This window comes from Osmia lignaria, unplaced genomic scaffold, assembly GCF_051020975.1.
Source record: "Osmia lignaria lignaria isolate PbOS001 unplaced genomic scaffold, iyOsmLign1 scaffold0002, whole genome shotgun sequence".
NCBI classification, from domain to species: domain Eukaryota; kingdom Metazoa; phylum Arthropoda; class Insecta; order Hymenoptera; family Megachilidae; genus Osmia; species Osmia lignaria.
Window position 1 is genome coordinate 23,342,178 of NW_027478159.1, and position 72,089 is coordinate 23,414,266.

Here is a 72,089-nt window from a genome sequence, read left to right on the forward strand (position 1 = left end):
TGCGGCTCGCGCTAGTACAGAGTTATCTCAAAGAAAGGGGCCACGGTGTTTCTGTATCTCTATTATGTTGGTGCGGCTTCGGAACTTTTAAATATCTTGATATATCTCGAGAACTACGCATCTGATCAAAAAATATCATAGAACATAAAAAGTAGGAAACTTAATTCTCTACAAAAAAGATCTCTTAACATTTTGCCATAGCTCGCTTCGTTTCCGAGATATTTGCAGATTTATCTCAAGGGAACGGGCCTGACGGACATATTTCGAGATATTTCTTCTTCTCGTTGTTCTTCTTCTGCACAGCTAAGCTGTAAGTGGCATTTGCGGCTCGCGCTAGTGCAGAGTTATCTCAAAGAAAGGGGCCACGGTGTTTCTGTATCTGTATTATGTTGGTGCGGCTTCGGAACTTTTAAATATCTTGATATATCTCGAGAACTACGCATCTGATCAAAAAATATCATAGAACATAAAAAGTAGGAAACTTAATTCTCTACAAAAAAGATCTCTCAACATTTTGCCATAGCTCGCTTCGTTTCCGAGATATTTGCAGATTTATCTCAAGGGAAGGGGCCTGACGGACATATTTCGAGATATTTCTTCTTCTTGTTGTTCTTCTTCTGCACAGCTAAGCTGGAAGTGGCATTTCCGGCTCGCACTAGTGCACAGTTATCTCAAAGAAAGGGGCCACGGTGTTTCTGTATCTCTATTATGTTGGTGCGGCTTCGGAACTTTTAAATATCTTGATATATCTCTAGAACTACGCATCTGATCAAAAAATATCATAGAAGATAAAAAGTAGGAAACTTAATTCTCTACAAAAAAGGTCTCTCAACATTTTCCCATAGCTGGCATCGTTTCCGAGATATTTGCAGATTTATCTCAAGGGAAGGGGCCTGACGGATATATTCCGAGATATTTCTTCTTCTTGTTGTTCCTCTTCTGCACAGCTAAGCTGGAAGTGGCATTTGCAGCTCGCAATAGTGCAGAGTTATCTCAAAGAAAGGGGCCACGGTGTTTCTGTATCTCTATTATGTTGGTGCGGCTTCGGAACTTTTAAATATCTTGATATATCTCGAGAACTACGCATCTGATCAAAAAATATCATAGAACATAAAAAGTAGGAAACTTAATTCTCTACAAAAAAGATCTCTTAACATTTTGCCATAGCTCGCTTCGTTTCCGAGATATTTGCAGATTTATCTCAAGGGAACGGGCCTGACGGACATATTTCGAGATATTTCTTCTTCTCGTTGTTCTTCTTCTGCACAGCTAAGCTGTAAGTGGCATTTGCGGCTCGCGCTAGTGCAGAGTTATCTCAAAGAACGGGGCCACGGTGTTTCTGTATCTCTATTATGTTGGTGCGGCTTCGGAACCTTTAAATATCTTGATATATCTCGAGAACTACGCATCTGATCAAAAAATATCATAGAACATAAAAAGTAGGAAACTTAATTCTCTACAAAAAAGGTCTCTTAACATTTTGCCATAGCTCGCTTCGTTTCCGAGATATTTGCAGATTTATCTCAAGGAAAGGGGCCTAACGGACATATTTCGAGATATTTCTTCTTCTTGTTGTTCTTCTTCTGCACAGCTAAACTGGAAGTGGCATTTCCAGCTCGCAATAGTGCAGAGTTATCTCAAAGAAAGGAGCCACGGTGTTTCTGTATCTCTATTATGTTGGTGCGGCTTCGGAACTTTTAAATATCTTGATATATCTCGAGAACTACGCATCTGATCAAAAAATATCATAGAACATAAAATGTAGGAAACTTAATTCTCTACAAAAAAGGTCTCTTAACATTTTGCCATAGCTCGCTTCGTTTCCGAGATATTTGCAGATTTATCTCAAGGGAAGGGGCCTGACGGACATATTTCGAGATATTTCTTCTTCTCGTTGTTCTTCTTCTGCACAGCTAAGCTGTAAGTGGCATTTGCGGCTCGCGCTAGTGCAGAGTTATCTCAAAGAAAGGGGCCACGGTGTTTCTGTATCTCTATTATGTTGGTGCGGCTTCGGAACTTTTAAATATCTTGATATATCTCGAGAACTACGCATCTGATCAAAAAATATCATAGAAGATAAAAAGTAGGAAACTTAATTCTCTACAAAAAAGGTCTCTCAACATTTTCCCATAGCTGGCATCGTTTCCGAGATATTTGCAGATTTATCTCAAGGGAAGGGGCCTGACGGACATATTCCGAGATATTTCTTCTTCTTGTTGTTCCTCTTCTGCACAGCTAAGCTGGAAGTGGCATTTGCAGCTCGCAATAGTGCAGAGTTATCTCAAAGAAAGGGGCCACGGTGTTTCTGTATCTCTATTATGTCTGTGCGGCTTCGGAACTTTTAAATATCTTGATATATCTCGAGAACTACGCATCTGATCAAAAAATATCATAGAACATAAATTGTAGGAAACTTAATTCTCTACAAAAAAGGTCTCTTAACATTTTGCCATAGCTCGCTTCGTTTCCGAGATATTTGCAGATTTATCTCAAGGGAAGGGGCCTGACGGACATATTTCGAGATATTTCTTCTTCTCGTTGTTCTTCTTCTGCACAGCTAAGCTGTAAGTGGCATTTGCGGCTCGCGCTAGTGCAGAGTTATCTCAAAGAAAGGGGCCACGGTGTTTCTGTATCTCTATTATGTTGGTGCGGCTTCGGAACTTTTAAATATCTTGATATATCTCGAGAACTACGCATCCGATCAAAATATATCATACAACATAAAAAGTACGAAACTTAATTCTCTACAAAAAAGGTCTCTTAACATTTTGCCATAGCTCGCTTCATTTCCGAGATATTTGCAGATTTATCTCGAGGGAAGGGGCCTGACGGACATATTTCGAGATATTTCTTCTTCTTGTTGTTCTTCTTCTGCACAGCTAAGCTGGAAGCGGCATTTGCGGCTCGCACTAGTGCAGAGTTATATCAAAGAAAGGGGCCACGGTGTTTCTGTATCTCTATTATGTTGGTGCGGCTTCGGATCTTTTAAATATCTCGATATATCTCGAAAACTACGCATCTGATCAAAAAATATCATAGAACATAAATTGTAGGAAACATAATTCTCTACAAAAAAGGTCTCTTAACATTTTGCCATAGCTCGCTTCGTTTCCGAGAGATTTGTAGATATATCTCAAGGGAAGGGGCCTGACGGACATATTTCGAGATATTTGTTCTTCTTGTTGTTCTTCTTCTGCACAGCTAAGCTGGAAGTGGCATTTGCAGCTCGCAATAGTGCAGAGTTATCTCAAAGAAAGGGGCCACGGTGTTTCTGTATCTCTATTATGTTGGTGCGGCTTCGGAACTTCTAAATATCTTGATATATCTCGAGAACTACGCGTCTGATCAAAAAATATCATAGAACATAAAAAGTGGGAAACTTAATTCTCTACAAAAAGGGTCTCTTAACATTTTGCCATAGCTCGCTTCGTTTCCGAGATATTTGCAGATGTATCTCAAGGGAAGGGGCCTGACGGACATATTTCGAGATATTTCTTCTTCTTGTTGTTCTTCTTCTGCACAGCTAAGCTGGAAGTGGCATTTCCGGCTCGCACTAGTGCACAGTTATCTCAAAGAAAGGGGCCACGGTGTTTCTGTATCTCTATTATGTTGGTGCGGCTTCGGAACTTTTAAATATCTTGATATATCTCTAGAACTACGCATCTGATCAAAAAATATCATAGAAGATAAAAAGTAGGAAACTTAATTCTCTACAAAAAAGGTCTCTCAACATTTTCCCATAGCTGGCATCGTTTCCGAGATATTTGCAGATTTATCTCAAGGGAAGGGGCCTGACGGACATATTCCGAGATATTTCTTCTTCTTGTTGTTCCTCTTCTGCACAGCTAAGCTGGAAGTGGCATTTGCAGCTCGCGATAGTGCAGAGTTATCTCAAAGAAAGGGGCCACGGTGTTTCTGTATCTCTATTATGTCTGTGCGGCTTCGGAACTTTTAAATATCTTGATATATCTCGAGAACTACGCATCTGATCAAAAAATATCATAGAACATAAATTGTAGGAAACTTAATTCTCTACAAAAAAGGTCTCTTAACATTTTGCCATAGCTCGCTTCGTTTCCGAGATATTTGCAGATTTATCTCAAGGGAAGGGGCCTGACGGACATATTTCGAGATATTTCTTCTTCTCGTTGTTCTTCTTCTGCACAGCTAAGCTGGAAGTGGCATTTGCAGCTCGCAATAGTGCAGAGTTATCTCAAAGAAAGGGGCCACGGTGTTTCTGTATCTATTATGTTGGTGCGGCTTCGGAACTTTTAAATATCTTGATATATCTCGAGAATTACGCATCTGATCAAAAAATATCATACAACATAAAAAGTAGGAAACTTAATTCTCTACAAAAAAGGTCTCTTAACATTTTGCCATAGCTCGCTTCGTTTCCGAGATATTTGCAGATTTATCTCAAGGGAAGGGGCCTGACGGACATATTTCGAGATATTTCTTCTTCTTGTTGTTCTTCTTCTGCACAGCTAAGCTGGAAGTGGCATTTGCGGCTCGCACTAGTGCAGAGTTATCTCAAAGAAAGGGGCCACGGTGTTTCTGTATCTCTATTATGTTGGTGCGGCTTCGGAACTTTTAAATATCTCGATATATCTCGAAAACTACGCTTCTGATCAAAAAATATCATAGAACATATATTGTAGGAAACATAATTCTCTACAAAAAATGTCTCTTAACATTTTGCGATAGCTCGCTTCGTTTCCGAGATATTTGCAGATTCAGCTCAAAGGAACGGGCCTGACGGACATATTTCGAGATACTTCTTTTTCTTGTTGTTCTTCCTCTGCACAGCTAAGCTGGAAGTGGCATTTGCAGCTCGCAATAGTGCAGAGTTATCTCAAAGAAAGGGGCCACGGTGTTTCTGTATCTCTATTATGTTGGTGCGGCTTCGGAACTTTTAAATATCTTGATATATCTCGAGAACTACGCATCTGATCAAAAAATATCATAGAACATAAAAAGTAGGAAACTTAATTCTCTACAAAAAAGGTCTCTTAACATTTTGCCATAGCTCGCTTCGTTTCCGAGATATTTGCAGATTTATCTCAAGGGAAGGGGCCTAACGGACATATTTCGAGAAGTTTCTTCTTCTTGTTGTTCTTCTTCTGCACCGCTAAGCTGGAAGTGGCATTTGCGGCTCGCACTAGTGCACAGTTATCTCAAAGAAAGGGGCCACGGTGTTTCTGTATCTCTAATATGTTGGTGCGGCTTCGGAACTTTTAAGTATCTCGATATATCTCGAATACTACGCTTCTGATCAAAAAATATCATAGAACATAAATTGTAGGAAACATAATTCTCGACAAAAAACGTCTCTCAACATTTTGCCATAGCTCGCTTCGTTTCCGAGATATTTGCAGATTCAGCTCAAAGGAACTGGCCTGACGGACATATTTCGAGATATTTCTTCTTCTTGTTGTTCTTCCTCTGCACAGCTAAGCTGGAAGTGGCATTTGCAGCTCGCAATAGTGCAGAGTTATCTCAAAGAAAGGGGCCACGGTGTTTCTGTATCTATTATGTTGGTGCGGCTTCGGAACTTTTAAATATCTTGATATATCTCGAGAACTACGCATCTGATCAAAAAATATCATACAACATAAAAAGTAGGAAACTTAATTCTCTACAAAAAAGGTCTCTTAACATTTTGCCATAGCTCGCTTCGTTTCCGAGATATTTGCAGATTTATCTCAAGGGAAGGGGCCTGACGGACATATTTCGAGATATTTCTTCTTCTTGTTGTTCTTCTTCTGCACAGCTAAGCTGGAAGTGGCATTTGCGGCTCGCACTAGTGCAGAGTTATCTCAAAGAAAGGGGCCACGGTGTTTCTGTATCTCTATTATGTTGGTGCGGCTTCGTAACTTTTAAATATCTAGATATATCTCGAAAACTACGCTTCTGATCAAAAAATATCATAGAACATAAATTGTAGGAAACATAATTCTCTACAAAAAAGGTCTCTTAACATTTTGCCATAGCTCGCTTGGTTTCCGAGATATTTGCAGATATATCTCAAGGGCAGGGGCCTGACGGACATATTTCGAGATATTTCTTCTTCTTGTTGTTCTTCTTCTGCACAGCTAAGCTGGAAGTGGCATTTACAGCTCGCAATAGTGCAGAGTTATCTCAAAGAAAGGGGCCACGGTGTTTCTGTATCTCTATTATGTTGGTGCGGCTTCGGAACTTTTAAATATCTTGATATATCTCGAGAACTGCGCATCTGATCAAAAAATATCATAGAACATAAAAAGTAGGAAACTTAATTCTCTACAAAAAAGGTCTCTTAACATTTTGCCATAGCTCGCTTCCTTTCCGAGATATTTGCAGATTTATCTCAAGGGAAGGGGCCTGACGGACATATTTCGAGATATTTCTTCTTCTTGTTGTTCTTCTTCTGCACAGCTAAGCTGGAAGTGGCATTTGCGGCTCGCACTAGTGCACAGTTATCTCAAAGAAAGGGGCCACGGTGTTTCTGTATCTCTATTATGTTGGTGCGGCTTCGGAACTTTTAAATATCTCGATATATCTCGAAAACTACGCTTCTGATCAAAAAATATCATAGAACATAAAAAGTAGGAAACTTAATTCTCTACAAAAAAGGTCTCTTAACATTTTGCGATAGCTCGCTTCGTTTCCGAGATATTTGCAGATTTATCTCAAGGGAAGGGGCCTAACGGACATATTTCGAGATATTTCTTCTTCTTGTTGTTCTTCTTCTGCACAGCTAAACTGGAAGTGGCATTTCCAGCTCGCAATAGTGCAGAGTTATCTCAAAGAAAGGGGCCACGGTGTTTCTGTATCTCTATTATGTTGGTGCGGTTTCGGAACTTTTAAATATCTTGATATATCTCGAGAACTACGCATCTGATCCAAAAATATCATAGAACATAAAAAGTAGGAAACTTAATTCTCTACAAAAAAGGTCTCTTAACATTTTGCCATAGCTCGCTTCGTTTCCGAGATATTTGCATATTTATCTCAAGGGAAGGGGCCTGACGGACATATTTCGAGATATTTCTTCTTCTTGTTGTTCTTCTTCTGCACAGCTAAGCTCGAGGCGGCATTTGCAGCTCGCAATAGTGCAGAGTTATCTCAAAGAAAGAGGCCACGGTGTTTCTGTACCTCTATTATGTTGGTGCAGCTTCGGAACTTTTAAATATCTTGATATATCTCGAGAACTACGCATCTGATCAAAAAATATCATCGAACATAAAAAGTAGGAAACTTAATTCTCTACAAGAAAGGTCTCTAAACATTTTGCCATAGCTCGCTTCGTTTCCGAGATATTTGCAGATTTATCTCAAGGGAAGGGGCCTGACGGACATATTTCGAGATATTTCTTCTTCTTGTTGTTCTTCTTCTGCACAGCTAAGCTGGAAGTGGCATTTGCAGCTCGCAATAGTGCAGAGTTATCTCAAAGAGAGGGGCCACGGTGTTTCTGTATCTCTATTATGTTGGTGCGGCTTCGGAACTTTTAAATATCTTGATATATCTCGAGAACTACGCATCTGATCAAAAAATATCATAGAAGATAAAAAGTAGGAAACTTAATTCTCTACAAAAAAGGTCTCTTAACATTTCGCCATAGCTCGCGTCGTTTCCGAGATATTTGCAGATATATCTCAAGGGAAGGGGTCTGACGGACATATTTCGAGATATTTCTTCTTCTTGTTGTTCTTCTTCTGCACAGCTAAGCTGGAAGTGGCATTTGCGGCTCGCACTAGTGCACAGTTATCTCAAAGAAAGGGGCCACGGTGTTTCTGTATCTCTATTATGTTGGTGCGTCTTCGGAACTTTTAAATATCTCGATATATCTCGAGAACTACGCGTCTGATCAAAAAATATCATAGAACATAAAAAGTAGGAAACATAATTCTCTACAAAAACGGTCTCTTAACATTTTGCCATAGCTCGCTTCGTTTCCGAGATATTTGCAGATATATCTCAAGGGAAGGGGCCTGACGGACATATTTCGAGATATTTCTTCTTCTTGTTGTTCTTCTTCTGCACCGCTAAGCTGGAAGTGGCATTTGCGGCTCGCACTGGTGCACAGTTATCTCAAAGAAAGGGGCCACGGTGTTTCTGTATCTCTATTATGTTGGTGCGTCTTCGGAACTTTTAAATATCTCGATATATCTCGAAAACTACGCTTCTGATCAAAAAATATCATACACCATAAAAAGTAGGAAACATAATTCTCTACAAAAACGGTCTCTTAACATTTTGCCATAGCTCGCTTCGTTTCCGAGATATTTGCAGATATATCTCAAGGGAAGGGGCCTGACGGACATATTTCGAGATATTTCTTCTTCTTGTTGTTCTTCTTCTGCACAGCTAAGCTGGAAGTGGCATTTGCGGCTCGCACTGGTGCACAGTTATCTCAAAGAAAGGGGCCACGGTGTTTCTGTATCTCTATTATGTTGGTGCGTCTTCGGAACTTTTAAATATCTCGATATATCTCGAAAACTACGCTTCTGATCAAAAAATATCATAGAACATAAAAAGTAGGAAACATAATTCTCTACAAAAACGGTCTCTTAACATTTTGCCATAGCTCGCTTCGTTTCCGAGATATTTGCAGATATATCTCAAGGGAAGGGGCCTGACGGACATATTTCGAGATATTTCTTCTTCTTGTTGTTCTTCTTCTGCACAGCTAAGCTGGAAGTGGCATTTGCGGCTCGCACTGGTGCACAGTTATCTCAAAGAAAGGGGCCACGGTGTTTCTGTATCTCTATTATGTTGGTGCGTCTTCGGAACTTTTAAGTATCTCGATATATCTCGAAAACTACGCTTCTGATCAAAAAATATCATACAACATAAATTGTAGGAAACATAATTCTCTACAAAAAACGTCTCTTAACATTTTGCCATAGCTCGCTTCGTTTCCGAGATATTTGCAGATTTATCTCAAGGGAAGTGGCCTGACGGACATATTTCGAGATATTTCTTCTTCTTGTTGTTCTTCTTCTGCACAGCTAAGCGGGAAGTGGTATTTGCGGCTCGCACTAGTGCAGAGTTATCTCAAAGAAAGGGGCCACGGTGTTTCTGTACCCCTATTATGTTGGTGCGGCTTCGGAACTTTTAAATATCTCGATATATCTCGAAAACTACGCTTCTGATCAAAAAATATCATAGAACATAAATGGTAGGAAACATAATTGTCTACAAAAAACGTCTCTTAACATTTTGCCATAGCTCGCTTCGTTTCCGAGATATTTGCAGATATATCTCAAGGGAAGGGGCCTGACGGACATATTTCGAGATATTTCTTCTTCTTGTTGTTCTTCTTCTGCACAGCTAAGCTGGAAGTGGCATTTGCAGCTCGCAATAGTGCATAGTTATCTGAAAGAAAGGGGCCACGGTGTTTCTGTATCTCTATTATGTTGGTGCGGCTTCGGAACTTTTAAATATCTTGATATATCTCGAGAACTACGCATCTGATCAAAAAATATCATAGAACATAAAAAGTAGGAAACTCAATTCTCTACAAAAAAGGTCTCTTAACATTTTGCAATAGCTCGCTTCGTTTCCGAGATATTTGCAGATTTATCTCAAGGGAAGGTGCCTGACGGACATATTTCGAGATATTTCTTCTTCTTGTTGTTCTTGTTCTGCACAGCTAAGCTGGAAGTGGCATTTGCGGCTCGCACTAGTGCAGAGTTATCTCAAAGAAAGGGGCCACGGTGTTTCTGTATCTCTATTATGTTGGTGCGGCTTCGGAACTTTTAAATATCTCGATATATCTCGAAAACTACGCTTCTGATCAAAAAATATCATAGAACATAAATTGTAGGAAACATAATTCTCTACAAAAAACGTCTCTTAACATTTTGCCATAGCTCGCTTCGTTTCCGAGATATTTGCAGATTCAGCTCAAAGGAACTGGCCTGACGGACATATTTCGAGATATTCCTTCTTCTTGTTGTTCTTCCTCTGCACAGCTAAGCTGGAAGTGGCATTTGCAGCTCGCAATAGTGCAGAGTTATCTCAAAGAAAGGGGCCACGGTGTTTCTGTATCTCTATTATGTTGGTGCGGCTTCGGAACTTTTAAATATCTTGATATATCTCGAGAACTACGCGTCTGATCAAAAAATATCATAGAACATACAAAGTAGGAAACTTAATTCTCTACAAAAAAGGTCTCTTAACATTTTGCCATAGCTCGCTTCGTTTCCGAGATATTTGCAGATTTATCTCAAGGGAAGGGGCCTGACGGACATATTTCGAGATATTTCTTCTTCTTGTTGTTCTTCTTCTGCACAGCTAAGCTGAAAGTGGCATTTGCGGCTCGCACTAGTGCAGAGTTATCTCAACGAAAGGGGCCACGGTGTTTCTGTATTTCTATTATGTTGGTGCGGCTTCGGAACTTTTAAATATCTCGATATATCTCGAAAACTACGCTTCTGAACAAAAAATATCATAGAACATAAATTGTAGGAAACATAATTCTCTACAAAAAAGGTCTCTTAACATTTTGCCATAGCTCGCTTCGTTTCCGAGATATTTGCAGATATATCTCAAGGGAAGGGGCCTGACGGACATATTTCGAGATATTTCTTCTTCTTGTTGTTCTTGTTCTGCACAGCTAAGCTGGAAGTGGCATTTGCGGCTCGCTCTAGTGCAGAGTTATCTCAAAGAAAGGGGCCACGGTGTTTCTGTATCTCTATTATGTTGGTGCGGCTTCGGAACTTTTAAATATCTCGATATATCTCGAAAACTACGCTTCTGATCAAAAAATATCATAGAACATAAATTGTAGGAAACATAATTCTCTACAAAAAACGTCTCTTAACATTTTGCCATAGCTCGCTTCGTTTCCGAGATATTTGCAGATTCAGCTCAAGGGAAGGGGCCTGACGGACATATTTCGAGATATTTCTTCTTCTTGTTGTTCTTCTTCTGCACAGCTAAGCTGGAAGTGGCATTTACAGCTCGCAATAGTGCAGAGTTATCTCAAAGAAAGGGGCCACGGTGTTTCTGTATCTCTATTATGTTGGTGCGGCTTCGGAACTTTTAAATATCTTGATATATCTCGAGAACTACGCCTCTGATCGAAAAATATCATAGAACATAAAAAGTAGGAAACTTAATTCTCTACAAAAAAGGTCTCTTAACATTTTGCCATAGCTCGCTTCGTTTCCGAGATATTTGCAGATTTATCTCAAGGTAAGGGGCCTGACGGACATATTTCGAGATATTTCTTCTTCTTGTTGTTCTTCTTCTGCACAGCTAAGCTGGAAGTGGCATTTGCAGCTCGCAATAGTGCAGAGTTATCTCAAAGAAAGGGGCCACGGTGTTTCTGTATCTCTATTATGTTGGTGCGGCTTCGGAACTTTTAAATATCTTGATATATCTCGAGAACTACGCGTCTGATCAAAAAATATCATAGAACATAAAAAGTAGGAAACATAATTCTCTACAAAAAAGGTCTCCTAACATTTTGCCATAGCTCGCTTCGTTTCCGAGATATTTGCAGATTTATCTCAAGGGAAGGGGCCTGACGGACATATTTCGAGATATTTCTTCTTCTTGTTGTTCTTCTTCTGCGCAGCTAAGCTGGAAGTGGCATTTGCAGCTCGCAATAGTGCAGAGATATCTCAAAGAAAGGGGCCACGGTGTTTCTGTATCTCTATTATGCTGGTGCGGCTTCGGAACTTTTAAATATCTTGATATATCTCGAGAACTACGCATCTGATCCAAAAATATCATAGAACATAAATAGTAGGAAACTTAATTCTCTACAAAAAAGGTCTCTCAACATTTTGCCATAGCTCGCTTCGTTTCCGAGATATTTGCAGATTTATCTCAAGGGAAGGGGCCTAACGGACATATTTCCAGATATTTCTTCTTCTTGTTGTTCTTCTTCTGCACAGCTAAGCTGGAAGTGGCATTTGCGGCTCGCACTAGTGCAGAGTTATCTCAAAGAAAGGGGCCACGGTGTTTCTGTATCTCTATTATGTTGGTGCGGCTTCGGAACTTTTAAATATCTCGATATATCTCGAAAACTACGCTTCTGATCAAAAAATATCATAGAACATAAATTGTAGGAAACATAATTCTCTACAAAAAAGGTCTCTTAACATTTTGCCATAGCTCGCTTCGTTTCCGAGATATTTGCAGATTTATCTCAAGGGAAGGGGCCTGACGGACATATTTCGAGATATTTCTTCTTCTTGTTGTTCTTCTTCTGCACAGCTAAGCTGAAAGTGGCATTTGCAGCTCGCAATAGTGCAGAGTTATCTCAAAGAAAGGGGCCACGGTGTTTCTGTATCTCTATTATGTTGGTGCGGCTTCGGAACTTTTAAATATCTTGATATATCTCGAGAACTACGCATCTGATCAGAAAATATCATAGAAGATAAAAAGTAGGAAACGTAATTCTCTACAAAAAAGGTCTCTTAACATTTTGCCATACCTCGCTTCGTTTCCGAGATATTTGCAGATTTATCTCAAGGTAAGGGGCCTGACGGACATATTTCGAGATATTTCTTCCTCTTGTTGTTCTTCTTCTGCACAGCTAAGCTGGAAGTGGCATTTGCAGCTCGCAATAGTGCAGAGTTATCTCAAAGAAAGGGGCCACGGTGTTTCTGTATCTCTATTATGTTGGTGCGGCTTCGGAACTTTTAAATATCTTGATATATCTCGAGAACTACGCGTCTGATCAAAAAATATTATAGAACATAAAAAGTAGGAAACATAATTCTCTACAAAAAAGGTCTCTTAACATTTTGCCATAGCTCGCTTCGTTTCCGAGATATTTGCAGATTTATCTCAAGGGAAGGGGCCTGACGGACATATTTCGAGAAATTTCTTCTTCTTGTTGTTCTTCTTCTGCGCAGCTAAGCTGGAAGTGGCATTTGCAGCTCGCAATAGTGCAGAGATATCTCAAAGAAAGGGGCCACGGTGTTTCTGTATCTCTATTATGCTGGTGCGGCTTCGGAACTTTTAAATATCTTGATATATCTCGAGAACTACGCATCTGATCCAAAAATATCATAGAACATAAATAGTAGGAAACTTAATTCTCTACAAAAAAGGTCTCTCAACATTTTGCCATAGCTCGCTTCGTTTCCGAGATATTTGCAGATTTATCTCAAGGGAAGGGGCCTAACGGACATATTTGCAGATATTTCTTCTTCTTGTTGTTCTTCTTCTGCACAGCTAAGCTGGAAGTGGCATTTGCGGCTCGCACTAGTGCAGAGTTATCTCAAAGAAAGGGGCCACGGTGTTTCTGTATCTCTATTATGTTGGTGCAGCTTCAGAACTTTTAAATATCTTGATGTATCTCGAGAACTACGCATCTGATCAAAAAATATCATGGAACATAAAAAGTAGAAAACTTAATTCTCTACAGAAAAGGTCTCTTAACATTTTGCCATAGCTCGCTTCGTTTCCGAGATATTTGCAGATTTATCTCAAGGGAAGGGGCCTGACGGACATATTTCGAGATATATCTTCTTCTTGTTGTTCTTCTTCTGCACAGCTAAACTGGACGTGGCATTTCCAGCTCGCAATAGTGCAGAGTTATCTCAAAGAAAGGGGCCACGGTGTTTCTGTATCTCTATTATGTTGGTGCGGCTTCGGAACTTTTAAATATCTTGATATATCTCGAGAACTACGCATCTGATCAAAAAATATCATAGAACATAAAACGTAGGAAACTTAATTCTCTACAAAAAAGGTCTCTTAACATTTTGCCATAGCTCGCTTCGTTTCCGAGATATTTGCAGATTTATCTCAAGGGAAGGGGCCTAACGGACATATTTCGAGATATTTCTTCTTCTTGTTGTTCTTCTTCTGCACAGCTAAACTGGAAGTGGCATTTCCAGGTCGCAATAGTGCAGAGTTATCTCAAAGAAAGGAGCCACGGTGTTTCTGTATCTCTATTATGTTGGTGCGGCTTCGGAACTTTTAAATATCTTGATATATCTCGAGAACTACGCGTCTGATCAAAAAATATCATAGAACATAAAAAGTAGGAAACTTAATTCTCTACAAAAAAGGTCTCTTAACATTTTGCCATAGCTCGCTTCGTTTCCGAGATATTTGCAGATTTATCTCAAGGTAAGGGGCCTGACGGACATATTTCGAGATATTTCTTCTTCTTGTTGTTCTTCTTCTGCACAGCTAAGCTGGAAGTGGCATTTGCAGCTCGCAATAGTGCATAGCTATCTGAAAGAAAGGGGCCACGGTGTTTCTGTATCTCTATTATGTTGGTGCGGCTTCGGAACTTTTAAATATCTTGATATATCTCGAGAGCTACGCATCTCATCAAAAAATATCATAGAACATAAAAAGTAGGAAACTTAATTCGCTACAAAAAAGGTCTCTTAACATTTTGCCATAGCTCGCTTCGTTTCCGAGATATTTGCAGATTTATCTCAAGGGAAGGGGCCTAACGGACATATTTCGAGATATTTCTTCTTCTTGTTGTTCTTCTTCTGCACAGCTAAACTGGAAGTGGCATTTCCAGCTCGCAATAGTGCAGAGTTATCTCAAAGAAAGGGGCCACGGTGTTTCTGTATCTCTATTATGTTGGTGCGGTTTCGGAACTTTTAAATATCTTGATATATCTCGAGAACTACGCATCTGATCCAAAAATATCATAGAACATAAAAAGTAGGAAACTTAATTCTCTACAAAAAAGGTCTCTTAACATTTTGCCATAGCTCGCTTCGTTTCCGAGATATTTGCAGATTTATCTCAAGGGAAGGGGCCTGACGGACGTATTTCGAGATATTTCTTCTTCTTGTTGTTCTTCTTCTGCACAGCTGAGCTGGAAGTGGCATTTGCAGGTCGCAATAGTGCAGAGTTATCTCAAAGAAAGGGGCCACGGTGTTTCTGTATCTCTATTATGTTGGTGCCGCTTCGGAACTTTTAAATATCTCGATATATCTCGAAAACTACGCTTCTGATCAAAAAATATCATAGAACGTAAATTGTAGGAAACATTATTCTCTACAAAAAAGGTCTCTTAACATTTTGCCATAGCTCGCTTCGTTTCCGAGATATTTGTAGATTCATCTCAAGGGAAGGGGTCTGACGGACATATTTCGAGATATTTCTTCTTCTTGTTGTTCTTCTTCTGCACAGCTAAGCTCGAGGCGGCATTTGCAGCTCGCAATAGTGCAGAGTTATCTCAAAGAAAGAGGCCACGGTGTTTCTGTACCTCTATTATGTTGGTGCAGCTTCGGAACTTTTAAATATCTTGATATATCTCGAGAACTACGCATCTGATCAAAAAATATCATCGAACATAAAAAGTAGGAAACTTAATTCTCTACAAGAAAGGTCTCTAAACATTTTGCCATAGCTCGCTTCGTTTCCGAGATATTTGCAGATTTATCTCAAGGGAAGGGGCCTGACGGACATATTTCGAGATATTTCTTCTTCTTGTTGTTCTTCTTCTGCACAGCTAAGCTGGAAGTGGCATTTGCAGCTCGCAATAGTGCAGAGTTATCTCAAAGAGAGGGGCCACGGTGTTTCTGTATCTCTATTATGTTGGTGCGGCTTCGGAACTTTTAAATATCTTGATATATCTCGAGAACTACGCATCTGATCAAAAAATATCATAGAAGATAAAAAGTAGGAAACTTAATTCTCTACAAAAAAGGTCTCTTAACATTTCGCCATAGCTCGCGTCGTTTCCGAGATATTTGCAGATATATCTCAAGGGAAGGGGTCTGACGGACATATTTCGAGATATTTCTTCTTCTTGTTGTTCTTCTTCTGCACAGCTAAGCTGGAAGTGGCATTTGCGGCTCGCACTAGTGCACAGTTATCTCAAAGAAAGGGGCCACGGTGTTTCTGTATCTCTATTATGTTGGTGCGTCTTCGGAACTTTTAAATATCTCGATATATCTCGAGAACTACGCGTCTGATGAAAAAATATCATAGAACATAAAAAGTAGGAAACATAATTCTCTACAAAAACGGTCTCTTAACATTTTGCCATAGCTCGCTTCGTTTCCGAGATATTTGCAGATATATCTCAAGGGAAGGGGCCTGACGGACATATTTCGAGATATTTCTTCTTCTTGTTGTTCTTCTTCTGCACCGCTAAGCTGGAAGTGGCATTTGCGGCTCGCACTGGTGCACAGTTATCTCAAAGAAAGGGGCCACGGTGTTTCTGTATCTCTATTATGTTGGTGCGTCTTCGGAACTTTTAAATATCTCGATATATCTCGAAAACTACGCTTCTGATCAAAAAATATCATAGAACATAAAAAGTAGGAAACATAATTCTCTACAAAAACGGTCTCTTAACATTTTGCCATAGCTCGCTTCGTTTCCGAGATATTTGCAGATATATCTCAAGGGAAGGGGCCTGACGGACATATTTCGAGATATTTCTTCTTCTTGTTGTTCTTCTTCTGCACAGCTAAGCTGGAAGTGGCATTTGCGGCTCGCACTGGTGCACAGTTATCTCAAAGAAAGGGGCCACGGTGTTTCTGTATCTCTATTATGTTGGTGCGTCTTCGGAACTTTTAAATATCTCGATATATCTCGAAAACTACGCTTCTGATCAAAAAATATCATAGAACATAAAAAGTAGGAAACATAATTCTCTACAAAAACGGTCTCTTAACATTTTGCCATAGCTCGCTTCGTTTCCGAGATATTTGCAGATATATCTCAAGGGAAGGGGCCTGACGGACATATTTCGAGATATTTCTTCTTCTTGTTGTTCTTCTTCTGCACAGCTAAGCTGGAAGTGGCATTTGCGGCTCGCACTGGTGCACAGTTATCTCAAAGAAAGGGGCCACGGTGTTTCTGTATCTCTATTATGTTGGTGCGTCTTCGGAACTTTTAAGTATCTCGATATATCTCGAAAACTACGCTTCTGATCAAAAAATATCATACAACATAAATTGTAGGAAACATAATTCTCTACAAAAAACGTCTCTTAACATTTTGCCATAGCTCGCTTCGTTTCCGAGATATTTGCAGATTTATCTCAAGGGAAGTGGCCTGACGGACATATTTCGAGATATTTCTTCTTCTTGTTGTTCTTCTTCTGCACAGCTAAGCGGGAAGTGGCATTTGCGGCTCGCACTAGTGCAGAGTTATCTCAAAGAAAGGGGCCACGGTGTTTCTGTATCCCTATTATGTTGGTGCGGCTTCGGAACTTTTAAATATCTCGATATATCTCGAAAACTACGCTTCTGATCAAAAAATATCATAGAACATAAATTGTAGGAAACATAATTCTCTACAAAAAACGTCTCTTAACATTTTGCCATAGCTCGCTTCGTTTCCGAGATATTTGCAGATATATCTCAAGGGAAGGGGCCTGACGGACATATTTCGAGATATTTCTTCTTCTTGTTGTTCTTCTTCTGCACAGCTAAGCTGGAAGTGGCATTTGCAGCTCGCAATAGTGCATAGTTATCTGAAAGAAAGGGGCCACGGTGTTTCTGTATCTCTATTATGTTGGTGCGGCTTCGGAACTTTTAAATATCTTGATATATCTCGAGAACTACGCATCTGATCAAAAAATATTATAGAACATAAAAAGTAGGAAACTCAATTCTCTACAAAAAAGGTCTCTTAACATTTTGCAATAGCTCGCTTCGTTTCCGAGATATTTGCAGATTTATCTCAAGGGAAGGTGCCTGACGGACATATTTCGAGATATTTCTTCTTCTTGTTGTTCTTGTTCTGCACAGCTAAGCTGGAAGTGGCATTTGCGGCTCGCACTAGTGCAGAGTTATCTCAAAGAAAGGGGCCACGGTGTTTCTGTATCTCTATTATGTTGGTGCGGCTTCGGAACTTTTAAATATCTCGATATATCTCGAAAACTACGCTTCTGATCAAAAAATATCATAGAACATAAATTGTAGGAAACATAATTCTCTACAAAAAACGTCTCTTAACATTTTGCCATAGCTCGCTTCGTTTCCGAGATATTTGCAGATTCAGCTCAAAGGAACTGGCCTGACGGACATATTTCGAGATATTCCTTCTTCTTGTTGTTCTTCCTCTGCACAGCTAAGCTGGAAGTGGCATTTGCAGCTCGCAATAGTGCAGAGTTATCTCAAAGAAAGGGGCCACGGTGTTTCTGTATCTCTATTATGTTGGTGCGGCTTCGGAACTTTTAAATATCTTGATATATCTCGAGAACTACGCGTCTGATCAAAAAATATCATAGAACATACAAAGTAGGAAACTTAATTCTCTACAAAAAAGGTCTCTTAACATTTTGCCATAGCTCGCTTCGTTTCCGAGATATTTGCAGATTTATCTCAAGGGAAGGGGCCTGACGGACATATTTCGAGATATTTCTTCTTCTTGTTGTTCTTCTTCTGCACAGCTAAGCTGGAAGTGGCATTTGCGGCTCGCACTAGTGCAGAGTTATCTCAACGAAAGGGGCCACGGTGTTTCTGTATTTCTATTATGTTGGTGCGGCTTCGGAACTTTTAAATATCTCGATATATCTCGAAAACTACGCTTCTGAACAAAAAATATCATAGAACATAAATTGTAGGAAACATAATTCTCTACAAAAAAGGTCTCTTAACATTTTGCCATAGCTCGCTTCGTTTCCGAGATATTTGCAGATTCAGCTCAAGGGAAGGGGCCTGACGGACATATTTCGAGATATTTCTTCTTCTTGTTGTTCTTCTTCTGCACAGCTAAGCTGGAAGTGGCATTTACAGCTCGCAATAGTGCAGAGTTATCTCAAAGAAAGGGGCCACGGTGTTTCTGTATCTCTATTATGTTGGTGCGGCTTCGGAACTTTTAAATATCTTGATATATCTCGAGAACTACGCCTCTGATCGAAAAATATCATAGAACATAAAAAGTAGGAAACTTAATTCTCTACAAAAAAGGTCTCTTAACATTTTGCCATAGCTCGCTTCGTTTCCGAGATATTTGCAGATTTATCTCAAGGTAAGGGGCCTGACGGACATATTTCGAGATATTTCTTCTTCTTGTTGTTCTTCTTCTGCACAGCTAAGCTGGAAGTGGCATTTGCAGCTCGCAATAGTGCAGAGTTATCTCAAAGAAAGGGGCCACGGTGTTTCTGTATCTCTATTATGTTGGTGCGGCTTCGGAACTTTTAAATATCTTGATATATCTCGAGAACTACGCGTCTGATCAAAAAATATCATAGAACATAAAAAGTAGGAAACATAATTCTCTACAAAAAAGGTCTCCTAACATTTTGCCATAGCTCGCTTCGTTTCCGAGATATTTGCAGATTTATCTCAAGGGAAGGGGCCTGACGGACATATTTCGAGATATTTCTTCTTCTTGTTGTTCTTCTTCTGCGCAGCTAAGCTGGAAGTGGCATTTGCAGCTCGCAATAGTGCAGAGATATCTCAAAGAAAGGGGCCACGGTGTTTCTGTATCTCTATTATGCTGGTGCGGCTTCGGAACTTTTAAATATCTTGATATATCTCGAGAACTACGCATCTGATCCAAAAATATCATAGAACATAAATAGTAGGAAACTTAATTCTCTACAAAAAAGGTCTCTCAACATTTTGCCATAGCTCGCTTCGTTTCCGAGATATTTGCAGATTTATCTCAAGGGAAGGGGCCTAACGGACATATTTCCAGATATTTCTTCTTCTTGTTGTTCTTCTTCTGCACAGCTAAGCTGGAAGTGGCATTTGCGGCTCGCACTAGTGCAGAGTTATCTCAAAGAAAGGGGCCACGGTGTTTCTGTATCTCTATTATGTTGGTGCGGCTTCGGAACTTTTAAATATCTCGATATATCTCGAAAACTACGCTTCTGATCAAAAAATATCATAGAACATAAATTGTAGGAAACATAATTCTCTACAAAAAAGGTCTCTTAACATTTTGCCATAGCTCGCTTCGTTTCCGAGATATTTGCAGATTTATCTCAAGGGAAGGGGCCTGACGGACATATTTCGAGATATTTCTTCTTCTTGTTGTTCTTCTTCTGCACAGCTAAGCTGAAAGTGGCATTTGCAGCTCGCAATAGTGCAGAGTTATCTCAAAGAAAGGGGCCACGGTGTTTCTGTATCTCTATTATGTTGGTGCGGCTTCGGAACTTTTAAATATCTTGATATATCTCGAGAACTACGCATCTGATCAGAAAATATCATAGAAGATAAAAAGTAGGAAACGTAATTCTCTACAAAAAAGGTCTCTTAACATTTTGCCATAGCTCGCTTCGTTTCCGAGATATTTGCAGATTTATCTCAAGGTAAGGGGCCTGACGGACATATTTCGAGATATTTCTTCCTCTTGTTGTTCTTCTTCTGCACAGCTAAGCTGGAAGTGGCATTTGCAGCTCGCAATAGTGCAGAGATATCTCAAAGAAAGGGGCCACGGTGTTTCTGTATCTCTATTATGCTGGTGCGGCTTCGGAACTTTTAAATATCTTGATATATCTCGAGAACTACGCATCTGATCCAAAAATATCGTAGAACATAAATAGTAGGAAACTTAATTCTCTACAAAAAAGGTCTCTCAACATTTTGCCATAGCTCGCTTCGTTTCCGAGATATTTGCAGATTTATCTCAAGGGAAGGGGCCTAACGGACATATTTGCAGATATTTCTTCTTCTTGTTGTTCTTCTTCTGCACAGCTAAGCTGGAAGTGGCATTTGCGGCTCGCACTAGTGCAGAGTTATCTCAAAGAAAGGGGCCACGGTGTTTCTGTATCTCTATTATGTTGGTGCAGCTTCAGAACTTTTAAATATCTTGATGTATCTCGAGAACTACGCATCTGATCAAAAAATATCATGGAACATAAAAAGTAGAAAACTTAATTCTCTACAGAAAAGGTCTCTTAACATTTTGCCATAGCTCGCTTCGTTTCCGAGATATTTGCAGATTTATCTCAAGGGAAGGGGCCTGACGGACATATTTCGAGATATATCTTCTTCTTGTTGTTCTTCTTCTGCACAGCTAAACTGGACGTGGCATTTCCAGCTCGCAATAGTGCAGAGTTATCTCAAAGAAAGGGGCCACGGTGTTTCTGTATCTCTATTATGTTGGTGCGGCTTCGGAACTTTTAAATATCTTGATATATCTCGAGAACTACGCATCTGATCAAAAAATATCATAGAACATAAAACGTAGGAAACTTAATTCTCTACAAAAAAGGTCTCTTAACATTTTGCCATAGCTCGCTTCGTTTCCGAGATATTTGCAGATTTATCTCAAGGGAAGGGGCCTAACGGACATATTTCGAGATATTTCTTCTTCTTGTTGTTCTTCTTCTGCACAGCTAAACTGGAAGTGGCATTTCCAGGTCGCAATAGTGCAGAGTTATCTCAAAGAAAGGAGCCACGGTGTTTCTGTATCTCTATTATGTTGGTGCGGCTTCGGAACTTTTAAATATCTTGATATATCTCGAGAACTACGCGTCTGATCAAAAAATATCATAGAACATAAAAAGTAGGAAACATAATTCTCTACAAAAAAGGTCTCTTAACATTTTGCCATAGCTCGCTTCGTTTCCGAGATATTTGCAGATTTATCTCAAGGGAAGGGGCCTGACGGACATATTTCGAGATATTTCTTCTTCTTGTTGTTCCTCTTCTGCACAGCTAAGCTGGAAGTGGCATTTGCAGCTAGCAATTGTGCAGAGTTATCTCAAAGAGAGGGGCCACGGTGTTTCTGTATCTCTATTATGTTGGTGCGGCTTCGGAACTTTTAAATATCTTGATATATCTCGAGAACTACGCATCTGATCAGAAAATATCATAGAACATAAAAAGTAGGAAACTTAATTCGCTACAAAAAAGGTCTCTTAACATTTTGCCATAGCTCGCTTCGTTTCCGAGATATTTGCAGATTTATCTCAAGGGAAGGGGCCTAACGGACATATTTCGTGATATTTCTTCTTCTTGTTGTTCTTCTTCTGCACAGCTAAGCTGGAAGTGGCATTTGCAGCTCGCAGTAGTGCAGAGTTATCTCAAAGAAAGGGGCCACGGTGTTTCTGTATCTCTATTATGTTGGTGCGGCTTCTTAACTTTTAAATATCTTGATATATATCGAGAACTACGCATCTGATCAAAAAATTTCATAGAACATAAAAAGTAGGAAACTTGATTCTCTACAAAAAAGGTCTCTTATCATTTTGCCATAGCTCTCTTCGTTTCCGAGATATTTGCAGATTTATCTCAAGGGAAGGGGCCTGACGGACATATTTCGAGATATTTCTTCTTCTTGTTGTTCTTCTTCTGCACAGCTAAACTGGAAGTGGCATTTCCAGGTCGCAATAGTGCAGAGTTATCTCAAAGAAAGGAGCCACGGTGTTTCTGTATCTCTATTATGTTGGTGCGGCTTCGGAACTTTTAAATATCTTGATATATCTCGAGAACTACGCGTCTGATCAAAAAATATCATAGAACATAAAAAGTAGGAAACATAATTCTCTACAAAAAAGGTCTCTTAACATTTTGCCATAGCTCGCTTCGTTTCCGAGATATTTGCAGATTTATCTCAAGGGAAGGGGCCTGACGGACATATTTCGAGATATTTCTTCTTCTTGTTGTTCTTCTTCTGCACAGCTAAGCTGGAAGTGGCATTTGCAGCTCGCAATAGTGCATAGCTATCTGAAAGAACGGGGCCACCGTGTTTCTGTATCTCTATTATGTTGGTGCGGCTTCGGAACTTTTAAATATCTTGATATATCTCGAGAACTACGCATCTGATCAAAAAATATCATAGAACATAAAAAGTAGGAAACTTAATTCGCTACAAAAAAGGTCTCTTAACATTTTGCCATAGCTCGCTTCGTTTCCGAGATATTTGCAGATTTATCTCAAGGGAAGGGGCCTGACGGACATATTTCGAGATATTTCTTCTTCTTGTTGTTCTTCTTCTGCACAGCTAAGCTGGAAGTGGCATTTGCGGCTCGCACTAGTGCAGAGTTATCTCAAAGAAAGGGGCCACGGTGTTTCTGTATCTCTATTATGTTGGTGCGGCTTCGGAACTTTTAAATATCTCGATATATCTCGAAAACTACGCTTCTGATCAAAAAATATCATAGAACATAAAAAGTAGGAAACTTAATTCTCTACAAAAAAGGTCTCTTAACATTTTGCCATAGCTCTCTTCGTTTCCGAGATATTTGCAGATTTATCTCAAGGGAAGGGGCCTGACGGACATATTTCGAGATATTTCTTCTTCTTGTTGTTCTTCTTCTGCACAGCTAAGCTGGAAGTGGCATTTGCAGCTCGCAATAGTGCAGAGTTATCTCAAAGAAAGGGGCCACGGTGTTTCTGTATCTCTATTATGTTGGTGCGGCTTCGGAACTTTTAAATATCTTGATAAATCTCGAGAACTACGCATCTGATCAAAAAATATCATAGAACATAAAAAGTAGGAAACTTAATTCGCTACAAAAAAGGTCTCTTAACATTTTGCCATAGCTCGCTTCGTTTCCGAGATATTTGCAGATTTATCTCAAGGGAAGGGGCCTAACGGACATATTTCGTGATATTTCTTCTTCTTGTTGTTCTTCTTCTGCACAGCTAAGCTGGAAGTGACATTTGCAGCTCGCAATAGTGCAGAGTTATCTCAAAGAAAGGGGCCACGGTGTTTCTGTATCTCTATTATGTTGGTGCGGCTTCTTAACTTTTAAATATCTTGATATATCTCGAGAACTACGCATCTGATCAAAAAATTTCATAGAACATAAAAAGTAGGAAACTCAATTCTCTACAAAAAAGGTCTCTTAACATTTTGCAATAGCTCGCTTCGTTTCCGAGATATTTGCAGATTTATCTCAAGGGAAGGGGCCTGACGGACATATTTCGAGATATTTCTTCTTCTTCTTGTTCTTCTTCTGCACAGCTAAGCTGGAAGTGGCATTTGCGGCTCGCACTAGTGCAGAGTTATCTCAAAGAAAGGGGCCACGGTGTTTCTGTATCTCTATTATGTTGGTGCGGCTTCGGAACTTTTAAATATCTTGATATATCTCGAGAACTACGCGTCTGATCAAAAAATATCATAGAACATAAAAAGTAGGAAACTTAATTCTCTACAAAAAAGTCTGTTAACATTTTGCCATAGCTCGCTTCGTTTCCGAGATATTTGCAGATTTATCTCAAGGGAAGGGGCCTAACGGACATATTTCGAGATATTTCTTCTTCTTGTTGTTCCTCTTCTGCACAGCTAAGCTGGAAGTGGCATTTGCAGCTCGCAATTGTGCGGAGTTATCTCAAAGAGAGGGGCCACGGTGTTTCTGTATCTCTATTATGTTGGTGCGGCTTCGGAACTTTTAAATATCTTGATATATCTCGAGAACTACGCATCTGATCAGAAAATATCATAGAAGATAAAAAGTAGGAGACTTAATTCTCTACAAAAATGGTCTCTTAACATTTTGCCATAGCTCGCTTCGTTTCCGAGATATTTGCAGATTTATCTCAAGGTAAGGGGCCTGACGGACATATTTCGAGATATTTCTTCTTCTTGTTGTTCTTCTTCTGCACAGCTAAGCTGGAAGTGGCATTTGCAGCTCGCAATAGTGCATAGCTATCTGAAAGAAAGGGGCCACGGTGTTTCTGTATCTCTATTATGTTGGTGCGGCTTCGGAACTTTTAAATATCTTGATATATCTCGAGAACTACGCATCTGATCAAAAAATATCATAGAACATAAAAAGTAGGAAGCTTAATTCGCTACAAAAAAGGTCTCTTAACATTTTGCCATAGCTCGCTTCGTTTCCGAGATATTTGCAGATTTATCTCAAGGGAAGGGGCCTAACGGACATATTTCGAGATATTTCTTCTTCTTGTTGTTCCTCTTCTGCACAGCTAAGCTGGAAGTGGCATTTGCAGCTCGCAATTGTGCAGAGTTATCTCAAAGAGAGGGGCCACGGTGTTTCTGTATCTCTATTATGTTGGTGCGGCTTCGGAACTTTTAAATATCTTGATATATCTCGAGAACTACGCATCTGATCAGAAAATATCATAGAAGATAAAAAGTAGGAGACTTAATTCTCTACAAAAATGGTCTCTTAACATTTTGCCATAGCTCGTTTCGTTTCCGAGATATTTGCAGATTTATCTCAAGGTAAGGGGCCTGACGGACATATTTCGAGATATTTCTTCTTCTTGTTGTTCTTCTTCTGCACAGCTAAGCTGGAAGTGGCATTTGCAGCTCGCAATAGTGCATAGCTATCTGAAAGAAAGGGGCCACGGTGTTTCTGTATCTCTATTATGTTGGTGCGGCTTCGGAACTTTTAAATATCTTGATATATCTCGAGAACTACGCATCTGATCAAAAAATATCATAGAACATAAAAAGTAGGAAACTTAATTCGCTACAAAAAAGGTCTCTTAACATTTTGCCATAGCTCGCTTCGTTTCCGAGATATTTGCAGATTTATCTCAAGGGAAGGGGCCTAACGGACATATTTCGTGATATTTCTTCTTCTTGTTGTTCTTCTTCTGCACAGCTAAGCTGGAAGTGGCATTTGCAGCTCGCAATAGTGCAGAGTTATCTCAAAGAAAGGGGCCACGGTGTTTCTGTATCTCTATTATGTTGGTGCGGCTTCTTAACTTTTAAATATCTTGATATATCTCGAGAACTACGCATCTGATCAAAAAATTTCATAGAACATAAAAAGTAGGAAACTCAATTCTCTACAAAAAAGGTCTCTTAACATTTTGCAATGGCTCGCTTCGTTTCCGAGATATTTGCAGATTTATCTCAAGGGAAGGGGCCTAACGGACATATTTCGAGATATTTCTTCTTCTTGTTGTTCTTCTTCTGCACAGCTAAGCTGGAAGTGGCATTTGCAGCTCGCAATAGTGCAGAGTTATCTCAAAGAAAGGAGCCACGGTGTTTCTGTATCTCTATTATGTTGCTGCGGCTTCGGAACTTTTAAATATCTTGATATATCTCGAGAACTACGCGTCTGATCAAAAAATATCATAGAACATAAAAAGTAGGAAACATAATTCTCTACAAAAAAGGTCTCTTAACATTTTGCCATAGCTCGCTTCGTTTCCGAGATATTTGCAGATTTATCTCAAGGGAAGGGGCCTGACGGACATATTTCGAGATATTTCTTCTTCTTGTTGTTCCTCTTCTGCACAGCTAAGCTGGAAGTGGCATTTGCAGCTCGCAATTGTGCAGAGTTATCTCAAAGAGAGGGGCCACGGTGTTTCTGTATCTCTATTATGTTGGTGCGGCTTCGGAACTTTTAAATATCTTGATATATCTCGAGAACTACGCATCTGATCAAAAAATATCATAGAACATAAAAAGTAGGAAACTTAATTCGCTACAAAAAAGGTCTCTTAACATTTTGCCATAGCTCGCTTCGTTTCCGAGATATTTGCAGATTTATCTCAAGGGAAGGGGCCTAACGGACATATTTCGTGATATTTCTTCTTCTTGTTGTTCTTCTTCTGCACAGCTAAGCTGGAAGTGGCATTTGCAGCTCGCAATAGTGCAGAGTTATCTCAAAGAAAGGGGCCACGGTGTTTCTGTATCTCTATTATGTTGGTGCGGCTTCTTAACTTTTAAATATCTTGATATATCTCGAGAACTACGCATCTGATCAAAAAATTTCATAGAACATAAAAAGTAGGAAACTCAATTCTCTACAAAAAAGGTCTCTCAACATTTTGCAATAGCTCGCTTCGTTTCCGAGATATTTGCAGATTTATCTCAAGGGAAGGGGCCTGACGGACATATTTCGAGATATTTCTTCTTCTTGTTGTTCTTCTTCTGCACAGCTAAGCTGGAAGTGGCATTTGCGGCTCGCACTAGTGCAGAGTTATCTCAAAGAAAGGGGCCACGGTGTTTCTGTATCTCTATTATGTTGGTGCGGCTTCGGATCTTTTAAATATCTCGATATATCTCGAGAACTACGCTTCTGATCAAAAAATATCATAGAACATAAATTATAGGAAACATAATTCTCTACAAAAAACGTCTCTTAACATTTTGCCATAGCTCGCTTCGTTTCCGAGATATTTGCAGATTCAGCTCAAAGGAACTGGCCTGACAGACATATTTCGAGATATTTCTTCTTCTTGTTGTTCTTCCTCTGCACAGCTAAGCTGGAAGTGGCATTCGCAGCTCGCAATAGTGCAGAGTTATCTCAAAGAAAGGGGCCACGGTGTTTCTGTATCTCTATTATGTTGGTGCGGCTTCGGAACTTTTAAATATCTTGATATATCTCGAGAACTACGCGTCTGATCAAAAAATATCATAGAACATAAAAAGTAGGAAACTTAATTCTCTACAAAAAAGTCTGTTAACATTTTGCCATAGCTCGCTTCGTTTCCGAGATATTTGCAGATTTATCTCAAGGGAAGGGGCCTGACGGACATATTTCGAGATATTTCTTCTTCTTGTTGTTCCTCTTCTGCACAGCTAAGCTGGAAGTGGCATTTGCAGCTCGCAATTGTGCAGAGTTATCTCAAAGAGAGGGGCCACGGTGTTTCGGTATCTCTATTATGTTGGTGCGGCTTCGGAACTTTTAAATATCTTGATATATCTCGAGAACTACGCATCTGATCAAAAAATATCATAGAACATAAAAAGTAGGAAACTTAATTCGCTACAAAAAAGGTCTCTTAACATTTTGCCATAGCTCGCTTCGTTTCCGAGATATTTGCAGATTTATCTCAAGGGAAGGGGCCTAACGGACATATTTCGTGATATTTCTTCTTCTTGTTGTTCTTCTTCTGCACAGCTAAGCTGGAAGTGGCATTTGCAGCTCGCAATAGTGCAGAGTTATCTCAAAGAAAGGGGCCACGGTGTTTCTGTATCTCTATTATGTTGGTGCGGCTTCTTAACTTTTAAATATCTTGATATATCTCGAGAACTACGCATCTGATCAAAAAATTTCATAGAACATAAAAAGTAGGAAACTCAATTCTCTACAAAAAAGGTCTCTTAACATTTTGCAATGGCTCGCTTCGTTTCCGAGATATTTGCAGATTTATCTCAAGGGAAGGGGCCTAACGGACATATTTCGAGATATTTCTTCTTCTTGTTGTTCTTCTTCTGCACAGCTAAGCTGGAAGTGGCATTTGCAGCTCGCAATAGTGCAGAGTTATCTCAAAGAAAGGAGCCACGGTGTTTCTGTATCTCTATTATGTTGCTGCGGCTTCGGAACTTTTAAATATCTTGATATATCTCGAGAACTACGCGTCTGATCAAAAAATATCATAGAACATAAAAAGTAGGAAACATAATTCTCTACAAAAAAGGTCTCTTAACATTTTGCCATAGCTCGCTTCGTTTCCGAGATATTTGCAGATTTATCTCAAGGGAAGGGGCCTGACGGACATATTTCGAGATATTTCTTCTTCTTGTTGTTCTTCTTCTGCACAGCTAAACTGGAAGTGGCATTTCCAGCTCGCAATAGTGCAGAGTTATCTCAAAGAGAGGGGCCACGGTGTTTCTGTATCTCTATTATGTTGGTGCGGCTTCGGAACTTTTAAATATCTTGATATATCTCGAGAACTACGCGTCTGATCAAAAAATATCATAGAACATAAAAAGTAGGAAACATAATCCTCTACAAAAAAGGTCTCTTAACATTTTGCCATAGCTCGCTTCGTTTCCGAGATAGTTGCAGATTTATCTCAAGGGAAGGGGCCTAACGGACATATTTCGTGATATTTCTTCTTCTTGTTGTTCTTCTTCTGCACAGCTAAGCTGGAAGTGGCATTTGCAGCTCGCAATAGTGCAGTTATCTCAAAGAAAGGGGCCACGGTGTTTCTGTATCTCTATTATGTTGGTGCGGCTTCTTAACTTTTAAATATCTTGATATATCTTGAGAACTACGCATCTGATCAAAAAATTTCATAGAACATAAAAAGTAGGAAACTCAATTCTCTACAAAAAAGGTCTCTTAACATTTTGCAATAGCTCGCTTCGTTTCCGAGATATTTGCAGATTTATGTCAAGGGAAGGGGCCTGACGGACATATTTCGAGATATTTCTTCTTCTTGTTGTTCTTCTTCTGCACAGCTAAGCTGGAAGTGGCATTTGCGGCTCGCACTAGTGCAGAGTTATCTCAAAGAAAGGGGCCACGGTGTTTCTGTATCTCTATTATGTTGGTGCGGCTTCGGAACTTTTAAATATCTCGATATATCTCGAAAACTACGCTTCTGATCAAAAAATATCATAGAACATAAATTGTAGGAAACATAATTCTCTACAAAAAACGTCTCTTAACATTTTGCCATAGCTCGCTTCGTTTCCGAGATATTTGCAGATTCAGCTCAAAGGAACTGGCCTGACGGACATATTTCGAGATATTTCTTCTTCTTGTTGTTCTTCCTCTGCACAGCTAAGCTGGAAGTGGCATTTGCAGCTCGCAATAGTGCAGAGTTATCTCAAAGAAAGGGGCCACGGTGTTTCTGTATCTCTATTATGTTGGGGCGGCTTCGGAACTTTTAAATATCTTGATATATCTCGAGAACTACGCATCTGATCAAAAAATATCATAGAACATAAAAAGTAGGCAACTTAATTCTCTACAAAAAAGGTCTCTTATCATTTTGCCATAGCTCTCTTCGTTTCCGAGATATTTGCAGATTTATCTCAAGGGAAGGGGCCTGACGGACATATTTCGAGATATTTCTTCTTCTTGTTGTTCTTCTTCTGCACAGCTAAGCTGGAAGTGGCATTTGCAGCTCGCAATAGTGCAGAGCTATCTCAAAGAAAGGGGCCACGGTGTTTCTGTATCTCTATTATGTTGGTGCGGCTTCGGAACTTTTAAATATCTTGATATATCTCGAGAACTACGCGTCTGATCAAAAAATATCATAGAACATAAAAAGTAGGAAACTTAATTCTCTACAAAAAAGTCTGTTAACATTTTGCCATAGCTCGCTTCGTTTCCGAGATATTTGCAGATTTATCTCAAGGGAAGGGGCCTAACGGACATATTTCGAGATATTTCTTCTTCTTGTTGTTCCTCTTCTGCACAGCTAAGCTGGAAGTGGCATTTGCAGCTCGCAATTGTGCAGAGTTATCTCAAAGAGAGGGGCCACGGTGTTTCTGTATCTCTATTATGTTGGTGCGGCTTCGGAACTTTTAAATATCTTGATATATCTCGAGAACTACGCATCTGATCAGAAAATATCATAGAAGATAAAAAGTAGGAAACTTAATTCTCTACAAAAATGGTCTCTTAACATTTTGCCATAGCTCGCTTCGTTTCCGAGATATTTGCAGATTTATCTCAAGGTAAGGGGCCTGACGGACATATTTCGAGATATTTCTTCTTCTTGTTGTTCTTCTTCTGCACAGCTAAGCTGGAAGTGGCATTTGCAGCTCGCAATAGTGCATAGCTATCTGAAAGAAAGGGGCCACGGTGTTTCTGTATCTCTATTATGTTGGTGCGGCTTCGGAACTTTTAAATATCTTGATATATCTCGAGAACTACGCATCTGATCAAAAAATATCATAGAACATAAAAAGTAGGAAACTTAATTCGCTACAAAAAAGGTCTCTTAACATTTTGCCATAGCTCGCTTCGTTTCCGAGATATTTGCAGATTTATCTCAAGGGAAGGGGCCTAACGGACATATTTCGTGATATTTCTTCTTCTTGTTGTTCTTCTTCTGCACAGCTAAGCTGGAAGTGGCATTTGCAGCTCGCAATAGTGCAGAGTTATCTCAAAGAAAGGGGCCACGGTGTTTCTGTATCTCTATTATGTTGGTGCGGCTTCTTAACTTTTAAATATCTTGATATATCTCGAGAACTACGCATCTGATCAAAAAATTTCATAGAACATAAAAAGTAGGAAACTCAATTCTCTACAAAAAAGGTCTCTTAACATTTTGCAATAGCTCGCTTCGTTTCCGAGATATTTGCAGATTTATCTCAAGGGAAGGGGCCTGACGGACATATTTCGAGATGTTTCTTCTTCTTGTTGTTCTTCTTCTACACAGCTAAGCTGGAAGTGGCATTTGCAGCTCGCAATAGTGCAGAGTTATCTCAAAGAAAGGAGCCACGGTGTTTCTGTATCTCTATTATGTTGGTGCGGCTTCGGAACTTTTAAATATGTTGATATATCTCGAGAACTACGCGTCTGATCAAAAAATATCATAGAACATAAAAAGTAGGAAACATAATTCTCTACAAAAAAGGTCTCTTAACATTTTGCCATAGCTCGCTTCGTTTCCGAGATATTTGCAGATTTATCTCAAGGGAAGGGGCCTGACGGACATATTTCGAGATATTTCTTCTTCTTGTTGTTCCTCTTCTGCACAGCTAAGCTGGAAGTGGCATTTGCAGCTCGCAATTGTGCAGAGTTATCTCAAAGAGAGGGGCCACGGTGTTTCTGTATCTCTATTATGTTGGTGCGGCTTCGGAACTTTTAAATATCTTGATATATCTCGAGAACTACTCATCTGATCAAAAAATATCATAGAACATAAAAAGTAGCAAACTTAATTCGCTACAAAAAAGGTCTCTTAACATTTTGCCATAGCTCGCTTCGTTTCCGAGATATTTGCAGATTTATCTCAAGGGAAGGGGCCTAACGGACATATTTCGTGATATTTCTTCTTCTTGTTGTTCTTCTTCTGCACAGCTAAGCTGGAAGTGGCATTTGCAGCTCGCAATAGTGCAGAGTTATCTCAAAGGAAGGGGCCACGGTGTTTCTGTATCTCTATTATGTTGGTGCGGCTTCTTAACTTTTAAATATCTTGATATATCTCGAGAACTACGCATCTGATCAAAAAATTTCATAGAACATAAAAAGTAGGAAACTCAATTCTCTACAAAAAAGGTCTCTTAACATTTTGCAATAGCTCGCTTCGTTTCCGAGATATTTGCAGATTTATCTCAAGGGAAGGGGCCTGACGGACATATTTCGAGATATTTCTTCTTCTTGTTGTTCTTCTTCTGCACAGCTAAGCTGGAAGTGGCATTTGCGGCTCGCACTAGTGCAGAGTTATCTCAAAGAAAGGGGCCACGGTGTTTCTGTATCTCTATTATGTTGGTGCGGCTTCGGATCTTTTAAATATCTCGATATATCTCGAAAACTACGCTTCTGATCAAAAAATATCATAGAACATAAATTGTAGGAAACATAATTCTCTACAAAAAACGTCTCTTAACATTTTGCCATAGCTCGCTTCGTTTCCGAGATATTTGCAGATTCAGCTCAAAGGAACTGGCCTGACGGACATATTTCGAGATATTTCTTCTTCTTGTTGTTCTTCCTCTGCACAGCTAAGCTGGAAGTGGCATTTGCAGCTCGCAATAGTGCAGAGTTATCTCAAAGAAAGGGGCCACGGTGTTTCTGTATCTCTATTATGTTGGTGCGGCTTCTTAACTTTTAAATATCTTGATATATCTCGAGAACTACGCATCTGATCAAAAAATTTCATAGAACATAAAAAGTAGGAAACTCAATTCTCTACAAAAAAGGTCTCTTAACATTTTGCAATGGCTCGCTTCGTTTCCGAGATATTTGCAGATTTATCTCAAGGGAAGGGGCCTAACGGACATATTTCGAGATATTTCTTCTTCTTGTTGTTCTTCTTCTGCACAGCTAAGCTGGAAGTGGCATTTGCAGCTCGCAATAGTGCAGAGTTATCTCAAAGAAAGGAGCCACGGTGTTTCTGTATCTCTATTATGTTGCTGCGGCTTCGGAACTTTTAAATATCTTGATATATCTCGAGAACTACGCGTCTGATCAAAAAATATCATAGAACATAAAAAGTAGGAAACATAATTCTCTACAAAAAAGGTCTCTTAACATTTTGCCATAGCTCGCTTCGTTTCCGAGATATTTGCAGATTTATCTCAAGGGAAGGGGCCTGACGGACATATTTCGAGATATTTCTTCTTCTTGTTGTTCTTCTTCTGCACAGCTAAACTGGAAGTGGCATTTCCAGCTCGCAATAGTGCAGAGTTATCTCAAAGAGAGGGGCCACGGTGTTTCTGTATCTCTATTATGTTGGTGCGGCTTCGGAACTTTTAAATATCTTGATATATCTCGAGAACTACGCGTCTGATCAAAAAATATCATAGAACATAAAAAGTAGGAAACATAATCCTCTACAAAAAAGGTCTCTTAACATTTTGCCATAGCTCGCTTCGTTTCCGAGATAGTTGCAGATTTATCTCAAGGGAAGGGGCCTAACGGACATATTTCGTGATATTTCTTCTTCTTGTTGTTCTTCTTCTGCACAGCTAAGCTGGAAGTGGCATTTGCAGCTCGCAATAGTGCAGTTATCTCAAAGAAAGGGGCCACGGTGTTTCTGTATCTCTATTATGTTGGTGCGGCTTCTTAACTTTTAAATATCTTGATATATCTTGAGAACTACGCATCTGATCAAAAAATTTCATAGAACATAAAAAGTAGGAAACTCAATTCTCTACAAAAAAGGTCTCTTAACATTTTGCAATAGCTCGCTTCGTTTCCGAGATATTTGCAGATTTATGTCAAGGGAAGGGGCCTGACGGACATATTTCGAGATATTTCTTCTTCTTGTTGTTCTTCATCTGCACAGCTAAGCTGGAAGTGGCATTTGCGGCTCGCACTAGTGCAGAGTTATCTCAAAGAAAGGGGCCACGGTGTTTCTGTATCTCTATTATGTTGGTGCGGCTTCGGAACTTTTAAATATCTCGATATATCTCGAAAACTACGCTTCTGATCAAAAAATATCATAGAACATAAATTGTAGGAAACATAATTCTCTACAAAAAACGTCTCTTAACATTTTGCCATAGCTCGCTTCGTTTCCGAGATATTTGCAGATTCAGCTCAAAGGAACTGGCCTGACGGACATATTTCGAGATATTTCTTCTTCTTGTTGTTCTTCCTCTGCACAGCTAAGCTGGAAGTGGCATTTGCAGCTCGCAATAGTGCAGAGTTATCTCAAAGAAAGGGGCCACGGTGTTTCTGTATCTCTATTATGTTGGGGCGGCTTCGGAACTTTTAAATATCTTGATATATCTCGAGAACTACGCATCTGATCAAAAAATATCATAGAACATAAAAAGTAGGCAACTTAATTCTCTACAAAAAAGGTCTCTTATCATTTTGCCATAGCTCTCTTCGTTTCCGAGATATTTGCAGATTTATCTCAAGGGAAGGGGCCTGACGGACATATTTCGAGATATTTCTTCTTCTTGTTGTTCTTCTTCTGCACAGCTAAGCTGGAAGTGGCATTTGCAGCTCGCAATAGTGCAGAGCTATCTCAAAGAAAGGGGCCACGGTGTTTCTGTATCTCTATTATGTTGGTGCGGCTTCGGAACTTTTAAATATCTTGATATATCTCGAGAACTACGCGTCTGATCAAAAAATATCATAGAACATAAAAAGTAGGAAACTTAATTCTCTACAAAAAAGTCTGTTAACATTTTGCCATAGCTCGCTTCGTTTCCGAGATATTTGCAGATTTATCTCAAGGGAAGGGGCCTAACGGACATATTTCGAGATATTTCTTCTTCTTGTTGTTCCTCTTCTGCACAGCTAAGCTGGAAGTGGCATTTGCAGCTCGCAATTGTGCAGAGTTATCTCAAAGAGAGGGGCCACGGTGTTTCTGTATCTCTATTATGTTGGTGCGGCTTCGGAACTTTTAAATATCTTGATATATCTCGAGAACTACGCATCTGATCAGAAAATATCATAGAAGATAAAAAGTAGGAAACTTAATTCTCTACAAAAATGGTCTCTTAACATTTTGCCATAGCTCGCTTCGTTTCCGAGATATTTGCAGATTTATCTCAAGGTAAGGGGCCTGACGGACATATTTCGAGATATTTCTTCTTCTTGTTGTTCTTCTTCTGCACAGCTAAGCTGGAAGTGGCATTTGCAGCTCGCAATAGTGCATAGCTATCTGAAAGAAAGGGGCCACGGTGTTTCTGTATCTCTATTATGTTGGTGCGGCTTCGGAACTTTTAAATATCTTGATATATCTCGAGAACTACGCATCTGATCAAAAAATATCATAGAACATAAAAAGTAGGAAACTTAATTCGCTACAAAAAAGGTCTCTTAACATTTTGCCATAGCTCGCTTCGTTTCCGAGATATTTGCAGATTTATCTCAAGGGAAGGGGCCTAACGGACATATTTCGTGATATTTCTTCTTCTTGTTGTTCTTCTTCTGCACAGCTAAGCTGGAAGTGGCATTTGCAGCTCGCAATAGTGCAGAGTTATCTCAAAGAAAGGGGCCACGGTGTTTCTGTATCTCTATTATGTTGGTGCGGCTTCTTAACTTTTAAATATCTTGATATATCTCGAGAACTACGCATCTGATCAAAAAATTTCATAGAACATAAAAAGTAGGAAACTCAATTCTCTACAAAAAAGGTCTCTTAACATTTTGCAATAGCTCGCTTCGTTTCCGAGATATTTGCAGATTTATCTCAAGGGAAGGGGCCTGACGGACATATTTCGAGATGTTTCTTCTTCTTGTTGTTCTTCTTCTACACAGCTAAGCTGGAAGTGGCATTTGCAGCTCGCAATAGTGCAGAGTTATCTCAAAGAAAGGAGCCACGGTGTTTCTGTATCTCTATTATGTTGGTGCGGCTTCGGAACTTTTAAATATGTTGATATATCTCGAGAACTACGCGTCTGATCAAAAAATATCATAGAACATAAAAAGTAGGAAACATAATTCTCTACAAAAAAGGTCTCTTAACATTTTGCCATAGCTCGCTTCGTTTCCGAGATATTTGCAGATTTATCTCAAGGGAAGGGGCCTGACGGACATATTTCGAGATATTTCTTCTTCTTGTTGTTCCTCTTCTGCACAGCTAAGCTGGAAGTGGCATTTGCAGCTCGCAATTGTGCAGAGTTATCTCAAAGAGAGGGGCCACGGTGTTTCTGTATCTCTATTATGTTGGTGCGGCTTCGGAACTTTTAAATATCTTGATATATCTCGAGAACTACTCATCTGATCAAAAAATATCATAGAACATAAAAAGTAGCAAACTTAATTCGCTACAAAAAAGGTCTCTTAACATTTTGCCATAGCTCGCTTCGTTTCCGAGATATTTGCAGATTTATCTCAAGGGAAGGGGCCTAACGGACATATTTCGTGATATTTCTTCTTCTTGTTGTTCTTCTTCTGCACAGCTAAGCTGGAAGTGGCATTTGCAGCTCGCAATAGTGCAGAGTTATCTCAGAGGAAGGGGCCACGGTGTTTCTGTATCTCTATTATGTTGGTGCGGCTTCTTAACTTTTAAATATCTTGATATATCTCGAGAACTACGCATCTGATCAAAAAATTTCATAGAACATAAAAAGTAGGAAACTCAATTCTCTACAAAAAAGGTCTCTTAACATTTTGCAATAGCTCGCTTCGTTTCCGAGATATTTGCAGATTTATCTCAAGGGAAGGGGCCTGACGGACATATTTCGAGATATTTCTTCTTCTTGTTGTTCTTCTTCTGCACAGCTAAGCTGGAAGTGGCATTTGCGGCTCGCACTAGTGCAGAGTTATCTCAAAGAAAGGGGCCACGGTGTTTCTGTATCTCTATTATGTTGGTGCGGCTTCGGATCTTTTAAATATCTCGATATATCTCGAAAACTACGCTTCTGATCAAAAAATATCATAGAACATAAATTGTAGGAAACATAATTCTCTACAAAAAACGTCTCTTAACATTTTGCCATAGCTCGCTTCGTTTCCGAGATATTTGCAGATTCAGCTCAAAGGAACTGGCCTGACGGACATATTTCGAGATATTTCTTCTTCTTGTTGTTCTTCCTCTGCACAGCTAAGCTGGAAGTGGCATTTGCAGCTCGCAATAGTGCAGAGTTATCTCAAAGAAAGGGGCCACGGTGTTTCTGTATCTCTATTATGTTGGGGCGGCTTCGGAACTTTTAAATATCTTGATATATCTCGAGAACTACGCATCTGATCAAAAAATATCATAGAACATAAAAAGTAGGCAACTTAATTCTCTACAAAAAAGGTATCTACACATTTTGCCATAGCTCTCTTCGTTTCCGAGATATTTGCAGATTTATCTCAAGGGAAGGGGCCTGACGGACATATTTCGAGATATTTCTTCTTCTTGTTGTTCTTCTTCTGCACAGCTAAGCTGGAAGTGGCATTTGCAGCTCGCAATACTGCAGAGTTATCTCAAAGAAAGGGGCCACGGTGTTTCTGTATCTCTATTATGTTGGTGCGGCTTCGGAACTTTTAAATATCTTGATATATCTCGAGAACTACGCGTCTGATCAAAAAATATCATAGAACATAAAAAGTAGGAAACTTAATTCTCTACAAAAAAGTCTGTCAACATTTTGCCATAGCTCGCTTCGTTTCCGAGATATTTGCAGATTTATCTCAAGGGAAGGGGCCTGACGGACATATTTCGAGATATTTCTTCTTCTTGTTGTTCTTCTTCTGCACAGCTAAGCTGGAAGTGGCATTTGCGGCTCGCACTAGTGCAGAGTTATCTCAAAGAAAGGGGCCACGGTGTTTCTGTATCTCTATTATGTTGGTGCGGCTTCGGATCTTTTAAATATCTCGATATATCTAGAAAACTACGCTTCTGATCAAAAAATATCATAGAACATAAATTGTAGGAAACATAATTCTCTACAAAAAACGTCTCTTAACATTTTGCCATAGCTCGCTTCGTTTCCGAGATATTTGCAGATTCAGCTCAAAGGAACTGGCCTGAGGGACATATTTCGAGATATTTCTTCTTCTTGTTGTTCTTCCTCTGCGCAGCTAAGCTGGAAGTGGCATTTGCAGCTCGCAATAGTGCAGAGTTATCTCAAAGAAAGGGGCCACGGTGTTTCTGTATCTCTATTATGTTGGTGCGGCTTCGGAACTTTTAAATATCTTGATATATGTCGAGAACTACGCGTCTGATCAAAAAATATCATAGAACATAAAAAGTAGGAAACTTAATTCTCTACAAAAAAGTCTGTTAACATTTTGCCATAGCTCGCTTCGTTTCCGAGATATTTGCAGATTTATCTCAAGGGAAGGGGCCTAACGGACATATTTCGAGATATTTCTTCTTCTTGTTGTTCTTCTTCTGCACAGCTAAACTGGACGTCGCATTTGCAGCTCGCAATAGTGCAGAGTTACTTCAAAGAGAGGGGCCGCGGTGTTTCTGTATCTCTATTATGTTGGTGCGGCTTCGGAACTTTTAAATATCTTGATATATCTCGAGAACTACGCATCTGATCAAAAAATATCATAGAACATAAATTGTAGGAAACATAATTGTCTACAAAAAAGGTCTCTTAACATTTTGCCATAGCTCGCTTCGTTTCCGAGATATTTGCAGATATATCTCAAGGGAAGGGGCCTGACGGACATATTTCGAGATATTTCTTCTTCTTGTTGTTCTTCTTCTGCACAGCTAAGCTGGAAGTGGCATTTACAGCTCGCAATAGTGCAGAGTTATCTCAAAGAAAGGGGCCACGGTGTTTCTGTATCTCTATTATGTTGGTGCGGCTTCGGAACTTTTAAATATCTTGATATATCTCGAGAACTACGCATCTGATCAAAAAATATCATAGAAGATAAAAAGTAGGAAACTTAATTCTCTACAAAAAAGGTCTCTTAACATTTTCCCATAGCTGGCATCGTTTCCGAGATATTTGCAGATATATCTCAAGGGAAGGGGCCTGACGGACATATTCGGAGATATTTCTTCTTCTTGTTGTTCCTCTTCTGCACAGCTAAGCTGGAAGTGGCATTTGCAGCTCGCAATAGTGCAGAGTTATCTCAAAGAAAGAGGCCACGGTGTTCCTGCACCTCTATTATGTTGGTGCAGCTTCGGAACTTTTAAATATCTTGATATATCTCGAGAACTACGCATCTGATCAAAAAATATCATAGAACATAAAAAGTAGGAAACTTAATTCTCTACAAAAAAGGTCTCTTAACGTTTTGCAATAGCTCGCTTTGTTTCCGAGATATTTGCAGATTTATCTCAAGGGAAGGGTCCTGACGGACATATTTCGAGATATTTCTTCTTCTTGTTGTTCTTCTTCTGCACAGCTAAACTGGAAGTGGCATTTCCAGCTCGCAATAGTGCAGAGTTATCCCAAAGAAAGGGGCCACGGTGTTTCTGTATCTCTATTATGTTGGTGCGGCTTCGGAACTTTTAAATATCTCGATATATCTCGAAAACTACGCTTCTGATCAAAAAATATCATAGAACATAAATTGTAGGAAACATAATTCTCTACAAAAAAGGTCTCTTAACAGTTTGCCATAGCTCGCTTCGTTTCCGAGATATTTGCAGATATATCTCAAGGGAAGGGGCCTGACGGACATATTTCGAGATATTTCTTCTTCTTGTTGTTCTTCTTCTGCACAGCTAAGCTGGAAGTGGCATTTACAGCTCGCAATAGTGCATAGTTGTCTGAAAGAAAGGGGCCACGGTGTTTCTGTATCTCTATTATGTTGGTGCGGCTTCGGAACTTTTAAATATCTTGATATATCTCGAGAACTACGCATCTGATCAAAAAATATCATAGAACCTAAATTGTAGGAAACATAATTCTCTACAAAAAAGGTCTCTTAACATTTTGCCATAGCTCGCTTCGTTTCCGAGATATTTGCAGATTTATCTCAAGGGAAGGGTCCTGATGGACATATTTCGAGATATTTCTTCTTCTTGTTGTTCCTCTTCTGCACAGCTAAGCTGGAAGTGGCATTTGCAGCTCGCAATTGTGCAGAGTTATCTCAAAGAGAGGGGCCACGGTGTTTCTGTATCTCTATTATGTTGGTGCGGCTTCGGAACTTTTAAATATCTTGATATATCTCGAGAACTACGCATCTGATCAGAAAATATCATAGAAGATAAAAAGTAGGAAACTTAATTCTCTACAAAAATGGTCTCTTAACATTTTGCCATAGCTCGCTTCGTTTCCGAGATATTTGCAGATTTATCTCAAGGTAAGGGGCCTGACGGACATATTTCGAGATATTTCTTCTTCTTGTTGTTCTTCTTCTGCACAGCTAAGCTGGAAGTGGCATTTGCAGCTCGCAATAGTGCATAGCTATCTGAAAGAAAGGGGCCACGGTGTTTCTGTATCTCTATTATGTTGGTGCGGCTTCGGAACTTTTAAATATCTTGATATATCTCGAGAACTACGCATCTGATCAAAAAATATCATAGAACATAAAAAGTAGGAAACTTAATTCGCTACAAAAAAGGTCTCTTAACATTTTGCCATAGCTCGCTTCGTTTCCGAGATATTTGCAGATTTATCTCAAGGGAAGGGGCCTAACGGACATATTTCGTGATATTTCTTCTTCTTGTTGTTCTTCTTCTGCACAGCTAAGCTGGAAGTCGCATTTGCAGCTCGCAATAGTGCAGAGTTATCTCAAAGAAAGGGGCCACGGTGTTTCTGTATCTCTATTATGTTGGTGCGGCTTCTTAACTTTTAAATATCTTGATATATCTCGAGAACTACGCATCTGATCAAAAAATTTCATAGAACATAAAAAGTAGGAAACTCAATTCTCTACAAAAAAGGTCTCTTAACATTTTGCAATAGCTCGCTTCGTTTCCGAGATATTTGCAGATTTATCTCAAGGGAAGGGGCCTGACGGACATATTTCGAGATATTTCTTCTTCTTGTTGTTCTTCTTCTACACAGCTAAGCTGGAAGTGGCATTTGCAGCTCGCAATAGTGCAGAGTTATCTCAAAGAAAGGAGCCACGGTGTTTCTGTATCTCTATTATGTTGGTGCGGCTTCGGAACTTTTAAATATCTTGATATATCTCGAGAACTACGCGTCTGATCAAAAAATATCATAGAACATAAAAAGTAGGAAACATAATTCTCTACAAAAAAGGTCTCTTAACATTTTGCCATAGCTCGCTTCGTTTCCGAGATATTTGCAGATTTATCTCAAGGGAAGGGGCCTGACGGACATATTTCGAGATATTTCTTCTTCTTGTTGTTCCTCTTCTGCACAGCTAAGCTGGAAGTGGCATTTGCAGCTCGCAATTGTGCAGAGTTATCTCAAAGAGAGGGGCCACGGTGTTTCTGTATCTCTATTATGTTGGTGCGGCTTCGGAACTTTTAAATATCTTGATATATCTCGAGAACTACTCATCTGATCAAAAAATATCATAGAACATAAAAAGTAGGAAACTTAATTCGCTACAAAAAAGGTCTCTTAACATTTTGCCATAGCTCGCTTCGTTTCCGAGATATTTGCAGATTTATCTCAAGGGAAGGGGCCTAACGGACATATTTCGTGATATTTCTTCTTCTTGTTGTTCTTCTTCTGCACAGCTAAGCTGGAAGTGGCATTTGCAGCTCGCAATAGTGCAGAGTTATCTCAAAGAAAGGGGCCACGGTGTTTCTGTATCTCTATTATGTTGGTGCGGCTTCTTAACTTTTAAATATCTTGATATATCTCGAGAACTACGCATCTGATCAAAAAATTTCATAGAACATAAAAAGTAGGAAACTCAATTCTCTACAAAAAAGGTCTCTTAACATTTTGCAATAGCTCGCTTCGTTTCCGAGATATTTGCAGATTTATCTCAAGGGAAGGGGCCTGACGGACATATTTCGAGATATTTCTTCTTCTTGTTGTTCTTCTTCTACACAGCTAAGCTGGAAGTGGCATTTGCAGCTCGCAATAGTGCAGAGTTATCTCAAAGAAAGGAGCCACGGTGTTTCTGTATCTCTATTATGTTGGTGCGGCTTCGGAACTTTTAAATATCTTGATATATCTCGAGAACTACGCGTCTGATCAAAAAATATCATAGAACATAAAAAGTAGGAAACATAATTCTCTACAAAAAAGGTCTCTTAACATTTTGCCATAGCTCGCTTCGTTTCCGAGATATTTGCAGATTTATCTCAAGGGAAGGGGCCTGACGGACATATTTCGAGATATTTCTTCTTCTTGTTGTTCCTCTTCTGCACAGCTAAGCTGGAAGTGGCATTTGCAGCTCGCAATTGTGCAGAGTTATCTCAAAGAAAGGGGCCACGGTGTTTCTGTATCTCTATTATGTTGGTGCGGCTTCGGATCTTTTAAATATCTCGATATATCTCGAAAACTACGCTTCTGATCAAAAAATATCATAGAACATAAATTGTAGGAAACATAATTCTCTACAAAAAACGTCTCTTAACATTTTGCCATAGCTCGCTTCGTTTCCGAGATATTTGCAGATTCAGCTCAAAGGAACTGGCCTGAGGGACATATTTCGAGATATTTCTTCTTCTTGTTGTTCTTCCTCTGCGCAGCTAAGCTGGAAGTGGCATTTGCAGCTCGCAATAGTGCAGAGTTATCTCAAAGAAAGGGGCCACGGTGTTTCTGTATCTCTATTATGTTGGTGCGGCTTCGGAACTTTTAAATATCTTGATATATATCGAGAACTACGCGTCTGATCAAAAAATATCATAGAACATAAAAAGTAGGAAACTTAATTCTCTACAAAAAAGTCTGTTAACATTTTGCCATAGCTCGCTTCGTTTCCGAGATATTTGCAGATTTATCTCAAGGGAAGGGGCCTAACGGACATATTTCGAGATATTTCTTCTTCTTGTTGTTCTTCTTCTGCACAGCTAAACTGGACGTGGCATTTGCAGCTCGCAATAGTGCAGAGTTACTTCAAAGAGAGGGGCCACGGTGTTTCTGTATCTCTATTATGTTGGTGCGGCTTCGGAACTTTTAAATATCTTGATATATCTCGAGAACTACGCATCTGATCAAAAAATATCATAGAACATAAATTGTAGGAAACATAATTGTCTACAAAAAAGGTCTCTTAACATTTTGCCATAGCTCGCTTCGTTTCCGAGATATTTGCAGATATATCTCAAGGGAAGGGGCCTGACGGACATATTTCGAGATATTTCTTCTTCTTGTTGTTCTTCTTCTGCACAGCTAAGCTGGAAGTGGCATTTACAGCTCGCAATAGTGCAGAGTTATCTCAAAGAAAGGGGCCACGGTGTTTCTGTATCTCTATTATGTTGGTGCGGCTTCGGAACTTTTAAATATCTTGATATATCTCGAGAACTACGCATCTGATCAAAAAATATCATAGAAGATAAAAAGTAGGAAACTTAATTCTCTACAAAAAAGGTCTCTTAACATTTTCCCATAGCTGGCATCGTTTCCGAGATATTTGCAGATATATCTCAAGGGAAGGGGCCTGACGGACATATTCCGAGATATTTCTTCTTCTTGTTGTTCCTCTTCTGCACAGCTAAGCTGGAAGTGGCATTTGCAGCTCGCAATAGTGCAGAGTTATCTCAAAGAAAGAGGCCACGGTGTTCCTGCACCTCTATTATGTTGGTGCAGCTTCGGAACTTTTAAATATCTTGATATATCTCGAGAACTACGCATCTGATCAAAAAATATCATAGAACATAAAAAGTAGGAAACTTAATTCTCTACAAAAAAGGTCTCTTAACGTTTTGCAATAGCTCGCTTTGTTTCCGAGATATTTGCAGATTTATCTCAAGGGAAGGGTCCTGACGGACATATTTCGAGATATTTCTTCTTCTTGTTGTTCTTCTTCTGCACAGCTAAACTGGAAGTGGCATTTCCAGCTCGCAATAGTGCAGAGTTATCCCAAAGAAAGGGGCCACGGTGTTTCTGTATCTCTATTATGTTGGTGCGGCTTCGGAACTTTTAAATATCTCGATATATCTCGAAAACTACGCTTCTGATCAAAAAATATCATAGAACATAAATTGTAGGAAACATAATTCTCTACAAAAAAGGTCTCTTAACAGTTTGCCATAGCTCGCTTCGTTTCCGAGATATTTGCAGATATATCTCAAGGGAAGGGGCCTGACGGACATATTTCGAGATATTTCTTCTTCTTGTTGTTCTTCTTCTGCACAGCTAAGCTGGAAGTGGCATTTACAGCTCGCAATAGTGCATAGTTGTCTGAAAGAAAGGGGCCACGGTGTTTCTGTATCTCTATTATGTTGGTGCGGCTTCGGAACTTTTAAATATCTTGATATATCTCGAGAACTACGCATCTGATCAAAAAATATCATAGAACCTAAATTGTAGGAAACATAATTCTCTACAAAAAAGGTCTCTTAACATTTTGCCATAGCTTGCTTCGTTTCCGAGATATTTGCAGATTTATCTCAAGGGAAGGGTCCTGATGGACATATTTCGAGATATTTCTTCTTCTTGTTGTTCTTCTTCTGCACAGCTAAACTGGAAGTGGCATTTCCAGCTCGCAATCGTGCAGAGTTATCTCAAAGAAAGGGGCCACGGTGTTTCTGTATCTCTATTATGTTGGTGCGGCTTCGGAACTTTTAAATATCTTGATATATCTCGAGAACTACGCCTCTGATCGAAAAATATCATAGAACATAAAAAGTAGGAAACTTAATTCTCTACAAAAAAGGTCTCTTAACGTTTTGCAATAGCTCGCTTTGTTTCCGAGATATTTGCAGATTTATCTCAAGGGAAGGGTCCTGACGGACATATTTCGAGATATTTCTTCTTCTTGTTGTTCTTCTTCTGCACAGCTAAACTGGAAGTGGCATTTCCAGCTCGCAATAGTGCAGAGTTATCCCACAGAAAGGGGCCACGGTGTTTTTGTATCTCTATTATGTTGGTGCGGCTTCGGAACTTTTAAATATCTCGATATATCTCGAAAACTACGCTTCTGATCAAAAAATATCATAGAACATAAATTGTAGGAAACATAATTCTCTACAAAAAAGGTCTCTTAACAGTTTGCCATAGCTCGCTTCGTTTCCGAGATATTTGCAGATATATCTCAAGGGAAGGGGCCTGACGGACATATTTCGAGATATTTCTTCTTCTTGTTGTTCTTCTTCTGCACAGCTAAGCTGGAAGTGGCATTTACAGCTCGCAATAGTGCATAGTTGTCTGAAAGAAAGGGGCCACGGTGTTTCTGTATCTCTATTATGTTGGTGCGGCTTCGGAACTTTTAAATATCTTGATATATCTCGAGAACTACGCATCTGATCAAAAAATATCATAGAACCTAAATTGTAGGAAACATAATTCTCTACAAAAAAGGTCTCTTAACATTTTGCCATAGCTCGCTTCGTTTCCGAGATATTTGCAGATTTATCTCAAGGGAAGGGGCCGACGGACATATTTCGAGATATTTCTTCTTCTTGTTGTTCTTCTTCTGCACAGCTAAGCTGGAAGTGGCATTTGCAGCTCGCAATAGTGCAGAGTTATCTCAAAGAAAGGGGCCACGGTGTTTCTGTACCTGTATTATGTTGGTGCAGCTTCGGAGCTTTTAAATATCTTGATATATCTCGAGAACCACGCATCTGATCAAAAAATATCATAGAACATAAAAAGTAGGAAACTTAATTCTCTACAAAAAAGGTCTCTTAACGTTTTGCAATAGCTCGCTTCGTTTCCGAGATATTCGCAGATTTATCTCAAGGGAAGGGTCCTGACGGACATATTTCGAGATATTTCTTCTTCTTGTTGTTCTTCTCCTGCACAGCTAAACTGGAGGTGGCATTTCCAGCTCGCAATAGTGCAGAGTTATCCCAAAGAAAGGGGCCACGGTGTTTCTGTATCTCTATTATGTTGGTGCGGCTTCGGAACTTTTAAATATCTCGATATATCTCGCAAACTACGCTTCTGATCAAAAAATATCATAGAACATAAATTGTAGGAAACATAATTCTCTACAAAAAAGGTCTCTTAACATTTTGCCATAGCTCGCTTCGTTTCCGAGATATTTGCAGATTTATCTCAAGGGAAGGGTCCTGATGGACATATTTCGAGATGTTTCTTCTTCTTGTTGTTCTTCTTCTGCACAGCTAAACTGGAAGTGGCATTTCCAGCTCGCAGTAGTGCAGATTTATCTCAAAGAAAGGGGCCACGGTGTTTCTGTATCTCTATTATGTTGGTGCGGCTTCGGAACTTTTAAATATCTCGATATATCTCGAAAACTACGCTTCTGATCAAAAAATATCATAGAACATAAATTGTAGGAAACATAATTCTCTACAAAAAAGGTCTCTTAACAGTTTGCCATAGCTCGCTTCGTTTCCGAGATATTTGCAGATATATCTCAAGGGAAGGGGCCTGACGGACATATTTCGAGATATTTCTTCTTCTTGTTGTTCTTCTTCTGCACAGCTAAGCTGGAAGTGGCATTTACAGCTCGCAATAGTGCATAGTTGTCTGAAAGAAAGGGGCCACGGTGTTTCTGTATCTCTATTATGTTGGTGCGGCTTCGGAACTTTTAAATATCTTGATATATCTCGAGAACTACGCATCTGATCAAAAAATATCATAGAACCTAAATTGTAGGAAACATAATTCTCTACAAAAAAGGTCTCTTAACATTTTGCCATAGCTTGCTTCGTTTCCGAGATATTTGCAGATTTATCTCAAGGGAAGGGTCCTGATGGACATATTTCGAGATATTTCTTCTTCTTGTTGTTCTTCTTCTGCACAGCTAAACTGGAAGTGGCATTTCCAGCTCGCAATCGTGCAGAGTTATCTCAAAGAAAGGGGCCACGGTGTTTCTGTATCTCTATTATGTTGGTGCGGCTTCGGAACTTTTAAATATCTTGATATATCTCGAGAACTACGCCTCTGATCGAAAAATATCATAGAACATAAAAAGTAGGAAACTTAATTCTCTACAAAAAAGGTCTCTTAACGTTTTGCAATAGCTCGCTTTGTTTCCGAGATATTTGCAGATTTATCTCAAGGGAAGGGTCCTGACGGACATATTTCGAGATATTTCTTCTTCTTGTTGTTCTTCTTCTGCACAGCTAAACTGGAAGTGGCATTTCCAGCTCGCAATAGTGCAGAGTTATCCCACAGAAAGGGGCCACGGTGTTTTTGTATCTCTATTATGTTGGTGCGGCTTCGGAACTTTTAAATATCTCGATATATCTCGAAAACTACGCTTCTGATCAAAAAATATCATAGAACATAAATTGTAGGAAACATAATTCTCTACAAAAAAGGTCTCTTAACAGTTTGCCATAGCTCGCTTCGTTTCCGAGATATTTGCAGATATATCTCAAGGGAAGGGGCCTGACGGACATATTTCGAGATATTTCTTCTTCTTGTTGTTCTTCTTCTGCACAGCTAAGCTGGAAGTGGCATTTACAGCTCGCAATAGTGCATAGTTGTCTGAAAGAAAGGGGCCACGGTGTTTCTGTATCTCTATTATGTTGGTGCGGCTTCGGAACTTTTAAATATCTTGATATATCTCGAGAACTACGCATCTGATCAAAAAATATCATAGAACCTAAATTGTAGGAAACATAATTCTCTACAAAAAAGGTCTCTTAACATTTTGCCATAGCTCGCTTCGTTTCCGAGATATTTGCAGATTTATCTCAAGGGAAGGGGCCGACGGACATATTTCGAGATATTTCTTCTTCTTGTTGTTCTTCTTCTGCACAGCTAAGCTGGAAGTGGCATTTGCAGCTCGCAATAGTGCAGAGTTATCTCAAAGAAAGGGGCCACGGTGTTTCTGTACCTGTATTATGTTGGTGCAGCTTCGGAGCTTTTAAATATCTTGATATATCTCGAGAACCACGCATCTGATCAAAAAATATCATAGAACATAAAAAGTAGGAAACTTAATTCTCTACAAAAAAGGTCTCTTAACGTTTTGCAATAGCTCGCTTCGTTTCCGAGATATTCGCAGATTTATCTCAAGGGAAGGGTCCTGACGGACATATTTCGAGATATTTCTTCTTCTTGTTGTTCTTCTCCTGCACAGCTAAACTGGAGGTGGCATTTCCAGCTCGCAATAGTGCAGAGTTATCCCAAAGAAAGGGGCCACGGTGTTTCTGTATCTCTATTATGTTGGTGCGGCTTCGGAACTTTTAAATATCTCGATATATCTCGCAAACTACGCTTCTGATCAAAAAATATCATAGAACATAAATTGTAGGAAACATAATTCTCTACAAAAAAGGTCTCTTAACATTTTGCCATAGCTCGCTTCGTTTCCGAGATATTTGCAGATTTATCTCAAGGGAAGGGTCCTGATGGACATATTTCGAGATGTTTCTTCTTCTTGTTGTTCTTCTTCTGCACAGCTAAACTGGAAGTGGCATTTCCAGCTCGCAGTAGTGCAGATTTATCTCAAAGAAAGGGGCCACGGTGTTTCTGTATCTCTATTATGTTGGTGCGGCTTCGGAACTTTTAAATATCTCGATATATCTCGAAAACTACGCTTCTGATCAAAAAATATCATAGAACATAAAAAGTAGGAAACTTAATTCTCTACAAAAAAGTCTGTTAACATTTTGCCATAGCTCGCTTCGTTTCCGAGATATTTGCAGATTTATCTCAAGGGAAGGGGCCTAACGGACATATTCCGAGATATTTCTTCTTCTTGTTGTTCCTCTTCTGCACAGCTAAGCTGGAAGTGGCATTTGCAGCTCGCAATAGTGCAGAGTTATCTCAAAGAAAGAGGCCACGGTGTTTCTGCACCTCTATTATGTTGGTGCGGCTTCGGAACTTTTAAATATCTTGATATATCTCGAGAACTACGCCTCTGATCGAAAAATATCATAGAACATAAAAAGTAGGAAACTTAATTCTCTACAAAAAAGGTCTCTTAAGATTTTGCCATAGCTCGCTTGGTTTCCGAGGTATTTGCAGATTTATCTCAAGGGAAGGGGCCTGACGGACATATTTCGAGATATTTCTTCTTCTTGTTGTTCTTCTTCTGCACAGCTAAGCTGGAAGTGGCATTTGCAGCTCGCAATAGTGCAGAGTTATCGTAAAGAAAGGGGCCACGGTGTTTCTGTATCTCTATTATGTTGGTGCGGCTTCGGAACTTTTAAATATCTTGATATATCTCGAGAACTACGCATCTGATCAAAAAATATCCTAGAACATAAAAAGTAGGAAACCTAATTTTCTACAAAAAAGGTCTCTTAACATTTTGCCGTAGCTCGCTTCGTTTCCGAGATATTTGCAGATTTATCTCAAGGGAAGGGGCCTGACGGACATATTTCGAGATATTTCTTCTTCTTGTTGTTCTTCCTCTGCACAGCTAAGCTGGAAGTGGCATTTGCAGCTCGCAATAGTGCAGAGTTATCTCAAAGAAAGGGGCCACGGTGTTTCTGTATCTCTATTATGTTGGGGCGGCTTCGGAACTTTTAAATATCTTGATATATCTCGAGAACTACGCATCTGATCAAAAAATATCATAGAACATAAAAAGTAGGCAACTTAATTCTCTACAAAAAAGGTCTCTTATCATTTTGCCATAGCTCTCTTCGTTTCCGAGATATTTGCAGATTTATCTCAAGGGAAGGGGCCTGACGGACATATTTCGAGATATTTCTTCTTCTTGTTGTTCTTCTTCTGCACAGCTAAGCTGGAAGTGGCATTTGCAGCTCGCAATAGTGCAGAGCTATCTCAAAGAAAGGGGCCACGGTGTTTCTGTATCTCTATTATGTTGGTGCGGCTTCGGAACTTTTAAATATCTTGATATATCTCGAGAACTACGCGTCTGATCAAAAAATATCATAGAACATAAAAAGTAGGAAACTTAATTCTCTACAAAAAAGTCTGTTAACATTTTGCCATAGCTCGCTTCGTTTCCGAGATATTTGCAGATTTATCTCAAGGGAAGGGGCCTAACGGACATATTCCGAGATATTTCTTCTTCTTGTTGTTCCTCTTCTGCACAGCTAAGCTGGAAGTGGCATTTGCAGCTCGCAATAGTGCAGAGTTATCTCAAAGAAAGAGGCCACGGTGTTTCTGCACCTCTATTATGTTGGTGCGGCTTCGGAACTTTTAAATATCTTGATATATCTCGAGAACTACGCCTCTGATCGAAAAATATCATAGAACATAAAAAGTAGGAAACTTAATTCTCTACAAAAAAGGTCTCTTAAGATTTTGCCATAGCTCGCTTGGTTTCCGAGGTATTTGCAGATTTATCTCAAGGGAAGGGGCCTGACGGACATATTTCGAGATATTTCTTCTTCTTGTTGTTCTTCTTCTGCACAGCTAAGCTGGAAGTGGCATTTGCAGCTCGCAATAGTGCAGAGTTATCGTAAAGAAAGGGGCCACGGTGTTTCTGTATCTCTATTATGTTGGTGCGGCTTCGGAACTTTTAAATATCTTGATATATCTCGAGAACTACGCATCTGATCAAAAAATATCCTAGAACATAAAAAGTAGGAAACCTAATTTTCTACAAAAAAGGTCTCTTAACATTTTGCCGTAGCTCGCTTCGTTTCCGAGATATTTGCAGATTTATCTCAAGGGAAGGGGCCTGACGGACATATTTCGAGATATTTCTTCTTCTTGTTGTTCTTCCTCTGCACAGCTAAGCTGGAAGTGGCATTTGCAGCTCGCAATAGTGCAGAGTTATCTCAAAGAAAGGGGCCACGGTGTTTCTGTATCTCTATTATGTTGGGGCGGCTTCGGAACTTTTAAATATCTTGATATATCTCGAGAACTACGCATCTGATCAAAAAATATCATAGAACATAAAAAGTAGGCAACTTAATTCTCTACAAAAAAGGTCTCTTATCATTTTGCCATAGCTCTCTTCGTTTCCGAGATATTTGCAGATTTATCTCAAGGGAAGGGGCCTGACGGACATATTTCGAGATATTTCTTCTTCTTGTTGTTCTTCTTCTGCACAGCTAAGCTGGAAGTGGCATTTGCAGCTCGCAATAGTGCAGAGCTATCTCAAAGAAAGGGGCCACGGTGTTTCTGTATCTCTATTATGTTGGTGCGGCTTCGGAACTTTTAAATATCTTGATATATCTCGAGAACTACGCGTCTGATCAAAAAATATCATAGAACATAAAAAGTAGGAAACTTAATTCTCTACAAAAAAGTCTGTTAACATTTTGCCATAGCTCGCTTCGTTTCCGAGATATTTGCAGATTTATCTCAAGGGAAGGGGCCTAACGGACATATTTCGAGATATTTCTTCTTCTTGTTGTTCCTCTTCTGCACAGCTAAGGTGGAAGTGGCATTTGCAGCTCGCAATTGTGCAGAGTTATCTCAAAGAGAGGGGCCACGGTGTTTCTGTATCTCTATTATGTTGGTGCGGCTTCGGAACTTTTAAATATCTTGATATATCTCGAGAACTACGCATCTGATCAGAAAATATCATAGAAGATAAAAAGTAGGAAACTTAATTCTCTACAAAAATGGTCTCTTAACATTTTGCCATAGCTCGCTTCGTTTCCGAGATATTTGCAGATTTATCTCAAGGTAAGGGGCCTGACGGACATATTTCGAGATATTTCTTCTTCTTGTTGTTCTTCTTCTGCACAGCTAAGCTGGAAGTGGCATTTGCAGCTCGCAATAGTGCATAGCTATCTGAAAGAAAGGGGCCACGGTGTTTCTGTATCTCTATTATGTTGGTGCGGCTTCGGAACTTTTAAATATCTTGATATATCTCGAGAACTACGCATCTGATCAAAAAATATCATAGAACATAAAAAGTAGGAAACTTAATTCGCTACAAAAAAGGTCTCTTAACATTTTGCCATAGCTCGCTTCGTTTCCGAGATATTTGCAGATTTATCTCAAGGGAAGGGGCCTAACGGACATATTTCGTGATATTTCTTCTTCTTGTTGTTCTTCTTCTGCACAGCTAAGCTGGAAGTGGCATTTGCAGCTCGCAATAGTGCAGAGTTATCTCAAAGAAAGGGGCCACGGTGTTTCTGTATCTCTATTATGTTGGTGCGGCTTCTTAACTTTTAAATATCTTGATATATCTCGAGAACTACGCATCTGATCAAAAAATTTCATAGAACATAAAAAGTAGGAAACTCAATTCTCTACAAAAAAGGTCTCTTAACATTTTGCAATAGCTCGCTTCGTTTCCGAGATATTTGCAGATTTATCTCAAGGGAAGGGGCCTGACGGACATATTTCGAGATATTTCTTCTTCTTGTTGTTCTTCTTCTACACAGCTAAGCTGGAAGTGGCATTTGCAGCTCGCAATAGTGCAGAGTTATCTCAAAGAAAGGAGCCACGGTGTTTCTGTATCTCTATTATGTTGGTGCGGCTTCGGAACTTTTAAATATCTTGATATATCTCGAGAACTACGCGTCTGATCAAAAAATATCATAGAACATAAAAAGTAGGAAACATAATTCTCTACAAAAAAGGTCTCTTAACATTTTGCCATAGCTCGCTTCGTTTCCGAGATATTTGCAGATTTATCTCAAGGGAAGGGGCCTGACGGACATATTTCGAGATATTTCTTCTTCTTGTTGTTCCTCTTCTGCACAGCTAAGCTGGAAGTGGCATTTGCAGCTCGCAATTGTGCAGAGTTATCTCAAAGAGAGGGGCCACGGTGTTTCTGTATCTCTATTATGTTGGTGCGGCTTCGGAACTTTTAAATATCTTGATATATCTCGAGAACTACTCATCTGATCAAAAAATATCATAGAACATAAAAAGTAGGAAACTTAATTCGCTACAAAAAAGGTCTCTTAACATTTTGCCATAGCTCGCTTCGTTTCCGAGATATTTGCAGATTTATCTCAAGGGAAGGGGCCTAACGGACATATTTCGTGATATTTCTTCTTCTTGTTGTTCTTCTTCTGCACAGCTAAGCTGGAAGTGGCATTTGCAGCTCGCAATAGTGCAGAGTTATCTCAAAGAAAGGGGCCACGGTGTTTCTGTATCTCTATTATGTTGGTGCGGCTTCTTAACTTTTAAATATCTTGATATATCTCGAGAACTACGCATCTGATCAAAAAATTTCATAGAACATAAAAAGTAGGAAACTCAATTCTCTACAAAAAAGGTCTCTTAATATTTTGCAATAGCTCGCTTCGTTTCCGAGATATTTGCAGATTTATCTCAAGGGAAGGGGCCTGACGGACATATTTCGAGATATTTCTTCTTCTTGTTGTTCTTCTTCTACACAGCTAAGCTGGAAGTGGCATTTGCAGCTCGCAATAGTGCAGAGTTATCTCAAAGAAAGGAGCCACGGTGTTTCTGTATCTCTATTATGTTGGTGCGGCTTCGGAACTTTTAAATATCTTGATATATCTCGAGAACTACGCGTCTGATCAAAAAATATCATAGAACATAAAAAGTAGGAAACATAATTCTCTACAAAAAAGGTCTCTTAACATTTTGCCATAGCTCGCTTCGTTTCCGAGATATTTGCAGATTTATCTCAAGGGAAGGGGCCTGACGGACATATTTCGAGATATTTCTTCTTCTTGTTGTTCCTCTTCTGCACAGCTAAGCTGGAAGTGGCATTTGCAGCTCGCAATTGTGCAGAGTTATCTCAAAGAGAGGGGCCACGGTGTTTCTGTATCTCTATTATGTTGGTGCGGCTTCGGAACTTTTAAATATCTTGATATATCTCGAGAACTACTCATCTGATCAAAAAATATCATAGAACATAAAAAGTAGCAAACTTAATTCGCTACAAAAAAGGTCTCTTAACATTTTGCCATAGCTCGCTTCGTTTCCGAGATATTTGCAGATTTATCTCAAGGGAAGGGGCCTAACGGACATATTTCGTGATATTTCTTCTTCTTGTTGTTCTTCTTCTGCACAGCTAAGCTGGAAGTGGCATTTGCAGCTCGCAATAGTGCAGAGTTATCTCAAAGGAAGGGGCCACGGTGTTTCTGTATCTCTATTATGTTGGTGCGGCTTCTTAACTTTTAAATATCTTGATATATCTCGAGAACTACGCATCTGATCAAAAAATTTCATAGAACATAAAAAGTAGGAAACTCAATTCTCTACAAAAAAGGTCTCTTAACATTTTGCAATAGCTCGCTTCGTTTCCGAGATATTTGCAGATTTATCTCAAGGGAAGGGGCCTGACGGACATATTTCGAGATATTTCTTCTTCTTGTTGTTCTTCTTCTGCACAGCTAAGCTGGAAGTGGCATTTGCGGCTCGCACTAGTGCAGAGTTATCTCAAAGAAAGGGGCCACGGTGTTTCTGTATCTCTATTATGTTGGTGCGGCTTCGGATCTTTTAAATATCTCGATATATCTCGAAAACTACGCTTCTGATCAAAAAATATCATAGAACATAAATTGTAGGAAACATAATTCTCTACAAAAAACGTCTCTTAACATTTTGCCATAGCTCGCTTCGTTTCCGAGATATTTGCAGATTCAGCTCAAAGGAACTGGCCTGACGGACATATTTCGAGATATTTCTTCTTCTTGTTGTTCTTCCTCTGCACAGCTAAGCTGGAAGTGGCATTTGCAGCTCGCAATAGTGCAGAGTTATCTCAAAGAAAGGGGCCACGGTGTTTCTGTATCTCTATTATGTTGGTGCGGCTTCGGAACTTTTAAATATCTTGATATATCTCGAGAACTACGCATCTGATCAAAAAATATCATAGAACATAAAAAGTAGGCAACTTAATTCTCTACAAAAAAGGTATCTACACATTTTGCCATAGCTCTCTTCGTTTCCGAGATATTTGCAGATTTATCTCAAGGGAAGGGGCCTGACGGACATATTTCGAGATATTTCTTCTTCTTGTTGTTCTTCTTCTGCACAGCTAAGCTGGAAGTGGCATTTGCAGCTCGCAATACTGCAGAGTTATCTCAAAGAAAGGGGCCACGGTGTTTCTGTATCTCTATTATGTTGGTGCGGCTTCGGATCTTTTAAATATCTCGATATATCTCGAAAACTACGCTTCTGATCAAAAAATATGATAGAACATAAATTGTAGGAAACATAATTCTCTACAAAAAACGTCTCTTAACATTTTGCCATAGCTCGCTTCGTTTCCGAGATATTTGCAGATTCAGCTCAAAGGAACTGGCCTGAGGGACATATTTCGAGATATTTCTTCTTCTTGTTGTTCTTCCTCTGCACAGCTAAGCTGGAAGTGGCATTTGCAGCTCGCAATAGTGCAGAGTTATCTCAAAGAAAGGGGCCACGGTGTTTCTGTATCTCTATTATGTTGGTGCGGCTTCGGAACTTTTAAATATCTTGATATATCTCGAGAACTACGCGTCTGATCAAAAAATATCATAGAACATAAAAAGTAGGAAACTTAATTCTCTACAAAAAAGTCTGTTAACATTTTGCCATAGCTCGCTTCGTTTCCGAGATATTTGCAGATTTATCTCAAGGGAAGGGGCCTAACGGACATATTTCGAGATATTTCTTCTTCTTGTTGTTCTTCTTCTGCACAGCTAAACTGGACGTGGCATTTGCAGCTCGCAATAGTGCAGAGTTACTTCAAAGAGAGGGGCCACGGTGTTTCTGTATCTCTATTATGTTGGTGCGGCTTCGGAACTTTTAAATATCTTGATATATCTCGAGAACTACGCATCTGATCAAAAAATATCATAGAACATAAATTGTAGGAAACATAATTGTCTACAAAAAAGGTCTCTTAACATTTTGCCATAGCTCGCTTCGTTTCCGAGATATTTGCAGATATATCTCAAGGGAAGGGGCCTGACGGACATATTTCGAGATATTTCTTCTTCTTGTTGTTCTTCTTCTGCACAGCTAAGCTGGAAGTGGCATTTACAGCTCGCAATAGTGCAGAGTTATCTCAAAGAAAGGGGCCACGGTGTTTCTGTATCTCTATTATGTTGGTGCGGCTTCGGAACTTTTAAATATCTTGATATATCTCGAGAACTACGCATCTGATCAAAAAATATCATAGAAGATAAAAAGTAGGAAACTTAATTCTCTACAAAAAAGGTCTCTTAACATTTTCCCATAGCTGGCATCGTTTCCGAGATATTTGCAGGTATATCTCAAGGGAAGGGTCCTGATGGACATATTTCGAGATATTTCTTCTTCTTGTTGTTCTTCTTCTGCACAGCTAAACTGGAAGTGGCATTTCCAGCTCGCAATCGTGCAGAGTTATCTCAAAGAAAGGGGCCACGGTGTTTCTGTATCTCTATTATGTTGGTGCGGCTTCGGAACTTTTAAATATCTTGATATATCTCGAGAACTACGCCTCTGATCGAAAAATATCATAGAACATAAAAAGTAGGAAACTTAATTTTCTACAAAAAAGGTCTCTTAACGTTTTGCAATAGCTCGCTTTGTTTCCGAGATATTTGCAGATTTATCTCAAGGGAAGGGTCCTGACGGACATATTTCGAGATATTTCTTCTTCTTGTTGTTCTTCTTCTGCACAGCTAAACTGGAAGTGGCATTTCCAGCTCGCAATAGTGCAGAGTTATCCCACAGAAAGGGGCCACGGTGTTTTTGTATCTCTATTATGTTGGTGCGGCTTCGGAACTTTTAAATATCTCGATATATCTCGAAAACTACGCTTCTGATCAAAAAATATCATAGAACATAAATTGTAGGAAACATAATTCTCTACAAAAAAGGTCTCTTAACAGTTTGCCATAGCTCGCTTCGTTTCCGAGATATTTGCAGATATATCTCAAGGGAAGGGGCCTGACGGACAGATTTCGAGATATTTCTTCTTCTTGTTGTTCTTCTTCTGCACAGCTAAGCTGGAAGTGGCATTTACAGCTCGCAATAGTGCATAGTTGTCTGAAAGAAAGGGGCCACGGTGTTTCTGTATCTCTATTATGTTGGTGCGGCTTCGGAACTTTTAAATATCTTGATATATCTCGAGAACTACGCATCTGATCAAAAAATATCATAGAACCTAAATTGTAGGAAACATAATTCTCTACAAAAAAGCTCTCTTAACATTTTGCCATAGCTCGCTTCGTTTCCGAGATATTTGCAGATTTATCTCAAGGGAAGGGGCCGACGGACATATTTCGAGATATTTCTTCTTCTTGTTGTTCTTCTTCTGCACAGCTAAGCTGGAAGTGGCATTTGCAGCTCGCAATAGTGCAGAGTTATCTCAAAGAAAGGGGCCACGGTGTTTCTGTACCTGTATTATGTTGGTGCAGCTTCGGAGCTTTTAAATATCTTGATATATCTCGAGAACCACGCATCTGATCAAAAAATATCATAGAACATAAAAAGTAGGAAACTTAATTCTCTACAAAAAAGGTCTCTTAACGTTTTGCAATAGCTCGCTTCGTTTCCGAGATATTCGCAGATTTATCTCAAGGGAAGGGTCCTGACGGACATATTTCGAGATATTTCTTCTTCTTGTTGTTCTTCTCCTGCACAGCTAAACTGGAGGTGGCATTTCCAGCTCGCAATAGTGCAGAGTTATCCCAAAGAAAGGGGCCACGGTGTTTCTGTATCTCTATTATGTTGGTGCGGCTTCGGAACTTTTAAATATCTCGATATATCTCGCAAACTACGCTTCTGATCAAAAAATATCATAGAACATAAATTGTAGGAAACATAATTCTCTACAAAAAAGGTCTCTTAACAGTTTGCCATAGCTCGCTTCGTTTCCGAGATATTTGCAGATATATCTCAAGGGAAGGGGCCTGACGGACAGATTTCGAGATATTTCTTCTTCTTGTTGTTCTTCTTCTGCACAGCTAAGCTGGAAGTGGCATTTACAGCTCGCAATAGTGCATAGTTGTCTGAAAGAAAGGGGCCACGGTGTTTCTGTATCTCTATTATGTTGGTGCGGCTTCGGAACTTTTAAATATCTTGATATATCTCGAGAACTACGCATCTGATCAAAAAATATCATAGAACCTAAATTGTAGGAAACATAATTCTCTACAAAAAAGCTCTCTTAACATTTTGCCATAGCTCGCTTCGTTTCCGAGATATTTGCAGATTTATCTCAAGGGAAGGGGCCGACGGACATATTTCGAGATATTTCTTCTTCTTGTTGTTCTTCTTCTGCACAGCTAAGCTGGAAGTGGCATTTGCAGCTCGCAATAGTGCAGAGTTATCTCAAAGAAAGGGGCCACGGTGTTTCTGTACCTGTATTATGTTGGTGCAGCTTCGGAGCTTTTAAATATCTTGATATATCTCGAGAACCACGCATCTGATCAAAAAATATCATAGAACATAAAAAGTAGGAAACTTAATTCTCTACAAAAAAGGTCTCTTAACGTTTTGCAATAGCTCGCTTCGTTTCCGAGATATTCGCAGATTTATCTCAAGGGAAGGGTCCTGACGGACATATTTCGAGATATTTCTTCTTCTTGTTGTTCTTCTCCTGCACAGCTAAACTGGAGGTGGCATTTCCAGCTCGCAATAGTGCAGAGTTATCTCAAAGAAAGAGGCCACGGTGTTTCTGCACCTCTATTATGTTGGTGCGGCTTCGGAACTTTTAAATATCTTGATATATCTCGAGAACTACGCCTCTGATCGAAAAATATCATAGAACATAAAAAGTAGGAAACTTAATTCTCTACAAAAAAGGTCTCTTAACATTTTGCCATAGCTCGCTTGGTTTCCGAGGTATTTGCAGATTTATCTCAAGGGAAGGGGCCTGACGGACATATTTCGAGATATTTCTTCTTCTTGTTGTTCTTCTTCTGCACAGCTAAGCTGGAAGTGGCATTTGCAGCTCGCAATAGTGCAGAGTTATCGTAAAGAAAGGAGCCACGGTGTTTCTGTATCTCTATTATGTTGGTGCGGCTTCGGAACTTTTAAATATCTTGATATATCTCGAGAACTACGCATCTGATCAAAAAATATCCTAGAACATAAAAAGTAGGAAACCTAATTTTCTACAAAAAAGGTCTCTTAACATTTTGCCGTAGCTCGCTTCGTTTCCGAGATATTTGCAGATTTATCTCAAGGGAAGGGGCCTGACGGACATATTTCGAAATATTTCTTATTCTTGTTGTTCTTCTTCTGCACAGCTAAGCTGGAAGTGGCATTTGCAGCTCGCAATAGTGCAGAGTTATCTCAAAGAAAGGGGCCACGGTGTTTCTGTATCTCTATTATGTTGGTGCGGCTTCGGAACTTTTAAATATCTCGATATATCTCGAAAACTACGCTTCTGATCAAAAAATATCATAGAACATAAATTGTAGGAAACATAATTCTCTACAAAAAAGGTCTCTTAACATTTTGCCATAGCTCGCTTCGTTTCCGAGATATTTGCAGATATATCTCAAGGGAAGGGTCCTGATGGACATATTTCGAGATGTTTCTTCTTCTTGTTGTTCTTCTTCTGCACAGCTAAACTGGAAGTGGCATTTCCAGCTCGCAGTAGTGCAGAGTTATCTCAAAGAAAGGGGCCACGGTGTTTCTGTATCTCTATTATGTTGGTGCAGCTTCGGAACTTTTAAATATCTCGATATATCTCGAAAACTACGCTTCTGATCAAAAAATATCATAGAACATAAAAAGTAGGAAACTTAATTCTCTACAAAAAAGTCTGTTAACATTTTGCCATAGCTCGCTTCGTTTCCGAGATATTTGCAGATTTATCTCAAGGGAAGGGGCCTAACGGACATATTCCGAGATATTTCTTCTTCTTGTTGTTCCTCTTCTGCACAGCTAAGCTGGAAGTGGCATTTGCAGCTCGCAATAGTGCAGAGTTATCTCAAAGAAAGAGGCCACGGTGTTTCTGCACCTCTATTATGTTGGTGCAGCTTCGGAACTTTTAAATATCTTGATATATCTCGAGAACTACGCATCTGATCAAAAAATATCGTAGAACATAAAAAGTAGGAAACTTAATTCTCTACAAAAAAGGTCTCTTAACAGTTTGCCATAGCTCGCTTCGTTTCCGAGATATTTGCAGATATATCTCAAGGGAAGGGGCCTGACGGACATATTTCGAGATATTTCTTCTTCTTGTTGTTCTTCTTCTGCACAGCTAAGCTGGAAGTGGCATTTGCAGCTCGCAATAGTGCAGAGTTATCGCAAAGAAAGGGGCCACGGTGTTTCTGTATCTCTATTATGTTGGTGCGGCTTCGGAACTTTTAAATATCTTGATATATCTCGAGAACTACGCATCTGATCAAAAAATATCCTAGAACATAAAAAGTAGGAAACCTAATTTTCTACAAAAGAGGTCTCTTAACATTTTGCCGTAGCTCGCTTCGTTTCCGAGATATTTGCAGATTTATCTCAAGGGAAGGGGCCTGACGGACATATTTCGAAATATTTCTTATTCTTGTTGTTCTTCTTCTGCACAGCTAAGCTGGAAGTGGCATTTGCAGCTCGCAATAGTGCCGAGTTATCTCAAAGAAAGGGGCCACGGTGTTTCTGTACCTCTATTATGTTGGTGCGGCTTCGGAACTTTTAAATATCTTGATATATCTCGAGAACTACGCCTCTGATCGAAAAATATCATAGAACATAAAAAGTAGGAAACTGAATTCTCTACAAAAAAGGTCTCTTAACATTTTGCCATAGCTCGCTTCGTTTCCGAGATATTTGCAGATTTATCTCAAGGGAAGGGGCCGACGGACATATTTCGAGATATTTCTTCTTCTTGTTGTTCTTCTTCTGCACAGCTAAGCTGGAAGTGGCATTTGCAGCTCGCAATAGTGCAGAGTTATCTCAAAGAAAGGGGCCACGGTGTTTCTGTACCTGTATTATGTTGGTGCAGCTTCGGAGCTTTTAAATATCTTGATATATCTCGAGAACCACGCATCTGATCAAAAAATATCATAGAACATAAAAAGTAGGAAACTTAATTCTCTACAAAAAAGGTCTCTTAACATTTTGCCATAGCTCGCTTCGTTTCCGAGATATTTGCAGATTTATCTCAAGGGAAGGGGCCGACGGACATATTTCGAGATATTTCTTCTTCTTGTTGTTCTTCTTCTGCACAGCTAAGCTGGAAGTGGCATTTGCAGCTCGCAATAGTGCAGAGTTATCTCAAAGAAAGGGGCCACGGTGTTTCTGTACCTGTATTATGTTGGTGCAGCTTCGGAGCTTTTAAATATCTTGATATATCTCGAGAACCACGCATCTGATCAAAAAATATCATAGAACATAAAAAGTAGGAAACTTAATTCTCTACAAAAAAGGTCTCTTAACGTTTTGCAATAGCTCGCTTCGTTTCCGAGATATTCGCAGATTTATCTCAAGGGAAGGGTCCTGACGGACATATTTCGAGATATTTCTTCTTCTTGTTGTTCTTCTCCTGCACAGCTAAACTGGAGGTGGCATTTCCAGCTCGCAATAGTGCAGAGTTATCCCAAAGAAAGGGGCCACGGTGTTTCTGTATCTCTATTATGTTGGTGCGGCTTCGGAACTTTTAAATATCTCGATATATCTCGCAAACTACGCTTCTGATCAAAAAATATCATAGAACATAAATTGTAGGAAACATAATTCTCTACAAAAAAGGTCTCTTAACATTTTGCCATAGCTCGCTTCGTTTCCGAGATATTTGCAGATTTATCTCAAGGGAAGGGTCCTGATGGACATATTTCGAGATGTTTCTTCTTCTTGTTGTTCTTCTTCTGCACAGCTAAACTGGAAGTGGCATTTCCAGCTCGCAGTAGTGCAGATTTATCTCAAAGAAAGGGGCCACGGTGTTTCTGTATCTCTATTATGTTGGTGCGGCTTCGGAACTTTTAAATATCTCGATATATCTCGAAAACTACGCTTCTGATCAAAAAATATCATAGAACATAAAAAGTAGGAAACTTAATTCTCTACAAAAAAGTCTGTTAACATTTTGCCATAGCTCGCTTCGTTTCCGAGATATTTGCAGATTTATCTCAAGGGAAGGGGCCTAACGGACATATTCCGAGATATTTCTTCTTCTTGTTGTTCTTCTTCTGCACAGCTAAACTGGAAGTGGCATTTCCAGGTCGCAATAGTGCAGAGTTATCTCAAAGAAAGGAGCCACGGTGTTTCTGTATCTCTATTATGTTGGTGCGGCTTCGGAACTTTTAAATATCTTGATATATCTCGAGAACTACGCGTCTGATCAAAAAATATCATAGAACATAAAAAGTAGGAAACATAATTCTCTACAAAAAAGGTCTCTTAACATTTTGCCATAGCTCGCTTCGTTTCCGAGATATTTGCAGATTTATCTCAAGGGAAGGGGCCTGACGGACATATTTCGAGATATTTCTTCTTCTTGTTGTTCTTCTTCTGCACAGCTAAGCTGGAAGTGGCATTTGCAGCTCGCAATAGTGCATAGCTATCTGAAAGAACGGGGCCACCGTGTTTCTGTATCTCTATTATGTTGGTGCGGCTTCGGAACTTTTAAATATCTTGATATATCTCGAGAACTACGCATCTGATCAAAAAATATCATAGAACATAAAAAGTAGGAAACTTAATTCGCTACAAAAAAGGTCTCTTAACATTTTGCCATAGCTCGCTTCGTTTCCGAGATATTTGCAGATTTATCTCAAGGGAAGGGGCCTGACGGACATATTTCGAGATATTTCTTCTTCTTGTTGTTCTTCTTCTGCACAGCTAAGCTGGAAGTGGCATTTGCGGCTCGCACTAGTGCAGAGTTATCTCAAAGAAAGGGGCCACGGTGTTTCTGTATCTCTATTATGTTGGTGCGGCTTCGGAACTTTTAAATATCTCGATATATCTCGAAAACTACGCTTCTGATCAAAAAATATCATAGAACATAAAAAGTAGGAAACTTAATTCTCTACAAAAAAGGTCTCTTAACATTTTGCCATAGCTCTCTTCGTTTCCGAGATATTTGCAGATTTATCTCAAGGGAAGGGGCCTGACGGACATATTTCGAGATATTTCTTCTTCTTGTTGTTCTTCTTCTGCACAGCTAAGCTGGAAGTGGCATTTGCAGCTCGCAATAGTGCAGAGTTATCTCAAAGAAAGGGGCCACGGTGTTTCTGTATCTCTATTATGTTGGTGCGGCTTCGGAACTTTTAAATATCTTGATATATCTCGAGAACTACGCATCTGATCAAAAAATATCATAGAACATAAAAAGTAGGAAACTTAATTCGCTACAAAAAAGGTCTCTTAACATTTTGCCATAGCTCGCTTCGTTTCCGAGATATTTGCAGATTTATCTCAAGGGAAGGGGCCTAACGGACATATTTCGTGATATTTCTTCTTCTTGTTGTTCTTCTTCTGCACAGCTAAGCTGGAAGTGACATTTGCAGCTCGCAATAGTGCAGAGTTATCTCAAAGAAAGGGGCCACGGTGTTTCTGTATCTCTATTATGTTGGTGCGGCTTCTTAACTTTTAAATATCTTGATATATCTCGAGAACTACGCATCTGATCAAAAAATTTCATAGAACATAAAAAGTAGGAAACTCAATTCTCTACAAAAAAGGTCTCTTAACATTTTGCAATAGCTCGCTTCGTTTCCGAGATATTTGCAGATTTATCTCAAGGGAAGGGGCCTGACGGACATATTTCGAGATATTTCTTCTTCTTCTTGTTCTTCTTCTGCACAGCTAAGCTGGAAGTGGCATTTGCGGCTCGCACTAGTGCAGAGTTATCTCAAAGAAAGGGGCCACGGTGTTTCTGTATCTCTATTATGTTGGTGCGGCTTCGGAACTTTTAAATATCTTGATATATCTCGAGAACTACGCGTCTGATCAAAAAATATCATAGAACATAAAAAGTAGGAAACTTAATTCTCTACAAAAAAGTCTGTTAACATTTTGCCATAGCTCGCTTCGTTTCCGAGATATTTGCAGATTTATCTCAAGGGAAGGGGCCTAACGGACATATTTCGAGATATTTCTTCTTCTTGTTGTTCCTCTTCTGCACAGCTAAGCTGGAAGTGGCATTTGCAGCTCGCAATTGTGCGGAGTTATCTCAAAGAGAGGGGCCACGGTGTTTCTGTATCTCTATTATGTTGGTGCGGCTTCGGAACTTTTAAATATCTTGATATATCTCGAGAACTACGCATCTGATCAGAAAATATCATAGAAGATAAAAAGTAGGAGACTTAATTCTCTACAAAAATGGTCTCTTAACATTTTGCCATAGCTCGCTTCGTTTCCGAGATATTTGCAGATTTATCTCAAGGTAAGGGGCCTGACGGACATATTTCGAGATATTTCTTCTTCTTGTTGTTCTTCTTCTGCACAGCTAAGCTGGAAGTGGCATTTGCAGCTCGCAATAGTGCATAGCTATCTGAAAGAAAGGGGCCACGGTGTTTCTGTATCTCTATTATGTTGGTGCGGCTTCGGAACTTTTAAATATCTTGATATATCTCGAGAACTACGCATCTGATCAAAAAATATCATAGAACATAAAAAGTAGGAAGCTTAATTCGCTACAAAAAAGGTCTCTTAACATTTTGCCATAGCTCGCTTCGTTTCCGAGATATTTGCAGATTTATCTCAAGGGAAGGGGCCTAACGGACATATTTCGAGATATTTCTTCTTCTTGTTGTTCCTCTTCTGCACAGCTAAGCTGGAAGTGGCATTTGCAGCTCGCAATTGTGCAGAGTTATCTCAAAGAGAGGGGCCACGGTGTTTCTGTATCTCTATTATGTTGGTGCGGCTTCGGAACTTTTAAATATCTTGATATATCTCGAGAACTACGCATCTGATCAGAAAATATCATAGAAGATAAAAAGTAGGAGACTTAATTCTCTACAAAAATGGTCTCTTAACATTTTGCCATAGCTCGTTTCGTTTCCGAGATATTTGCAGATTTATCTCAAGGTAAGGGGCCTGACGGACATATTTCGAGATATTTCTTCTTCTTGTTGTTCTTCTTCTGCACAGCTAAGCTGGAAGTGGCATTTGCAGCTCGCAATAGTGCATAGCTATCTGAAAGAAAGGGGCCACGGTGTTTCTGTATCTCTATTATGTTGGTGCGGCTTCGGAACTTTTAAATATCTTGATATATCTCGAGAACTACGCATCTGATCAAAAAATATCATAGAACATAAAAAGTAGGAAACTTAATTCGCTACAAAAAAGGTCTCTTAACATTTTGCCATAGCTCGCTTCGTTTCCGAGATATTTGCAGATTTATCTCAAGGGAAGGGGCCTAACGGACATATTTCGTGATATTTCTTCTTCTTGTTGTTCTTCTTCTGCACAGCTAAGCTGGAAGTGGCATTTGCAGCTCGCAATAGTGCAGAGTTATCTCAAAGAAAGGGGCCACGGTGTTTCTGTATCTCTATTATGTTGGTGCGGCTTCTTAACTTTTAAATATCTTGATATATCTCGAGAACTACGCATCTGATCAAAAAATTTCATAGAACATAAAAAGTAGGAAACTCAATTCTCTACAAAAAAGGTCTCTTCACATTTTGCAATGGCTCGCTTCGTTTCCGAGATATTTGCAGATTTATCTCAAGGGAAGGGGCCTAACGGACATATTTCGAGATATTTCTTCTTCTTGTTGTTCTTCTTCTGCACAGCTAAGCTGGAAGTGGCATTTGCAGCTCGCAATAGTGCAGAGTTATCTCAAAGAAAGGAGCCACGGTGTTTCTGTATCTCTATTATGTTGCTGCGGCTTCGGAACTTTTAAATATCTTGATATATCTCGAGAACTACGCGTCTGATCAAAAAATATCATAGAACATAAAAAGTAGGAAACATAATTCTCTACAAAAAAGGTCTCTTAACATTTTGCCATAGCTCGCTTCGTTTCCGAGATATTTGCAGATTTATCTCAAGGGAAGGGGCCTGACGGACATATTTCGAGATATTTCTTCTTCTTGTTGTTCTTCTTCTGCACAGCTAAACTGGAAGTGGCATTTCCAGCTCGCAATAGTGCAGAGTTATCTCAAAGAGAGGGGCCACGGTGTTTCTGTATCTCTATTATGTTGGTGCGGCTTCGGAACTTTTAAATATCTTGATATATCTCGAGAACTACGCGTCTGATCAAAAAATATCATAGAACATAAAAAGTAGGAAACATAATCCTCTACAAAAAAGGTCTCTTAACATTTTGCCATAGCTCGCTTCGTTTCCGAGATAGTTGCAGATTTATCTCAAGGGAAGGGGCCTAACGGACATATTTCGTGATATTTCTTCTTCTTGTTGTTCTTCTTCTGCACAGCTAAGCTGGAAGTGGCATTTGCAGCTCGCAATAGTGCAGAGTTATCTCAAAGGAAGGGGCCACGGTGTTTCTGTATCTCTATTATGTTGGTGCGGCTTCTTAACTTTTAAATATCTTGATATATCTCGAGAACTACGCATCTGATCAAAAAATTTCATAGAACATAAAAAGTAGGAAACTCAATTCTCTACAAAAAAGGTCTCTTAACATTTTGCAATAGCTCGCTTCGTTTCCGAGATATTTGCAGATTTATCTCAAGGGAAGGGGCCTGACGGACATATTTCGAGATATTTCTTCTTCTTGTTGTTCTTCTTCTGCACAGCTAAGCTGGAAGTGGCATTTGCGGCTCGCACTAGTGCAGAGTTATCTCAAAGAAAGGGGCCACGGTGTTTCTGTATCTCTATTATGTTGGTGCGGCTTCGGATCTTTTAAATATCTCGATATATCTCGAAAACTACGCTTCTGATCAAAAAATATCATAGAACATAAATTGTAGGAAACATAATTCTCTACAAAAAACGTCTCTTAACATTTTGCCATAGCTCGCTTCGTTTCCGAGATATTTGCAGATTCAGCTCAAAGGAACTGGCCTGACGGACATATTTCGAGATATTTCTTCTTCTTGTTGTTCTTCCTCTGCACAGCTAAGCTGGAAGTGGCATTTGCAGCTCGCAATAGTGCAGAGTTATCTCAAAGAAAGGGGCCACGGTGTTTCTGTATCTCTATTATGTTGGGGCGGCTTCGGAACTTTTAAATATCTTGATATATCTCGAGAACTACGCATCTGATCAAAAAATATCATAGAACATAAAAAGTAGGCAACTTAATTCTCTACAAAAAAGGTATCTACACATTTTGCCATAGCTCTCTTCGTTTCCGAGATATTTGCAGATTTATCTCAAGGGAAGGGGCCTGACGGACATATTTCGAGATATTTCTTCTTCTTGTTGTTCTTCTTCTGCACAGCTAAGCTGGAAGTGGCATTTGCAGCTCGCAATACTGCAGAGTTATCTCAAAGAAAGGGGCCACGGTGTTTCTGTATCTCTATTATGTTGGTGCGGCTTCGGAACTTTTAAATATCTTGATATATCTCGAGAACTACGCGTCTGATCAAAAAATATCATAGAACATAAAAAGTAGGAAACTTAATTCTCTACAAAAAAGTCTGTCAACATTTTGCCATAGCTCGCTTCGTTTCCGAGATATTTGCAGATTTATCTCAAGGGAAGGGGCCTGACGGACATATTTCGAGATATTTCTTCTTCTTGTTGTTCTTCTTCTGCACAGCTAAGCTGGAAGTGGCATTTGCGGCTCGCACTAGTGCAGAGTTATCTCAAAGAAAGGGGCCACGGTGTTTCTGTATCTCTATTATGTTGGTGCGGCTTCGGATCTTTTAAATATCTCGATATATCTAGAAAACTACGCTTCTGATCAAAAAATATCATAGAACATAAATTGTAGGAAACATAATTCTCTACAAAAAACGTCTCTTAACATTTTGCCATAGCTCGCTTCGTTTCCGAGATATTTGCAGATTCAGCTCAAAGGAACTGGCCTGAGGGACATATTTCGAGATATTTCTTCTTCTTGTTGTTCTTCCTCTGCGCAGCTAAGCTGGAAGTGGCATTTGCAGCTCGCAATAGTGCAGAGTTATCTCAAAGAAAGGGGCCACGGTGTTTCTGTATCTCTATTATGTTGGTGCGGCTTCGGAACTTTTAAATATCTTGATATATCTCGAGAACTACGCGTCTGATCAAAAAATATCATAGAACATAAAAAGTAGGAAACTTAATTCTCTACAAAAAAGTCTGTTAACATTTTGCCATAGCTCGCTTCGTTTCCGAGATATTTGCAGATTTATCTCAAGGGAAGGGGCCTAACGGACATATTTCGAGATATTTCTTCTTCTTGTTGTTCTTCTTCTGCACAGCTAAACTGGACGTGGCATTTGCAGCTCGCAATAGTGCAGAGTTACTTCAAAGAGAGGGGCCACGGTGTTTCTGTATCTCTATTATGTTGGTGCGGCTTCGGAACTTTTAAATATCTTGATATATCTCGAGAACTACGCATCTGATCAAAAAATATCATAGAACATAAATTGTAGGAAACATAATTGTCTACAAAAAAGGTCTCTTAACATTTTGCCATAGCTCGCTTCGTTTCCGAGATATTTGCAGATATATCTCAAGGGAAGGGGCCTGACGGACATATTTCGAGATATTTCTTCTTCTTGTTGTTCTTCTTCTGCACAGCTAAGCTGGAAGTGGCATTTACAGCTCGCAATAGTGCAGAGTTATCTCAAAGAAAGGGGCCACGGTGTTTCTGTATCTCTATTATGTTGGTGCGGCTTCGGAACTTTTAAATATCTTGATATATCTCGAGAACTACGCATCTGATCAAAAAATATCATAGAAGATAAAAAGTAGGAAACTTAATTCTCTACAAAAAAGGTCTCTTAACATTTTCCCATAGCTGGCATCGTTTCCGAGATATTTGCAGATATATCTCAAGGGAAGGGGCCTGACGGACATATTCCGAGATATTTCTTCTTCTTGTTGTTCCTCTTCTGCACAGCTAAGCTGGAAGTGGCATTTGCAGCTCGCAATAGTGCAGAGTTATCTCAAAGAAAGAGGCCACGGTGTTCCTGCACCTCTATTATGTTGGTGCAGCTTCGGAACTTTTAAATATCTTGATATATCTCGAGAACTACGCATCTGATCAAAAAATATCATAGAACATAAAAAGTAGGAAACTTAATTCTCTACAAAAAAGGTCTCTTAACGTTTTGCAATAGCTCGCTTTGTTTCCGAGATATTTGCAGATTTATCTCAAGGGAAGGGTCCTGACGGACATATTTCGAGATATTTCTTCTTCTTGTTGTTCTTCTTCTGCACAGCTAAACTGGAAGTGGCATTTCCAGCTCGCAATAGTGCAGAGTTATCCCAAAGAAAGGGGCCACGGTGTTTCTGTATCTCTATTATGTTGGTGCGGCTTCGGAACTTTTAAATATCTCGATATATCTCGAAAACTACGCTTCTGATCAAAAAATATCATAGAACATAAATTGTAGGAAACATAATTCTCTACAAAAAAGGTCTCTTAACAGTTTGCCATAGCTCGCTTCGTTTCCGAGATATTTGCAGATATATCTCAAGGGAAGGGGCCTGACGGACATATTTCGAGATATTTCTTCTTCTTGTTGTTCTTCTTCTGCACAGCTAAGCTGGAAGTGGCATTTACAGCTCGCAATAGTGCATAGTTGTCTGAAAGAAAGGGGCCACGGTGTTTCTGTATCTCTATTATGTTGGTGCGGCTTCGGAACTTTTAAATATCTTGATATATCTCGAGAACTACGCATCTGATCAAAAAATATCATAGAACCTAAATTGTAGGAAACATAATTCTCTACAAAAAAGGTCTCTTAACATTTTGCCATAGCTCGCTTCGTTTCCGAGATATTTGCAGATTTATCTCAAGGGAAGGGTCCTGATGGACATATTTCGAGATATTTCTTCTTCTTGTTGTTCTTCTTCTGCACAGCTAAACTGGAAGTGGCATTTCCAGCTCGCAATCGTGCAGAGTTATCTCAAAGAAAGGGGCCACGGTGTTTCTGTATCTCTATTATGTTGGTGCGGCTTCGGAACTTTTAAATATCTTGATATATCTCGAGAACTACGCCTCTGATCGAAAAATATCATAGAACATAAAAAGTAGGAAACTTAATTCTCTACAAAAAAGGTCTCTTAACGTTTTGCAATAGCTCGCTTTGTTTCCGAGATATTTGCAGATTTATCTCAAGGGAAGGGTCCTGACGGACATATTTCGAGATATTTCTTCTTCTTGTTGTTCTTCTTCTGCACAGCTAAACTGGAAGTGGCATTTCCAGCTCGCAATAGTGCAGAGTTATCCCACAGAAAGGGGCCACGGTGTTTTTGTATCTCTATTATGTTGGTGCGGCTTCGGAACTTTTAAATATCTCGATATATCTCGAAAACTACGCTTCTGATCAAAAAATATCATAGAACATAAATTGTAGGAAACATAATTCTCTACAAAAAAGGTCTCTTAACAGTTTGCCATAGCTCGCTTCGTTTCCGAGATATTTGCAGATATATCTCAAGGGAAGGGGCCTGACGGACATATTTCGAGATATTTCTTCTTCTTGTTGTTCTTCTTCTGCACAGCTAAGCTGGAAGTGGCATTTACAGCTCGCAATAGTGCATAGTTGTCTGAAAGAAAGGGGCCACGGTGTTTCTGTATCTCTATTATGTTGGTGCGGCTTCGGAACTTTTAAATATCTTGATATATCTCGAGAACTACGCATCTGATCAAAAAATATCATAGAACCTAAATTGTAGGAAACATAGTTCTCTACAAAAAAGGTCTCTTAACAATTTGCCATAGCTCGCTTCGTTTCCGAGATATTTGCAGATTTATCTCAAGGGAAGGGGCCGACGGACATATTTCGAGATATTTCTTCTTCTTGTTGTTCTTCTTCTGCACAGCTAAGCTGGAAGTGGCATTTGCAGCTCGCAATAGTGCAGAGTTATCTCAAAGAAAGGGGCCACGGTGTTTCTGTACCTGTATTATGTTGGTGCAGCTTCGGAGCTTTTAAATATCTTGATATATCTCGAGAACCACGCATCTGATCAAAAAATATCATAGAACATAAAAAGTAGGAAACTTAATTCTCTACAAAAAAGGTCTCTTAACGTTTTGCAATAGCTCGCTTCGTTTCCGAGATATTCGCAGATTTATCTCAAGGGAAGGGTCCTGACGGACATATTTCGAGATATTTCTTCTTCTTGTTGTTCTTCTCCTGCACAGCTAAACTGGAGGTGGCATTTCCAGCTCGCAATAGTGCAGAGTTATCCCAAAGAAAGGGGCCACGGTGTTTCTGTATCTCTATTATGTTGGTGCGGCTTCGGAACTTTTAAATATCTCGATATATCTCGCAAACTACGCTTCTGATCAAAAAATATCATAGAACATAAATTGTAGGAAACATAATTCTCTACAAAAAAGGTCTCTTAACATTTTGCCATAGCTCGCTTCGTTTCCGAGATATTTGCAGATTTATCTCAAGGGAAGGGTCCTGATGGACATATTTCGAGATGTTTCTTCTTCTTGTTGTTCTTCTTCTGCACAGCTAAACTGGAAGTGGCATTTCCAGCTCGCAGTAGTGCAGATTTATCTCAAAGAAAGGGGCCACGGTGTTTCTGTATCTCTATTATGTTGGTGCGGCTTCGGAACTTTTAAATATCTCGATATATCTCGAAAACTACGCTTCTGATCAAAAAATATCATAGAACATAAAAAGTAGGAAACTTAATTCTCTACAAAAAAGTCTGTTAACATTTTGCCATAGCTCGCTTCGTTTCCGAGATATTTGCAGATTTATCTCAAGGGAAGGGGCCTAACGGACATATTCCGAGATATTTCTTCTTCTTGTTGTTCCTCTTCTGCACAGCTAAGCTGGAAGTGGCATTTGCAGCTCGCAATAGTGCAGAGTTATCTCAAAGAAAGAGGCCACGGTGTTTCTGCACCTCTATTATGTTGGTGCGGCTTCGGAACTTTTAAATATCTTGATATATCTCGAGAACTACGCCTCTGATCGAAAAATATCATAGAACATAAAAAGTAGGAAACTTAATTCTCTACAAAAAAGGTCTCTTAACATTTTGCCATAGCTCGCTTGGTTTCCGAGGTATTTGCAGATTTATCTCAAGGGAAGGGGCCTGACGGACATATTTCGAGATATTTCTTCTTCTTGTTGTTCTTCTTCTGCACAGCTAAGCTGGAAGTGGCATTTGCAGCTCGCAATAGTGCAGAGTTATCGTAAAGAAAGGGGCCACGGTGTTTCTGTATCTCTATTATGTTGGTGCGGCTTCGGAACTTTTAAATATCTTGATATATCTCGAGAACTACGCATCTGATCAAAAAATATCCTAGAACATAAAAAGTAGGAAACCTAATTTTCTACAAAAAAGGTCTCTTAACATTTTGCCGTAGCTCGCTTCGTTTCCGAGATATTTGCAGATTTATCTCAAGGGAAGGGGCCTGACGGACATATTTCGAGATATTTCTTCTTCTTGTTGTTCTTCCTCTGCACAGCTAAGCTGGAAGTGGCATTTGCAGCTCGCAATAGTGCAGAGTTATCTCAAAGAAAGGGGCCACGGTGTTTCTGTATCTCTATTATGTTGGGGCGGCTTCGGAACTTTTAAATATCTTGATATATCTCGAGAACTACGCATCTGATCAAAAAATATCATAGAACATAAAAAGTAGGCAACTTAATTCTCTACAAAAAAGGTCTCTTATCATTTTGCCATAGCTCTCTTCGTTTCCGAGATATTTGCAGATTTATCTCAAGGGAAGGGGCCTGACGGACATATTTCGAGATATTTCTTCTTCTTGTTGTTCCTCTTCTGCACAGCTAAGCTGGAAG